Here is a 70,752-nt window from a genome sequence, read left to right on the forward strand (position 1 = left end):
GCAATTAAGGAAATGGTCATAAACCCTGAAAACAGAAGAACTGAAGGAATGCTCCAGAGCTTTTCTGATAAGCTCCAAAATTCCATGGTAGTATTAATGTCTTAACTTTCCAAACCTGAAGAAATTATATAGGTAAAAATTGCACACAGAATGAATACACAGAGACAAAAATGTCATATCTCAGCCAAGAGGGGACATTCTTCTGTAAGGTTCTTTTTAACAAGATACTACCAGATTCTTTGCCATTTCCAACAAAAACTAAACCTAATATTGAGAAATCTGATGCTTCCCATAATATTCACTGCAATAACTCCTGATGAAAGAGAGAAGCACCTAAAGCTTCATTTTGCTTTCCCTTTTCCCCCTTTGCTTTTGTGCCAGCCTACTGAAGCCATCTTTTAAAAGCTGTCAGATCAGTGTTTCAGAGCTGAACCTGACTGTCCTTGCCCTAAGTAGGCCTGGAGTCAGTCATCCTCGTTAGTAATGATCTCATCGATTCTACTTCTCTTTTTTTTTTAAGCTTACCTTTTCTGTTTTGCAAGTCTCTGACCATCTCTACTCATGCATCTTCCTATCTGGCTCTACAGCTCTTAACAGTTTTAGCACTGCATTCCTTGGAGCTGAAGTTAGATTTTGTGTCTGATTTTACTTGTTGTTTGTCTCATGTGCCATGGATATTTTCTTTCTCCTGACCTTCCTTGGTTTCAGTAGAACTGGTTAATCTTTATTTTTGTTTTCCTTCTGATAGAAAACATGTTTTGCTGAGTGATTTTATTTTTAAACACAGCAAGTTGCATATGAGTCAGACCCAAGAGCTGTTATTTACATTGAGTTTCTTCCAAGTTTGGTAACCTTGTCCTCTTTCTTCTCTCAAACCCCATCACACAACTGACCAGAGTAGTGCTGTGATGCTTGTGGCATCAATAACTGTTACAGAACTTAATACAGGAATCCTCCTGTATTAAATAAGCTTGCATATCACCTCCTTCAACCGTCAGAGTTCTTGATTTACAAAGTGGGAAGCTATGGCTTCTTCCTTTCCTTCAGTTCCTTCCATTATTTCAGCATCAGAAACTGAAGTTTCTTTCTGTTGGGAATGCTTGGTAATACCAGTAAAGCCAGTAAGTCTTCTTTCAGAAGAAAGGGTGTGGGTGAGCTACCAAGGCACCTTTACCTCCAGCATCAAACCATCTTTCTCTGTCTTCCGATACATATATAAGGGGGTTGTAACTACAAAAAAGCATATAAGAGCTTCCTCAGAGAAGAGGATCCACTCCAAAAGACTTGTAATGGGAATTTTTTTACTTTTTAGCAAATACATTTCTCTAAACTACTGCAGTGAGATAAATGGAAGGAAAAATCTAAATCAACCATCTACTGATTATGCCTGCATCTAAATATGTACCAGGCCCTGTACTAGAGAAGAAGACACCTCCACAGAGGATCTTTCTTTAATTCCTCCTAATTTTCTGGGTGTCTGTTGGTTGGTTGATTTTGGGTTTGTTTGTGTTTTTTTTAAATCACTGCACGATGTAGGAAACCTACAGGCATTTGTCCAAGATTTTTAATCTGATATCTTTCTAAGGGTCAGCTCTTTTTTTCATATTTTCTGAATATTTTGTGTGAGTCATAAAAAGCAGCTATTTGCGTAGGTGTAACTCTGTGGGTCCCTGCACAGAATCTGCACAGAAAACCTACACACACACACACACCCCCCCCCAAACTTATGCCATGAAAAACCTGTGACGTACTTCCTGAGGAACTGGTCAAGTATGGCTTCAGTGTAATCCTCTAAACTTTTTGCTGCAGGCCTTAACCTTCTAAGCAGGGATTTCTCTGATTCTCAGTAATGTGCTTTGGTGTGCCATCCAACAGTCAGTGATAGTGCTCCTTTTTCTTTCTCCCACCAGGAGGCAGGTCAGAGGTTTTACTGTCTTGTGGCTTTGATGGGAGGGAAACGGTTGCTGGAAGCACCTGGGGATGGTGGACGATGGGGCAGGGATGGGGACAGGGGGCAGAAAAGCTGCTGTTGTATTTACTTTGGGATGAATGGATGGAAAGAGACTGGTCAGTGCTTTGTTTTTAATCTGAGAGCTAACGGGTATCTGGTTTTGTTACAATTCCTTGGAAGCTTTGTCTCGTACCACCACACAATTTTCCCTATTGAACAACAGTTTTGTTGGTACTCTGGAGCTTAACTACCTTGGAAAGGTCCAGCTGGAGCATAGGGCAACCACAGGGCCAGGGACTGCAAATTCGACATCCACCTCCAGCTGTTCAGTGGTGAGATCTGCTCGGAGCAGTTTGGAGGGGATGACACTCTGTGGTCCATGCCTGGCTGCTGCGCTGTGCTCCACTGGGAGGTCTCCAACACCAGTTAAGGAGAACTGTGCTCACCATCCCTGGTGCTGGGAAAGCAGAGCTCGTTCTGATCAGACCCTGTGTGTTTCCTAGACCAGCCCCAGATGAGTGGGGACACTCCATAGCAGCCATGGGAAGTCAAAGGAGGTGCTGTGGGTGCTTGTTAGTTGAGCAGTCTGAGAGGAGAAGCCTTTAAAGGAAGGACTCTCCTGCATAGGAGGAAAATTGTCCATGTTCTTCCCACTGTTGCCTTCCAGTGGGGAGGTGACCATGGCTCGGTGCTCTCGGGGCATGCCACACCACACCGTACCACAGCCAGGAGACGTGACATCGCATGCAGCCCATAGGGGTGGGCTCCAGCCTGGTGGGAGCAGGCTGCGGGGTTCTGAATTTCCTGACGTGCAGGGCCAGGGGGGAGTCCTAAGAGGGGGTGAGTATGGTGGGATGGTGGCCTGGGAAGGACGAGGAAGTCTCAGTCTCGCCTTTACTTTCTGCTTCAGCAGAAACACCTTTATCTCCTCCGGTGAAATCCTCCTCTCCTTCCTCCACCCTTCCAGTGAGGTCACTGTAGCTGAGGAATGTGTACATGAGTTTTGGGAGGGAGAAGAACACCCCCCTCCCACACTCAAATATAGCCCTTAGAGCCTACACTGTCCTAAGAGCATGTCATCTGCTGGCATCATGATAATTTAATGAAAGATTAAACAGTATCTTCTGTTCATAGTACTCCTCCCCAGTCTAGTCTGTGTCTGCTGCCTGCTCCTGGGAGGCTGCCAGAAGTTCAGCTTTGTTGTCTTGAAGGGCTGCAGAGTCCACGGACATTCCCCTTGTACAGGGTCTTGATATTTTCACCCCCAGCGTGAGCCCTGAGCAGGCACCAGGGAGCAAGCTGGCAGCTGGGCTTTTGCTTTCAGACACCGTTCTGCAAGTGCGTGCCAGCATCCTACAGCTGATCATGTATCTGCTCCCAGCCTGCGCCTGGAATTACAAATTCCAGGGCGGATTGGTTGGTGGGTGAGGGGAGGAGAGAGGTTAAGGAGATGTAGCTTTTGGTCATCATACAGTGGAGAGCATTTGCCTCTTTCCTCACTGCGCTCAGACTCTGGAAGGGCTGTAGCAGCGGCTCTGGGCTCTGGAGGACGGAGGAACACACACAACTATACGTACAGCTTTCTGGAATAAACACACATAATCTTTAATACTGTATTAGTCCTGCTGATAAACAGGTTCAAGGTCTTGAGTTGCTCTGCACCGCATAATGCTACACAAGGATAATCTCAGGTTAGATAAGCAATTTAGTAGTTATCCCATTTTTATATAGGAGGAAACAAAAAGTTGAAATTGCCCTCTCAAACCATGTGTCTGCATTCCAGGCATATCCCAGCCTCCCCCAGGCTCCCTGATAGCTGTGGGTGAGAAAGGAGATGGAAACTGGTGAGCACTGAGTCTGTGTCACACTCAGGATGGATGTTTGTAGCTTTGAGTGCCCTGTTCTGTCTGGCAAACTCTACGATCTCTGCTTTAAAATCTGGAAGAATGCACTACAGGCCATGAGAAAGTGAAATGATGCCAGTAATTCCATTTATCTCACCTGCTTTTACAATGTAAGAAAAAAAGAAAATTTGTCTGTCTAGAAATTATGAGAATTCTTTTCTTTGGAATCATTATGAAAAGCTGAATTTTTTTTAGTTTATCATAGTAAAGTATTTCTGATAGATTTTACTTCCAAAAGGTCAAAACAACCTGATTAAAATGATCTTTTTCACTTGATCAAGGCATTTCATGACTTTATCATAGCAGCAATGTTAAAACCGAGATTTTTAATTCTATTGGACTGAAAGCAACATTAAAATTGAAACAAAGTATTTCTGTAGAAAACAGACACAAAATTAATGCTGCCAAAGACCCATTACACAACTCTACCAAGTTACTGCTTTTTTGGGGAGAATTGTTCTGTGGGTAAATTTCCAGCCAGTTCTAACAGCAATTGCAAGAATGAGACTGGTGGGCTTTTTCCATCATTCCGAAGCCTCTAAGGCAAGTAATTTTTATAGGAACATAAAATTAGAGGCATCTTTTAACAAGAAGTGCCACAGCTTTTCACAGCGATGTGTAAATACAAACAGAAAATTATGAAGCAAGCAGAACATTTAGTTCGGAGGATCTAGTTTGGCCACTGCCGATTATTTTTAGAGTAGTTTCTGAATTCACCCTTGACACTATCCGTGGGCACGGTGTTCCCGGGAGCTGTCTGTGCCCCTGTGGGAAGGGCAGATGATGGGTTTCTCTGCAGCAGTTGTCATCTGCAATTGCCTTGGACCAGGTCATGTGCCTGTAGGGCCAGAGCGACTGTTTCGGTATTCCCCGTGGGAACACTCGGACTGTCTTTTCCTGCAGGTGATGAAATCCTGATCCTGCAGTGCCAGTTCTGTTTGCAGCTTCCTAGTGTGTGCTTTTGGTTGCTGTTCCCTGGCCTGTAGGTCATCTCCACTGAATCACATCAGGTTATTGCTACACTGGGGAATTCCAGCTCTCAAGAGAGCAAATAGTTCTGAACTGACAGCTATTTCTAGTCTTTTTCCCCATTTGTTTCCTGGAATCCCTCACCTGGCTCACTCCCCAGCTTTGGCATTCAGTCTTGGTTATCTGTGACCTTTAGAAGTATTTCCTTGCCAAAAGTCAAGCCACATTCTCTTTACCAGTTCAGTTAACTATTTCTTTGGTCAATGTAGCCCTTTACATGGTCAGTAGTGATTATAAGTTTTGTTTTAGGCTGCTTTCTGCTCATGACTGTGTACATGGCTCATGGCTTCCTACAATATTCTAGATCAAATATGATTCTCTACCAAATTTCCAGCCTAATCAACATATTATATGGAAGGACACTCACTTTACCTAAAACAGACTAAAACTTAGCCCCGAGCTCTGGGTTGCAGTTCAGAGCTCTGATGCTGAATTTGTCTGGTAGCTCCACTGCTGAACTTGACCTTGTTTCCTAGATAAACTGGGAAAAAAAAATTTCCTAGATTTTTCAGATAAACTGCCTTCCCAATAACATTTCAGCCCTTCAGAGAATTAATAAGGGAGCTTATAGTCTTTCCTCTCTGTGCAGTCCCAAGAACAGCCTTTTAATCCAAAGCTTTGCTTTATAGTCCTGACAGCCATCCTAATGAATCTGGACATATATTGGAGTGCTTTCAAGGCAAAAAGGGAGCATTATACCTAAGCAATCATAAAGACTCTACTCAGTAAACTTTGGAACACTGATGGATTTCTTTTTTTACTCATTATTTAACTCAGAAAACTGTACAGATAGACTTTCAGAAGATGTTCAATGTAAGGAAATACTGCTGTATTAGTAATGAGTACACAATGTGTTCACAACATACTCACAAATCATCACGCTGTCTTTATGTGAAGAGCAAGTACTCAGTGGCAAAGTACACTTTGGTCTGAGAGCTGAAATACAGGTAGTCCTCACTGTTACCAGCAACTGAAAGGTCTATACGCACGTAAGACCCAGGTGGAAGAGTGGACATTGCATCACAAGAAAGAAGGGGTTTTCATTAGGTTTTGCACAATATATAAGAGTTTTCACAGATTGTTAATCATTGCTTGAACAAATTGTTCATTGTGTAAGGTCATGCTCAGTCTCATTGCCTAGTTTAGCTCTCTGTACCTTCAGCAAAAATGAAATACATTTTTTTAATTTTACTAAATCTTAAGAATTTTCATCTTACTACTAATAAGAAGCAGTACCTTTGCATTAGAATGAGATATTGACACTGAAGCTACTAGGAGCTTTTACCCATTAAGCTGATTGTGCTGCTGGATTCCCGGTCCATGGTGAGTGTTGTACGTGGCTAATGGGGCTGACCTCCAGGTACCTCATGATGTGGTCAGGGTCTTCTACCTGAGAGGTTTGTTTCTGATGATGTTGCTGTCAGAGATTGTCCCAGTCAGAAAGCCTATACCTTGAGAATCCTATGGCATAAAATTTGGGAGGGTTATAATTAACAATGAACTTAATGACTAACTAAGCTTGACAGCAATGAAAACTTCCTGATTAAGAGCGCTGTAGCAGCTTATACAAGACATTTCTCTTTGTTTACACATTCTACTCTCAACGGTGTGTCTGTGATCTCATGATTTTGATGGTGCTTCAAACGTTCTTTGTATTGCCTTGATCTCACCGTTGAAGTTCGTGTAACACTTTCCCTCCTATATGTACATACAATACAAACAAAAATCGTCAGAAGCAGAAACGGAACTAAAAGAGCAAACAATTAAACTCCTATAACTGATGTTGTTACATTTAGTAAGACGAGATTGAGATGCATACCAGTCTTGACCTAAATGCCACAGTGATGGTGATGAAAGGCAGTGCCAGAACGGGTGCCACTCCCACATGAGCTGACACTGAACACTGCCAGGTGGTCCCACAGCCTCTGTGCTTGTGGTGAACCTGCTTCTGCTGTCCGTGTTTCTTTAGCAGCACAAACGGAAAGATATCTTCCTTCCTTACAAGAATGCTTTTTCATCAACTGCACTGTCACTGCTGAGGTGTCAGAGAATGCAGCATTTGATGTTTGATTGATAGAATTGATATTGATTTTTTTATTTGATTTGATTTGATATTGATTGATAGAATTGATAGCAATTGACAGAAAATACATCAGCATTTTCTAAAAAATAGGCAATAAGCACCCCAACACATGTATGTCCTTTCAAAGTCCTTATATCCTTAGATGATAATTGGGCTGCAGTTCTTGCAAAAACAAGCTTTCATCTGAGAAGTTCAGGATAATTGTTTTGTTTGGGTTTTTTTGAGTGGAAAGTGTCTTTTATTGGCTGGTTTAAGAACCCGGCAGGAGCTGGGAGTAAAACACTTTAGCAGTTGCACAGTACCTTCCTTTTTTGAAGTGCTTTACAACACTAGGTCCTTCCCCTGGATTTTATTCCCCCTCTCCTAGCTGACCCACCACTCTGACTGAATGTCTGCTCTGCTGCAAATCAGTTTTCCTGGCTGGGTCTGTTTCATGGTGTCTGCCTTTAAACAGCATGCCCAGCAAGCTCTCGGGGACCAGCATCGTCCCTCAGCACATCTGGCACATGGTCTGAGTCTCTTTGACCACCAAATTTCATGATTTTCAAAACATACCAATCAAATAGCAATAAAATAAAATTATGAAATCCTACCCTACTTCTTTATAGCTGGAGTTATCTGAAGTTAAACCTTCTAATAACCTGCATGAATTAGTGGCAAATACAGGGACAGGGAATAGCATACGTGGAGAATGGGATGGGGAGGCTTTCTGAGGGAAAGATGTCACAGGAAGGGACCTACTGCAGGGAGGGTCCTGCCTGTACTTTTCCTTGAGTATTACAAGTTTGTTGCACATAAAAGTGTAATAAGTGAGCCTTGTGTTGCTCTGGCAAGGGAACTGTGGCTTGGCTCTCTCATCTCAGTGTGTATATCTGCTATCTGACATTGTTCTGATTTGGATTCTTTGGTAGATGGTGATTCATACTTCAGAGGTTCTTGCACCTTGGTTACGCGTGACCTCGCGGTCCCTTTTCCTTCCAGGGATCCTAGCAGTGGCTGTGTGCTCTGACTGGTGTGAACAGCATTTCGCCACATGCTCACAGGCTGCGGTTGTCACCACGATACGGCTGGGTTTTCAGGTCAGTGCTGTTGGCACTGCAGAAACACATGCATGGAAAGTTTTTATCTATGCAAATAAAGGGATCCGCAGGGAAAGGGATGACTACTCCATGGCCAAGATAACGGAGCGTTTTGTGCCAGATATTATTTCCTCCACCAGGTGCCAACTTCTCAGCACTCTCAGGCAGCACCTGCTGTCCAGTCCGGCTCCTGAGCCCTCACTGCCAAGGTGGCCAAGTCCAGGCAGGCTGTAAATGAGAGATTGTAGCTTCAGTGGTGTCTGTATTCCAAAGTACATGACTTCCAAGTTCTTTTGTGTTTGGTACGATATTCATCATATTATTTTTCAATACGCAGCCTTTCTCCTGCAGCAGCAGTTAAGCTAATATTATAGGCCAATTATGTACAAAAAGAAACAGATTTCAATTGTGGTAAAACCTAGGACCAAATCAGGACATAACAAGGGCAGTAAGAGAAGGAGAGACCAAAACAAAAGTGAAAAATGGTTGAAGTGGCACTGCTGGCACTTACAGAAGAACATTGCAGGTCTTTAAACGCAGTGCTGGGTGGGAAGAGGAGGCTGCTGGAAGGAGTGTAGGCTGTTTGACATAATTCCTTGTGTTAATCAACAGAGCATCTTCCTCTTATCTGAAAAGAAGGAAACAGCAAAAAAGACAGACCCAAGCCGCAGGTGAAGTCCCACCCTGCTTAAGTCAACAGAGTATCCTACTTTCTGTGAGCGTAGTCTCCCTAAACGCACGGGACTTTCTAGGCTGGTGGAAAGTTAGTGAGCTTGATAATTCTGTATCTTGAATCTTCATAAAATACTAGTCAGATCCCATTTGAAAACAACAGAAATCTCTATTTCCCACAGATCTTTCAGCATGTTCCTGCTGACTCTGGAGGCATTTCCCTTCAGGCAGTTGAGAGTTATTACAAGAATATATTGCCATTTGGAGTTTGAAAGAGGGAGCTATAGAAAGATAATCAAGTTGTTAAAGATGCTCACAATGTTGTCAAAACTTTATTTATATTGTGGGGTTGTCTTCCTAGATTGTCCTGAGTAGAATCCAAACTAATTTTACTAATTTACTACTGATTTTAAGTCTTGCTTTCAGACTTGGACTGCTGGGATGGGCTTCCAATTTTACAAAGTTGAATCTAATTCTCAGCACTGTAATCTCTGTTTGACTCAAATTTGAACATCATCTTTTTACCCATTTTTTAAAGGAAAAGTGAATACAACTAAGCTAGAAAGAAATAGAAGCGAGTTTGTATTGAAGTGCTGAATGCACACAGAATGAGCTGTGAGAAACACACACTTCCACACTTGTTACTACAGCTATAGCCTAGCCCTCGTGAGGTTGTGTCTCTGAACGGGACGAAATACCGGACTTCTGCAGGAATTGTTATTATGACACTGTTTTCTTCACCTGCAGAGTACCTTTATTGCGGAAAGATGCCCCGTTAAAACAGGTGACTGCATTTGAACAGGGGTCTGTAATGATTTCATGATTTTCAAAACAACATTAATAAAAAATAATTGAAACTGAGAACCAAAAAATTCTGTTGGACATTAGAAAATACAATTATATGGAAAGTTAGCTAAGAAAAAAACCCAAGTCAGATAAAGCAAGACATCGACTTTAACTACACTAGCTCAATACTTTTGGAGTGGTGGAAGTATTAATGACTATGACAGATGAAGCTATAACTTAAGACGTGCTACAAATTAGAAGCAGATGTTCGCACCAGCTTGCCACAGGATGTTACCAGATAAAAATAGAGTTCATGTCTAATAAAGGCAAGCTTGGTTTTATAGCTTTTTTTTTAACTTCATCATCATTAAATTAACATCAGAAGTGACCAATAAACAATAACAGTTAATATGGGCTTGCTCAGACAGCATCCAAGATAGTCAAGGACGTTTTCTGGTGGAAAATGACAACTCAAAATTCAGTGGAGAATTTAATTTTTCTGTTTTCCACACAAGAGACCCAAAAACAATTTTCACTGCTAGTTGAACTAGTATTGCCATTACTTTTGATTTCTTTTGTCTGCTAGCTTGAATAAGGTTATTTAGCTTTAAAAAAATATTAGTTTTAATTCAAAGCCAAAGTTTTCGGTGTTTTTTTAAACAAATGTCTAATATTTTTGCCTTAGGAAAAGAGATGTAAAAATTCTTTACCTGTCCAAGATTACCAACAGGACAGAACGGTGCAAACCGGTACAGCCCTCCTCCCAGCCTTTGTCACCCAGAGCTGAGGGGTCAGAACTGAGCACCCAGAACTGAAGGGCCAAGAGCTGCCTCTTGTGCCAAGAGTGGGGACTGAGCCAACTGTCCTGTTGTGCTTTTACTGCCAGGGACTGGAGATGCATAATAAAAACTTGCAGTTAGCAATGCAGCACATTCCTCCTTACCGAGCTTGAGTATTTCTTCTTGTTGCAGTGTCAGACTTGGTCTTGTTTTCAGCTTTTGCTTTGAAGGCTGGCCCAGCCCTGCGCTGTGTGTGAGTGTTTCACAAGGCTTTGCTGACCTGATGCCCAGACCTTTGCAGTCTGACGATGTTACCTGCCTTTCTAAAGTTTTCACTGGTTAGCCTTTACTCTGGGACTGCTGCAGGTGGAACTATGCTCTAATCCATTTATGCTGCCTTCCTACTCGTAAGTCTATGGGAGGAGAGGGTTCGGTAAATGTTTTGACTAAACTCCTTTTGGGTAAAGCAGAGAAGGGAAGGTTATCTTGGGTTATATTTGTACCTGAACTGCAGTCACTTCTATGTAAATAAATTACCTTCCGCAATGCCCAGCCAAGTAACTTTAAGGAAAGTTTTTAAAAAAGCCCTCACACCTTTGAAACAAACCAGCCAGAAAACAAAAACAGAGCCAAACAATTGATAGTATCTGGGAGTTGCCTCTTTACACAGCTCCGTGACGGGTATTAAAGCTTCCTACATTGCAACCTGCCAAGGCTTTGCAGCATGATATGTGGTTCTGGGAATCTGTGAGTAGCAAAAAGCAAAGCGGGGACACAGCAGGAGGTGTGCTGTGTGCATTTAACGCCTTCGTATGGGGGTCTCTCTTGTTACATGAGCTGGTGAGCATGAACAAATACAGCTCATGGCACAGTGGAACTGATATTCCTAACTAGGCATCCCTGTGCCTCCATCCCTTCCTTTTCTGAGTATTTTAACTCATGAGAACTGCAATGTGTGTGGCAGTGATGGCTGTAGCTGGAGGGCAGACAGGAGCTCAGGAGGCTGTAGTGAGTTTCAGGGGAGAGGCATGGCCAAGCGAGGACAGGGAGTGCATTTGGGATGCTGGTTGCCACCATTGTCCTGCCATCTCCTCCCACCTGACAGCACAAAGCTGGGAGCAGTGCTAAAGCCTGATGTGCCCAAATAAAACCACAGCTTTGGAGGACTACAATCATTGATACCGCCTCTCAAGGTATCCTTCTGGATAAACTGTCCGGCACACCACTCGACAGGTCCATAATATGCTGGGTAGGCAGTGGGCTCACGGGTCAGGCTCAAAGGGTTATAGTAAATGGGGTCACATCAGGTTGGTGGCCAGTCACCAGTGGGGTTCCCCAGGGCTCAGTTTTAGGGCCAGTGCTCTTTAATGTTTTTATAAATGATCTGGATGCAGGAATCAAATGTAATTTTGCCAACGATACTAAACTAGGAGGAGCTGCGGACTCCCTGGAGGATAGAGAGGCCTTACAGAGAGACCTGGGTAGACCAGAGCTGGACAATCACCAACTGTGTGAAATCTAACAAGAGCAAGAGGCGGATTCTCCACCTGGGACAGGGTAATCCTGGTTATACACACAAACTGGGGGGCGAGAGGCTGGAGAGCAGCCCTGTGGGAAGAGATCTGGGGTCTGGGTTGGTGGCAAGTTGAATATGAGTCGCCAGCATCCCTTGGCAGCAGCTGTGTGCTGGGGTGCATCGAGCGCGGCACAGCCAGGCGAGGGAGGGGATTGCTCCTCTCTGCTCCGCGCTGGTGCAGCCCCACCTGGAGCACTGCGTGCGGTTCGGGGCACCTCACCACGAGAAGGACATCGGACTGTTAGAGTGTGTCCAGAGGAGGGTGGTGAAGATGGGGAGACGCCTTGAGGGCATGACTTAGGAGGATCGGCTGAGGTCACTTGGTTTGTTCAACTGGGAAAAGAGAAGGCTGAGGGGTGACCTCATCGCAGCCTGCAACTTCCTCAAGGGGGGCAGCGGGGGGAGATGTGCTGGTCTCTCCTCTCTGGTGATCAGCGACGGGACATGAGAAAATGGAATGAAGCTGCATCAGGGGAAGGTCAGACTGGACATTAGGAAAAGGTTCTTTACTGACAGGGTGGTCAGTCACGGGAACAGGAATTACAGGAGAGGGGGCTTTTAAGTTTTACTCTGTTCAGGACTTGCTGACAGTCAGGAATACAATTATTTGGAAAAACAAGGAAAAGACGTTAGCCTCTGGATTTGCAACCTAAAAGATTTGGCTTAGCTTGGCAGGCAGTTACTGCAATCTTTAAAGCAATTTGCAAAGCTTCATAGGGTCCATTTAGTACGTTCTGTGAATATATATATAATTAAATGTAACCTAAACTAGTCTCTGGCAACCTTCATGAAGACCTACTGTGTCCCATTTGGGAAATAAAAGGGATTTTATGTAGCCTTTTGGAATCCAATTCTCCAGCTGGCCTACTGCCCTCTACTCATACAGGAAATCTTTGATCTGAATGTAGCTGCAAAGAAGAGAATGGCTGTTACATCTGTTAGACATCATACCTGACAGATGACAGTGTAGTTTAACAAAGAATTAAAACAAGTCTGACATTTCCTTCCTGGTCTAAATGCTTTAATACACAGAAAGCATACTAGGCACAGAATTATAAAATTATTTCAGGTTTTTAAAAACTGAAAGTAAGGAACAGGATTTAACAGGAGAAAATAAAATACTAAGAGAAGGAGATTGATGGTATTTTCTCATTTTGAACAAATACAAGAATTAAATCATCACATTCTCTTACAAAAGCTATATATACCCATTGACTACTAGCCTAGGCCAACTATCACTCCTTTGCTATCCAACTTCTACCTTCCCTCTAAAAAGAAAGAGGGAAAAGTTTATTTTTTAAAAAGTGGGTTTTTTACTGAATGAGTCTCTGCCTCTGTATCCAAGTGTTTTGTCATAAAAAGAGCTAAATGGAGACAGGAAGAATAAAATATGTAGAAAAAGGTGTTTAGCTGTGGATTGCTCCACACGATTTTTAGGCTGTACTAGCATTTTATCCAGGTGCTGACTTTTGTTTGTAGACACAGCCAAACTGAGTACGAGGGACTTCATTCCAATACCGGAATGACGCTATTGAAAAAACAGTTTTATTCTCAGCTGCCTCTGAAAAAGCCCCTCACTAGAGCAAAGAGGGGCTCTAGTTCCCAACACTGAGAAGCGTTGCCCATGTGCAGTTTCCTCCTTGGCAGAAGGCACACTTAGCAAGCTCCCTTGCAAGGTGTTTCAAGTCAGATGCCCAAGAAAGAAAGTCACAGATCATGACTGAAGTTTGAAAACTTGGCCAAGGAGGATATGGACTGGTCCCGTCATCAGGGAAACCAGCCAGATGTGTTTCAGTATTGTGAACACAGTTTGTTTTTTTCAGCAACTGTAAACACAAATCATCCTTCTATAAAAAACAGTTGTCGTGGAGCTTCTGGAAGAGGGAGAAGTAGGTATTTACAGAAATGGCTCGGAGGTCATCTGAGTGTCTTTGACCAATGTGACTGACATAGGCTCCAAGGCTCATGCTCATCTCAGCTTTGCATGTACACAGGCTAAGCTTGGCATCTCACTGGGGGGTTGGGGAATGGAGATAGTGTTAGTCAAACAAACAAGTTACACTTGTTATTCTTCTTCCACAATTAAGCTTGAACTTTGTCTCTTTCTCACCATTCTGCTGTGAAATTGGAATTTCTGTTGTGATTGCATGTGGCTTAGGTTTTGTGTACGTTGGTTAAATGGTGTCTGGGTTACATATCAGTTGGTCCAAACTGGAAGAAACAGGAACAGATGCATAAGGAATTGGTTGAAAAGAGAAGAGGAAATAGCCAACACACACAGAGGAGCACACCTTATCTACTGCATCTGCACATTCTTCTTCGTTCATGCCACAGAATAAGTGCGGTCAAAAACCTTAGAGACTGGCAGATTTCAATAAAGGTGAGAAATCAGATATTGTGATCTCACAAAAGAGATTTTGAAATATATTTAAATCCAATGAGGATAAATGCAGCAGGCTGACTCAGAGAGAGAGAGTTGCAGAGGGGCAGCTGCAGGGTTTGGATGACATCACAGAGGTTTTTTTTATTTCATTATTGTAAAGTTTCATGGAGTCATTACAACATTTGTGTATGTGATGGTCCCACCATATTGTATAGGCAGGGGATAGGCAGAGTGACTCTGGAGCTAATAGCGGCTATGAGTTTTTGTTTTAATGGCTCCTGTCAAGTCTTCAGTTTCCTGTGTCATCTCAAATGCCACCTCAGCAGAGGAGCTGAGAGGTGAAAATGCTTGGGTTCTTTATTGGGTTTGGGAATTTTCTTAGAAGAAAAGTATCTTCTATTTTCTTGGCAAGGAAAATGAGTCTGGCACAAATTCATGTTTCACAGGCAGGAGCAGATGACCTGTGTGCTGCTTTCTACCTGCTGAGCCTGTGAAGGGCCATGCTATATCCAAACTGCATCTCCAGGCTTCAGAAACATTCATATCTTTTATCTGCCTTTTCCTGTTTAATTGCCTCACTATGCCTGTCAAAGCCTTGATTTAAGACTTTTCCATAGCTTTAAATGATTTTAGGGTATTAGAAGCTCTTAGTTGTTCTATTAATATTGGTTCTTTCTCTCATCTCCAGCAGGCTTTTGCTTTGGTGTTGATTTTTTAAGCACTGAAAATGTTCCTGAATTTCTCATTTTCAGGAGTCTCACTTATACTATTACTACTGGTGCTCATTAAAGTAGATTTCAGGACTTCAGGCAGAAACATTTGTTGTAACAATATTGAAAGAGGCCACCTCTGACTGCCTTTGTTCAGTCTGACATGAGGATGAACCATTTCTCTCGTCTAGCTTCTAAAGGAAAAAGCACCTTCAGCAAAAGGGCCAGCAAGACCTGAGTCCTTGCTTCAGCCTAGATCTCCATCCTCTTCAGTGGCATAACAATATTCCAGCTGCAGAGGTTTGCTTCATTTCATATGAAAAAGCAAAAGCCTCATTCACTGCATAGGCAGGAGGCTGGTCTAGAGGTACCTTCCAGCCTAAGTTGTTCCGTGATTCTAAACAGTGTATTTCTGTGGCAGAACTAATGCAAATGCTCAAGTTAAGTTGAAAGAAAAGGGATGGCAATTACAACAACATTTTTAAAATGTTTTGAAAAGTTAAAAAATTATATTACATTTTCCTTTTTTTTTTTTTTTTTTTTTCCCCCTTTTAATGCTTGAGCTTTTTGCTGAATTTGAGACTGTTTAGTCCTTTGGAAAATCAGTTCTAATGAATTTGCTTTTTAACAAAGACACTTGTCCCACCTCCAGTGAATTCCTCCAGACACTTTTCTCATTATAAAACAGACTGGTATGATGTAACTTCTGCAAATATAGTTTAGCTTGTTTTGTCTCCAGTGGGAAACTACCTTCAAACATTAACCAAAGAAACACCTTAATAAATAAATGTATTAAAGTGATAAAAACTTTAAAGTTACTGGCTCTGCATTATCACCCTGCTAGGATCAACAGCTTTTTAAATGGCTGGAGAATGTGCCTCGTCTGTTTGGACTTTCATGTAAACATGATGCTTAGATTGTCTTCAAAGGTTGCATCCTTGTCCTCCCTGCTCTTTGTCCCTGACTGTGGTTACGCGTGTTCAAAGAAGCTTAATCCAGACTGGAAGAGGTGCAGAGGAGGGATGTCTGAATGACCAGAGGAACCGAGATGTGACTAGAGGAATTTGGTTTATTTACCTTAGAAGTACCAAAGACTGAGAGGAGATATGACAGGTCTCAATAGACAAGGGCAAAAGGAAAGATGGGAGTAAAGAAGGGGAAGGGGGAGATAGCAGCAAAGGAGGAAAAGAAAGCTAATTAAGCACAAGTACAGATGTTTAAAAACAGTACGTTTGATCTTCAGAGGTGTCAGATTGTGGAACAATGCTCTATCTGGAGTAGCAGGGGGAAAGTCGTAGCTGGTTAACTTTTGAGAGGGGAAAGGAATAACACTACTGCCTGTAGCATACTGGGCTGCATGACCTACATCTGCCCTTCCCAAAAATCCTGCTTTGTGTCTTCTGACACCACGGTGACCCTTCCTACTAAAAAAGGTGACTAGGATAAACCCTTCCAGATCATTCTTTCTAACAAAACTTTATAGAAACGTTTACTTTTTTTTTTTTTTCCCCTGACACTGTAATAAGAATGTTCAATACCTTCTTTTGGCAAAGAAGAAGATCCGAGTGCCAAGTTGGTAAATACCCATACTATTTTGGAGCAAAGCTAGCAAGTTAGCCATTTGCAGTCTTTTTCATCATTTGTGACCTTAGTGTGCCTGTGAAACCCCTGACCTTGTTCAGAGTGCCACGTGGTGATTGTATTCTTGAGTTTGCAGTCTTTATCTTCCTCAGTGAAAGGCCTAAAACAGGTGTCTGTGTCATTGAATATTGTGCCTGAAATATTCAAACTATTGGAGGTGTTATCTGGCCTTGATTTAAGCAGATAAGGAAGGACCGGACCTCGATCTTTATATAAACAACCAGCAGCATAGCAGTAAATCTATACGCCAGCGTGGCAGATGGAATTCTTCTCTAGGGTTCAGTTTCCTCTCCACTATCCACGCCCACTCTATCAGGCAATGCATGCCCATGGAGAAAGCGTACTCATTGTCAGCTGAGCCAGTGAATGCTGAAAAGCCTTAGGAAACAGGCAAGATACATGTACCAGAATTTCTGACTGAGTCCGTATCACCAATAGTCGTTTAGTCTTTGCTGAGGAAATGTTTCTTTCACAACACTACCAACCTCCTTGTAATCTTGTTGAGGTTAAAAAATGAGAACATCTGTTTGTCTAGTGCCTTAGTCAGTTACCTCACACACCCCCAGAATAAGCCCCAAGTGCATGTCATTTTTATGCAAATCAACAAACAGGATTGTCTTCTCATCAGTTAAGCAAGTGGGTAAATGCAGCCCTCTTTGCTTGGCTTTATTTTCTACCACAATGCTTCCTCCCCTCCGCTTCAGCATTCACTTAGCTAGGAAGCATACTAGTTACAGAAGTTCGGACACAAAACTGTAATTTAGCCTGTAAAGCAACACTACATATGGGCAAAAGCCAAGAAATGGGAAGCACTGAAACATCTGAAAGAGAAAGCCAGCCAATATTAACCCCTTGTTGGAAGGACTCAGTGCCACGTTTAGTATGAGCATCATCTTATGCTGATGATATACGTATGCTGCACACACACCTGGAGCCCTTCCTCACCGTCCCAGTAAAGAAGGCAGCTGTGACTAGGAAGATTTGAGTACCGTCTTGTTCCATTTCCATGCACACATATCAGAATAGAGGTGACCAAGTTACATGTTGAACAATTCCTTCTTTCTGGAACTACATTCCAACATCAAAACTCATTTTCCGGGGAACAAATAAAAAATAACAACAGCAAAGGAAAACCTCACTCCGAAGCAGAAAGCCAATTTTCATGTAAGTAACAAATCTCTGCCATATGGGAGTATCTCCTACCCACAGAATCTTGCATAAGCAAGACTGGCACCTCTTCCCAAAGCTGGATGTTTGCTGGCACCATGACAAGCACCGCTGGAACCAGTGCTTGTGAGGTTACAGTTTGATTGGTGTCTACCACTAGAATCGCTTAAATGTAATGCTACCTTGAAACATCTGTAGCACAAATCAACATGGGGTTAGTTAATGAAATTCTGCAAAGCAATGATCATTAAACATAGAATCTTACAGTCTGGACATGAATTATTGATTTTTAAATGAAAATTAACACTCAAACTTTATTGTCTCAAATGAATCTGATTTTCAATTCTGCACCAGCTCTGGAGTGTTCGTACCAAATTTTGGTGTATCAGCTCAAATGTGCTTGGAATTGGAATAACAGAGGGAAGTTTCCCAGGATGTTTCCCAGGCTTCCTGGCACCGCAATGTGCAGTTGAGAAAATGATCATATTACGTGATTGTCAGTAGGACAGGACCTGCTTTGATTAAAACATCTAATCACATTACTTGATCAGATTCTGTAATCAAGGCAGGTCCTCTCCATTCAATAGCCTGAAAATATACGTTTTAACTGCATACCTCAGGCTGCTATAATATGACAAATATGCCTACTTACGCTGGTGCGGGAGGTATGGCTGCAAAGCATGTACTTGAATATGCAAACAAATACAATCTCGGTGCCCGTTTCTTGGTTCTGAAGGAGCTGTTCCATAAACTCTGGGTCTTGTTATTATTTTTAACTTCTTACGGGCTACCAGGACTCAGTAATAAATCTGTGCAGCCTCTTTACATGGTCCTAAAAGCAATTTCATATGCTTGGGCTGCATGGAACAGTCCTGGAGACTTTCCCATCAGGACAGAAAATCTGGTTCTCTCCTTCAGCTTTTACAACCGATTGCAGAAAAACCCAGAGAGAAGATGAGCCTTTGGCACTAAGGAACTGAATGTAATACAGCCATCGCAACCAGATTTTCACTATACATGGGAAATTTGCTCTATATGTTAACTTTCCAGGGGCTGCTCAATCCCCTTTTTTCGGTAGTGGCTGCTGCTGTGACATGTCCCGGTGTTACTTGCCATGTTCATAAGCGCAGATTGTTGTGTCTTGCTTCATTGCATGGAAAGGATGTCAGCGCAGTTTCTTTACATTCCTGTACTCCCGTGCAAACTTCATTCCTTTGCTTGCCAGTCAAGGAGAGGTTTGTAATGAGGAGTGCGGGAGATTACAGGATTGCCAGACCAAGATTATGTGAAGAAACTCACAACTGAAGAAACGTTTGCAAAGCTTCACAATCCCTAAGCATCTGGATGAGTGCCATCAGATGTTGGTAAGTGCCCCAGACCGAAGGAAAAAGAGTGCCTTCATAACACTTTTTTCACTTGAACATTAAAACCAGCTACAGAAAATGCAGGGGTTTTAAGAATAAAAAAAATCAGTGTAAGACTCAACATGTTATGAACAAAATTAAGCCTTTTCAGCTTTGAGGAAAGTGGAACGTATTTTTTTTATCCTCTGGAGTAGAACATTTGTAGAAGTTGGCATACTTCAAACTGCAGAGCAGCTGTAACCTGGTGGAAGCATGTTGTTAACATTGGGTATACTCATAGTTTTAGCAACTGAGCAGAGCAGAAAGTGACAGTGTTCTGGTAAACTTTTCCCAAAATTTAGGAATGGGAAACATACATTTTTCCTGCTAGTTATAGCAGAACTGTATATTTCAGTCTCTTCTTATAGCTGAAGTAAAAAAAGACAAAAAAGCTTTCTCTGTTTGGTGTGCAGTGATGCTTGCCATGGAGGAGAAGAGATAAAACTCTGCTCCATCTGGAGCCCTGATCCCACATAAATCATGGACACTAAAATGCTGAAATGAGATATAAATGAGTTGACCTGCCAGAAAAGATGCGTTGACCTGCTTAACTAATAGCAAAGTCTCTTCTGAGAAATTCCTTTCAGCTGTGCATCTGCACGGAGACCTCACATCAGCACTCTACTCAGCCCCTTACTTCTCTCTACTAAGACTCCTTGGAGTTTGATAAGAGACTTTGGCCCTTCCTCAAAATAAATTACCAGCCCAAAGTGGCAATTAGGTGGAACTGTAATCCAAAACTACAATCCTAGAAGCCGCATGCTGGGATGCTGCCTAACCCTAACATGTTTAAACACTGCGGGCCCCCAAGTTTAGGCAGGGGAAGTCAGGCAGCCTGGAAGGCCCTGAGGTTCCTCAGCCGTGGCAGCTCTGAGTGGCTTGATTCAAAGCAGTGTTTCATCAGAAAATGGCATTCCTTTGGCTGTTGGAGCAGATGCTCTGGGAGTGTGCTGAGGGGATGCACCTCCACACAGGTGTTGGCACTGCCACCTTGCTAATGGCTATGGCCACGTGAAGGGGGGAGTTGCCTTCACACCCCTTCCACCCAGCTGAGGCTCTGGCCCTTTCATGGGGCTTTTGGGGTCAGGTATGGCTGTTCCTGATACTGCTGGAGAAGAGGAGGTGCTGGACTGTGAGAATGGGCTGCTCAGAAGAGCCTGAGCCCGAGGGAGGGATCCTTGGGGCCTGGAAAGGAAAGCCAGGGGAGCGGCCAGGTTTGTGGCAAACAGGGTGTGTGCTGTAGGTATTAAAATAACTTATAGTTACAGCTTGTTCCATTCAATTATGGATTATCTGAGGGTCATCAGCTTTCTTCCCTGCTTGAGGGTAACAGAAATTCACTCCTTTGCTTTAGAGGGGAGGAGGTCCCACGGTGAGGATAAAGGAGATTATGGTTTCTGGGTTTCATGGGGTCTCATGCTTGTGCCCACTGCAGTTCACAGGTTTTCCACTAAAAAGGTGCAAACCTACCTCTGTTCTCCTTTTTGTAAAAGAGTGTAAAAAGACAGAATGGTTAGGGTGGGAAGGGACCCCTGGAGACCATCTAGTCCAACCCCTGGCCAAAGCAGGGTCACCTGGGGCAGGTTGCACAGAGTCATGTCCAGGCGGGTGTGAATGTCCCCAGAGAAGGAGCCTGCACAGCCTCTCTGGGCAGCCTGTCCCAGGGATCTGCCACCCTCGTGGTAAAGAAGTTCTTCCTCATCTTCAGAAGGAACTTCTTGTGCTGCAGTTTGTGCCTGTTGCCCCTTGTCCTGTCGCTGGGCTCCACTGAAAACACCGATTTCTGTTACGAAGAATTTCTAAGTGTAGTGATGGAAAAAGCTGTAGAAGAACTAGATAGTAGTAGAAATAATAATAATATTGCTATCATTCATATTATCTTGAATGACTTTTGTTTGTTTGTTTGGGGTTTTTTTGGGGTTTGTTTTTTTTTTAATTCTGAGGATGTTGAACTAAGTAATTGTTGTTCTAGTGTCCCTGTAACATTGTTTGTTTTGGGGCATGGAGAACTACTGTATTGCAGTGGGTTTTAATGTAGGAATCCTGCTTTTTCATGTTAGACTTAGAACTGTGTTATCATAACAGGTGATTTTATGGTGTTAATGCTTGATATGGGGTTGCTTTTGCTCACCTGAGAAGTCCCAATGACTTGGACAAGCTATTGCTGAGAGTAATTGTTAACCTGCAGGAACAGTTATCACAGAAAGGGAAGCGTTGGTGGAGGTATTTCCCTCCCTAAGATGTCGGGCACGGCTAACAGCCTGGCTTTCAGCCTGTTGTGAATACATAACAGGACTGCAAGTTAATATATAAAATTACTTCAAGGAAAGGTAAACTGAAACATCTTTTTGCTGTGTGGTAGCCTATGCATTTCAAAGCCTTGCTGTTAGTCAGGAGCTTCTCAAGAATATGCGTTTATGTTATCTTCTGTAAAAAGCTGCTTGTGTTTATGTGTAGTAGTTAGAATTTATAGAAGTAAAAATTTATAGAAGTAAAAAAAGAAGTAAACAAACTACCTTTCAGCATCTCCCGGCTTTGCTGAACTCCACAAATATTGGCACTTGATACAGGGGAAGTATTTAAAAATAAAACAGCTAATGAGATTGTTGAACTCAGTTCAGCATATTTGAAAATTAGTATTGTATTGTATTCATTCCTAGGCTTTATTTTGCTCAATTAAAAATGACTCCTTAGTTTCTACTGGCCACGCCTCTGAAATATTTCCCAATAGGCAAGTCATTATATTCTGACACCTATGCACTCCCCAGTCATTAAGTTTTGGTAATAATATGCTCCCAGGTTTTAGTTCTCCTGTACTTTATCTCTTCCCTTTTATTAGTTGTATCTGTTGTTACTTCCTCCAAGATACGATACCTGAGGTTTTGTGTTTACACAGTGTTTCAGTCGCTCAAAGACAAGTTGAACATGTCCGGAACATGCCTCTTAGGATGGTCAGGGAGGAGGGAGGGGGCAGGTGGAGTGAGACCTGCCGGGTGCATCTTGGACAGGCTTGGATGTCTGTTTGGCACCAGGCTGTTTTGTCCAGGGAAAGCTGGGATGCTCTGGACCACATGCAGAAGTAGAACTGGGGGAATTAGGAGCCCTTGGCTGCAAATCCAGTAGTTTGCTGCACTTTGGTAACTCCAATGCAAGTCAGTATTTCAGAAGAGACTTTCAGAGGTTTGTGCAGTTGATATAGACTCCCAGCCTCTATTTAATCCTGCTTTGAACACCTTAGTCCTTTTTTGCTTGCTTTGCTCATTATTCTAGATGGAGCTCCATGTTTGAGAAGTATCATATATTCCCATATGGCAACTGTAGTAATATCTGACAAATCAACAAGTTCTCAGGGTCCGAAGACAGCCAGTGCTACAAGGAAGGCAGTGTTATCCTGGAAAGAGCTTCAGTCCGAGACAGAAAAGGATTTGAGGAGCACATTCCATCTGACAGTTCCTGAAGACATCTGGTCTCTTCTCAAGTTCCCTTCAGTTAAAACTCAAAAATAATAAAATTATCTATGGTATGTTGACATCCACATTAGTTACAAAACTGGCTATCTTGCAAATAGTCTTGAAAACACCTAGATTAATTTTGTGTATGGAGACTTGTGGCTCCCTTTTGAGCAGCTGGGAGAGTAAAATCTTCTTCCAGACTCACTGCAGTAGAGGAGTAGTACTGTAGAGCCTTCCAGTTTTACTGGTATATTTGAGCAAGTTTATTTCTGCCTTACAGATTTTTCCCACATGCATATGTAAAACTTCCCCCGTCACTAACTTGATTAGTCTGCATTACATTAACTGCAGGTTGCAGCCTGCTAAAAATGCCCAAAGGCAAATTTGCTTTCCATATAGTTTCAAGTCTCCGCCCTCAAATATAAAAAAGGGATTTTCCTCGGAGCATGACTTAGAAGGCTTATGCTTTTTGCATTTACAGCACTTTTGCAACTGTTCTGTTGTGAGGAGATGGAAGAGTGGGCTTTCAGCTGCCTCGGTTGGATTATGAAGGCGTATGGTCCATAGAGGTGAGTAGCTCAGCCCAAGTGACCTTGCTGCATTTCTCACCTCTGACATGGCCACGTAGATGAATCCAAGAGTGCTGAAAATGGGGAAAGATTTGATCAAGCATCAATTGTTGACATGAGACCAATACAGCTCTTCAATATGATTACATCATGCGTAATAGAATGTATTATTTAGCATCACATTAGTGAACCAAACTCTTCATACATTACTGAAAACTTCCAATGCCCCTTTTCTACTTTTCTGAATCAAAATTGTTTAAATTTCCATTCCATTAAACCTTTAATGAAAATAAATTCATGGCTTGAGGTTCAAATGGAGTAGATACGTGCTTCTGATGGCCTGTTAAACAGCAGCAATGAAGATCCCAGCTATGCAAAAAGGGCACAAAACTGATAGAGAAGGAAAATAGATCCCAGAAGACGGATTTGTAAAAAAATTCCTTTTCCCAGGAGTAAAATCTCACCCCTCACCCTGAAGGGATCAGCAGGGTTGGAAGCAGAATCTACTCCATGTCTCAGTTGTCTGAGTTGCACAAACTGTTAGACAGGGGCCATTAGAACCAGGCAAGCCTGTATTGGCAGGAGGCCTCTTAAGTAATTATTTCCCACTCTCTTTGTGTTTTGCTATAAACCCCGACAGTCTGTTTCCATAAGTACCTCTTTGAAGCCGCAGATGGCTACTTCAGAAACAATTGCCTTTGTCTCTGTAATTTGCATTGCCTGTGCCCTTAATACCATCATCACCTCTCCACCCTGTCTCCTGAGCAGGAGCACCACTTCTTGTGATGTCTTGCTTCTCAATACGCTTCCACCTTGCTTACAGCTGGCACACAGTGAAATAATACATTTCTCAAGAGATGAAAAATGCTGCCTTGCTTTCATGGGTTACTTGACCAATGATTTGTTTTGTTTTATTTTTTAATTTTAAGTTAGTGGCAAAGGTTTGATCTAGATCACCTGCAGTTCGGTTCACCATCAAGGGAACTGGCTCATTCATTATCACTTGGTCTTTAAATCAAGGCTGATGCTTTCTTAAGCAGAAATCATTAACATATGAACTGTAGGGCTTGATTCTGTTCACCTGTAGAAGAGAGTATAACTACCGCTGTTGCAGGAACCAACAGCCTAAGTTTTTTGCCTTGCTTCATCTGTCAGTTTATAGCAGTCTTCTGGCTTTCACATACTCTCTTCTAAAGACTGTGAAGTGTCTGTGGAGCTCTGGATGAGAGTAATCACATGTTGAGGGATGGATAGTTTAGGTCATCTTCCTCCTATCCTGACAGCCAACATGATGTGGTAGTTTTGATTGGTTTGGGGTTTTTTGTTTGTTTAGGGTTTTTTCTAGGGTGGGTTTTTTTCCCCCTTTCCTTTTTGGTTGCTTGGTTTAGTGTCATTTGGTTACTTGATGTTCATCAGTAGCTGTAGGGAAGCTGCTGTGCTGGAATAAAATGTGAGGCTGTTTCTGCCAGCCAGAAAATACAGCTATGTAGTCCCTCGCTGCCATCTTTGGTTTTGTGGGAAGGTACCAACATCCTTGTTATGACCATCTAATGCACACTGGCACATGCCTTGCTCTTCCGAGGTGTGGAGCAGGTTCATAACACTGCACCAATTACCATGGGGTGAGCGTCACGTAGCTGCACTCCCAAGCATACCAGAATGGCAGATGTGTGTAGTTTGATTCCTGTGGCAGGGATCTAGACAGATAAAATGTGTTAGTCTGTAGGCAGCCAGGCCCAGCTCCATCAGCTTTTTATGTGCATCATTGTGTGCTGTCGGTGGGTTTGACTGCTAGCCTTGCAGAACATTGATAATTATTCCTGCTCTTGGGCTTTTTCTTATTTTGGGCTCTAATCTAGGGCAGATGTTATTTTGAACTACATGATTCATGTCTGGTAGGTGGACACTTCCACGTGCAGCTGCAGTGCTGCTTGATCTTCCCTGGATGGGAGAAAACTTAATTTGTTTTGAGATTCATGACTGTTTTTCCAGGAGTTGGGCACATTAGAAATGCCAAGGCTGCAGGCATCTCTTGAGGTCATTCTTGTCCCTCTTCTGGATCACTTTATCCTAGAGAGGACTGCATGCCTTGGAGCCACATCAGTGGTTTCCTTTTACCACTTCAATGCCAGGATTAGGGCTATTTAAAAGCCATTGCAGAGTGGGTTTTCTGGTTGTTAGCTCCTGCCAGTTGGGAATGGGAGAGGTAGCCGAGCCCTGGCTTTGTCTGCTGAACCAGTTTTGAATGTGTACCAGGTGTCGATATTAGTAAATTGCAGAAGATACAGATTAAACCCCAGAATTTGCTCATCAGATTCTTAAATAAGCACACCAAACACATCTACTTCATTGCCATAGCTGTGTTTGTGTTAGCTAAGGGCAAAGGCAATAACCAACAGCTGATAGTATCACTGGTGCAACTGAATGGAAACAATGGGTATCTCGCTGCTCCTAGGAAGTGTCTGTACGGTTTGCTGTGTTGTCAGCATGTTAAGGTTATCATTAATGGTCTTTTTTCCTCCCCTTTTTTTGCCCCATTGGATTATCAGAGTGTTCAGTTAGTGGAACTCATAGTAATCCAGGGGTGCTTTCCAAAGAAAAAAGGTTACTTAGATACCTCGGTTATGCTGCTGGTGTGGAGATGGGATCTCTCATCTACGGCAGAGCCAGGCTGGCTTTGGTTTGCTGGTTGTTATCTCTGCATTTCTTGCTAAGACATTCCAGCGGTAAGTGGCTCTCAGGGTGCTGGGCCGACGGGTGGCTGTGCTGGCTGTGAGGAGCCAGCCTTCGGGGGTCACCCTGATGGGCTCAGCCTGCAGTGAAAGCCCGTCAAAGTGCCGCGCTATTCAGCTGCAGAGCTAACACGGAGGCAAGGCCAAGCCCTGCTCCAGGTGCAGTTCTCTCCGCTGATACCCATCTCTCTGCTTCTCATCCCTGGAATTTTGACTGCGCTGTGATTTTTTTTTTTTCTTTAAACACAGAAAACTCGTTAGAGATGAAACTTTCACACGATCAGAAACAGAACGCATCCCAGGAGTGGTACCTCCAGTATAGTTTTACTTTTAGTCATCTTCAGTTACACAGGGAGAATGCCACAGTCAGTGACTCTGCAACGTTACAACATGCACTTAATCCTAATAAGGAGGGAGAGGCTGTGGCTAACAGGTTGTTTTTCATCTCGTTTCATTTCTAAACAAGCTGATAACCAGCTCTGAATCATGAGTTCGGAAGAGAACTCGGAGCTTTTGTCAGGCCCAGCATTGTTTACAGGAAGATTTTTGTTTGCCTCTGGGGAGATGGTGACCCACAGATACTGAAGTTGCTCAGAATCCAAACCAAAACCGTGCTATCTCATTTTATTTCAGATTTGTAACTCAGATCAGGAGTGTCGGAAAGGTTCATTTAGTTTAGGTACAGTCGAGATAGGCCTTGGAAGAATACGGACTGATTTCTCAGCAGGTCCTGGGTGCAGAGAGGGGTTTGTATTGTTTCCTACAGGACTAGCCTGAAGGTTTGCCTTTGGGATTGTGGCTTGGCCGTTTGAATCCAGAACTTGTGGGCAGCCTTTGAAAGGAGTGTTTCTTTGAATTTTTATTCATTTATTCTCCTCAAAGCCTGTGTCCTGCCAGGACACTACACTCTTACTTGCTTTTTGTTCCAAAGATAGAGCATTCTGGCATCCCTCCAGTTTCTAAAACAGAAGTCTCCTAGAGAACCTGCTGCACAGGGTGATAGAAAACGATCTGATTTTACCTTCCTACCTTTCAGCTGCTGTCCCACACTCCTCACTCCTGGTGTACCTCTTAGTCGTGGCTAGATCCAGCCATGCTGGCTAGCACTCGACTCAACAAAAAGTCCCACTAATTGAGGACAGAAGGTACGTTTGTCATGGTGTGGATATGAAAGAGCCGTGGAAAAGAGCAGTTAGAAATGGAGGAGAGCAATTAAGCAGCCAGTCAACAAGTGTCCCCTTGTGCCTGTACGTGGAGGATGCTTTGGCCAGTGTCCTCCTCGTGTCCTTCAGGGATGCCTGGGGAAGGTCACTCTGGTGGGTGAAGCAGGGGAGAGCTTCAGGAAGGTCCTTAAGTATTTGTTGCTGTTAAATTCCTCCTCTGGCGATGGCTTTGCTTTTATGACCTGCCCTTTCTGTGCCTGTCATGTGTAAGTGGAAGGTGTGTTGAGAAGCTGAAATTTCCACACGGCTTAACCCCCTTGTGCCCTTTGCTTTGGTGCGACTCCTAAACGTAAACTCCAGCATGGGGCAGGTTAAGAAGGAAGGAGAGGCAGGTGCGGGTGGGGAGGGAGCTGTGAGCGGGGTCTCTGGGTGAGGGAACGGGGCAGCGGCTCTGCGGGGAGGAGGAGGGGGGTAGCAGGGTCAGCTGCTCAGGAGAGGGTCCGCGAGTGATGGGGAGTTGGTGGCCCCGTAGGTAGAAGGCAAGGGTGTGCGTGTAGGTGCTGGCAGAGGGGGAAGAAGGGCCAGGAGTGGGGGGCACGTTAGAAGGGGCAAAGAGGTGGGCAGGCAGGGGCGCAAGCAGGGCTGGAGAGCCCGGGCTGAGGGAGCGTGGGTGCGGGGCAGGGAAGTGGGTCGGGGTAAGGCGGGGGCCTGCGGAGGGCAGGGGGTGTTTAGCAGGGGAAGTGGGCAGGAGGCCGGCAGCGGCGGCCGGGCGCTCCCGAGGAAGTGGGCGCGGGGCTGGAGGAGGGTCCGCGGGCGCGGGGCCGGGCGGGCGCCGGGGCCAGGGGTGCCCCGGGGCGGAGGGTGCGCACGGCCGCAGCCCCGCCCGGGCCGCGGGGCAGCCCAGGGGCCGCGGTTCCCGGCAGGGCGGCGGGGGGCGGGCGGCAGCCGGGTCCGATAAAGGGCCGGGCGGCGGGCGGCGCGGGCAGAGCGGGGCGGCTCCGCGGCGGCGATGGGGATGCTCAGCCTGCCGGGCTTCCTCTCCTGCGGGAAGAAGAAGGTGAGGTGCCGGGGGGGGCGGCTGGCCGGGGGCGCCCGGAGAGGTAGGGGGCACCTGGGCAGGTGGGGTGCTGGGGGTACCTGGGCAGGTATGAAAGCACTTGTGCAGGTGGGATATCGGGGGTACCTGGGTATGTGGGGTAAGGGGGGTACCTGGGCAGGTGGGATGCTGAGGGTACCTGGGCAGGTATGAAAGCACTTGTGCAGGTGGGATATTGGGGGTACCTGGGTATGTGGGGTAAGGGGGGTACCTGGGCAGGTGGGATACTGGGGGTACCTGGGCAGGTATGAAAGCACTTGTGCAGGTGGGATACTGGGGCCACCTGGGCACGTGGGGTAAGGGGCCACCTGGGCAGGTGGGATACTGGGGGTACCTGGGCAGGTGTGGGAGAACACAGGCAGATGTGGGTACATCTGAGCAGGTAGAGTATAGAGGCGCTCAGGTAGGCACAGGGGCACTCGGGCCAGTAGGATGCAGGACCTGGGTAGCTGTGGGAGCACTGGCAGGTGAGGTCCAGACAGGTATGGGAACATTGGGGTGCTGAGGTAGGTAAACAGGGATGTGTTGGGATGGGCACCTGGGCAGGTATGAAGGGCACCTGGATAGGTGTTTTAAAGGTGAGCATACAGGTATGGGTGGGCATGAGCACCTGAACAGCTGTGGAGGCATCTGGGCATGTGTGGGGGCAGAGCAGGGAGTCCCCTGGAGATGCTGCTCCTAGGAGCTGGCAGCACAGGGGACTAAGGAAGGAGCAGGGCAAAACTGGCCGTGAAGGTTGTGTGGGCTTTCTGGTGGGACCCTTTCTCATAGGTCCATCTGTCTCATCAAGGATCAGGTGGACTGGCAGCCCACCTGACTCTGCCCACCCTGCCTAGCTGCCCTGCCCAGCGATGCCAAGGTGCTGCTCTGGACAGAGGAACGAGGATATGCCCGCCCCACTTGCCTATGGGGTGGTCCTGAATCCTTCCTCCTCTTTTCTTCCAAGGATTTCAGTTTGTCAAATGAAAAAGATGCCCATGCCAGTGATAGCGATGAGAACTCAGAGCGTGGTAACTGGTCAAACAAAGGCGACTACTTGCTCTCCATGGTGGGCTACGCTGTGGGCCTCGGCAACGTCTGGCGGTTTCCCTACCTCACCTACCAGAATGGCGGAGGTACCTGTATTGAATGGCAGTGTCGGGTGGGCACACCTTCCTGTCCCTGAGAAAGGAGGGCCAGCTCCAAGGGCCAGCCCTGAGGCCGGACACATTTTGTCAAAGCTGGATGTGAGCATAACCCTGGGAACTGGGTTAGTGCCCGCTGGTGGGAATGGGAAGAGGAGTAAGAGGTATCTCCGTGTTTTTTTGGTACCAGCCAGGAAGGGAAATAGTTTAAATAGCAAACATTCATCTGAATTAGAGAACTCTTCTGATTTAGTCATGACCAACGCGCATCTTTTTCTCAATGTGCCAATATCCTCTACCTACCTAAATAGCTGTTCTCCCTCCCCAGATTTGCCTCTGTTTATACACAGCGACTGAATACCCTCTGCACTTCTGTTTTGCCAGGCAAACCAGCTAAGCTGGAATAATTATTCAAGCTCAATAATTATCCCCATCAGATGCTTGGGAAGTGCGGAGCAGAGAGAGCCTCTACCTGCTTACACAATGAACTAGTGGCAAAGCCAAATGGAGGCACTGGCTTCCCTGGCTGCTATTCTAGAGCTTTGTCTACTTGCCAGGCAACCACTGGTAATTAAGGAGAGCGTAAACGCCGAGTAACTGCAGAGGACTTACTTGTATGTACTTATTTGCTCTGCCTAACAGTCATTGGAAGTAAAACTCTGGACTGTAAATGCAGCACAGCCCATACGGCTGCGTGTGGAACACGAGGAGACGTTCTTGCTACAGAACTTTTATTGGAGTGAGCTTGGCCGGGTTGCGTCACAGTTTTGTTGAAGAAAATTGTGACAACAAAATGAGTCGTGACATTGGCCCTTCTGCTAGACTTTTTTTCTTATCTGCTGCTGCAAAAGCTTTGCATTTAAAGCATATTTGTGCTGCTGCTTGTATCCTGCTCTGTGCCCCTTGCCCATGATTGATAAAGACAACTGTTACATCCTTGTTTCGAAACACAGGAGTAACCCAGTTAATTCTGTGAGACAATTTACTTGCTTAAATTACAGCAGGTATTTGCAGTTCCTTGCAGAACTGGGTCCTCAATTGCTTTGAGTTCACCGAGAGTGAAGAGGACAGATTTCTGTGGGGATATCAGGTCGTGTTTAGGAAATCTGTGCTCTCGCTTCCCTTATCTTCTGCATGCATACAAAGACGTGCCAGTCCCTTTCACAGAACAGGGCTCACATTGATACCTGGTTAATGTACACTTTAAAATGGACTTGAACAAGAGCCACACGGAGATGCTGGTTGACACAGGAGTCAGTCAACCATAGAAAATAATTTTCATGCTTTGATGTCCAGTAGCTACTCTAACAGGGCGGTTTGGAAATCACAGCTAAGTACATGAAGGAATGGTTCTGTTCCTTTTTAAATTAAAAGCTGGAAGATGAAATAGAAAGCAGACAAGGCCGATAGTGCTCACAGCTGAGCAGTGTTCCTGCCTGTATGAGAACACTATGCCTTTGATAGTTTTTGTAAAATCCTTTTAATTCTACAAGAAGCCATCCCACGTAAATCACCGTTTTCTCCCAGCAATCTGCATCTCTTCGTTGCAGGTACTGGTTAGTTTTATTAGAAAACAGGATTTACAAACAAATCTCTATTCTGCAAAAGCAAAAAAAATGCACAGTGAGATATTTGAGGCAGGGGAAGAAAGGGAGTATAAAATGTAATAGAACTACGGTGAATACTGGAAGTTTCATTGTTTTCTCTGTGTGTGTTTGTGTGTTTGTGGACTTTTTCCGTCTCTCCCCTCAGGTGCTTTTCTAATCCCGTACACCCTGATGTTGGCCCTAGCTGGCTTGCCCTTATTTTTCATGGAATGTTCCCTTGGGCAGTTTGCCAGTCTAGGGCCAATTTCCATCTGGAGAATATTACCATTATTTCAAGGTTGGTATTGTTATGTTTCTTTAGATCTTTTTTTATTCTAGTAATAAACAGATGTGAATTAATGATTTATTCACAAAGTTACTAATTCTGAGAAGCCAGTTTCCCTGTAGAGAATATTCCCGAGGTCACAAGGTCAATATTATTTTCCCAGGTAGATCTTCCTTATTATGCAATTATAATAACAGATGTGGATTAAAGATTTCCACAAAAATGTTGTCAATTATGAGAGGTTTTATCAATGATTTTCCTGGCAGAAGGAAATCACCCTGTTTGCTGTGTGAGGGGAAAATCTCAGTTAAACACCTGGCACTGTGTGCGACAGATGGAATACAATTTTTTAAAGTTAACTTTATTGGTGTTTCTTTACACTTCACATCCTATGTAGCTTGCAAGGCAGTTCCATGTTGGAGGGACTAATTCTGTATTTGGCTGTCAGCACCGGCACAGGCACGTGGGTCTGACTGCTTTATGCATACATTCATCCAACTCACTGCCTTGGGAGTCATCTGCTAGACTCTGGCTTCAAGAGGTGAGGTGCCTCTTGTGATAAGAGAAAGAGCTGCACACTGCAGTGGGAGTTCGCCTCTCTCCGTGAGGGTTTGAATTTCACAGGGAGACTTAGGTGTTTGCAAACAACTAACCATGTGCTTTACTTACCCCGTCCCTCCAGGTCCTGTACCGATGGGTGTAAAGGACTATGCAATTGGTCTTGTTTGCCCTTTTTATCTACCAGAGGAATTAATGTAGGAACAAGGAAGTTTCTGGTGAAATAAGAATTTTACTTGCCACCTAGTACAGAAACGAAAGAGATTACAGTCTGGCTGGCTGCCTGAACGTTCAACTTTTTTTGCCAGTCTCCGTTCTTCAGCACAAGCAACCTTTCACAAGAGCCGTGTATTTATCTTTAAAGCAAAAGTCTATAGGCACAGCAAATCTTTCATCATGTGTCTGCGAAGATACAAACTTCAGTGTAGTCTCCAAGATGATTGGGACAGTTTGGCAGACGTTCTCTCAGAAAGCCACAGAATAAAGTTAATTTTAACAAAAGAGGAGAACAGTACTATTGACACAGATTTATCCTTCTGTGTCAATTCTCATTTATTGGCAAAACTATTCATTACAGTGGGATCTTTAAAATGGCTTGGTCAGTCCTAATATACTTTCTTCAATTTTACTAAGCAATCAGAACTTCCCACTGAACTGGGAGACAACAAAGTACTCAATTTCTCCTTTAGACTTGGACTTAGCAACTAGTCCAATTTTTCTCTGGGCCTGATTCAAACTCTACGTCAAAACTACATTTGAGATGGTCAGTTTGGATCACGTCCCTCATTTCATGGCTTTACCCTTTCCCTGTTTGGTTGCTGTTAAAAATTATTGGGGAAAAAAAACCCCCACAAAAGAAATCCAGAAAACAACCTCAACAACTTCCTAAGTAGCCTTTTAAAAAATCAAGTGAAGTCTGTGTTGTGGTTTTTTTCTGTTTGTTTTGGGTTTTTTTTCCAACTCAAGTTTGCGGTAGTTAAGACATGTCTTTCTCTTTCCTAGGAGTGGGCATCACGATGGTCATCATCTCAACTTTTGTGGCGATCTACTACAACGTTATCATTGCTTATGCACTTTACTACTTATTTGCCTCATTTCAAAAAGTGCTGCCGTGGTCAGAATGCTTTTCCTGGGCAGATGAGTTCTGCAGCAAAACGCGATTAGGTACCTTCATTAACAGCTAGAGCTTAATATTACTGTTATGAATACTTGTACTTTGTACTGTTTTCTGGGAGAAATTACAGGAGCAAGACAGCTACCCATGGCTTGAGAAGTCCTTCCTGGAGTGATGCTTCTCTGCTTCCCTGCTACCAGCTCCAAGTGCCTGGGAATTCTAAAGAGAGACAGGCTGAAACCTTGCTGCGTCAGGGGTTCTTTCATTACCCCTTGCTCCCCCTGTGGCTGTGGGGGTGCACAGTACCTGAGTACCAGTACGGTGCTGGTTTTACACTTTATTAACTCCTCAGAACGTATCTCCATGCTATTGTTCTTGATGTTTGACAGCACATGTATGGCCAAACACTTGTTATCTCACTAGTTTCCATATCAGACCAGTGTAAGGCGAAGGTGAAGCTGGTGAGGTAATTAGTAGTTAGTAGCTGAAATGTGTTGCCAAGTGTTAGTGTAATTGTAACTCTCTTAACCAGGTATCTGGAAACCTCTTCTACGATTCGTAGGTTTCATAAAATGAAGTTGAGATGTTTTATTTAACAAAAAGTTGACACCTGCTTGTGTGCTAAACAAAAATATTTTAGCTCAACATTTGTAAGTGCTGCAGGAATACAAAACTGAACTGAAGAAGCTGTCCTGAAATATACTTCAACAAGACTTTTCTAGTAAATGCTATATAGAGTGTTCTTTACTGTATGTTCTGGCAAAAAAAATCCAAACAGTGCCTATTCCCCCCACCCCAAAAATGTTTAAAGAGCTCTAGTAAGCCCTCTGCCATAATAAGGTGAAGTTACTAGAAGATTATCTGTGTCTAACATTGTTTTGGAACAAAGATTTTTCATAGAGTAACCAAAGCTACAATCTGAACTATCCTCGGCTCTGCTTTTTGCAAGTATTTTTTGCAAGACAATAAGTGAAAGGTGGAGCTGAGCACACCAGATTCCTGGTGTTTTGATTTACAGTCAAAGTAGCAAAGTCACAGCTGCAAGTGATGGTTCAAGTCTGTTTCTAAATATTGTTAGTAGGCAAATGAAGCTGTAACTGTTTAAAAAACATATTTACTATAATAGTCTGATTTTTGTAATAGTCATCACTGTGTTAACGATCCCTTTTGCTTGCTTGCTTTCAGTAAGTGACTGCAACGCAACCTTAGATGGAGAAATCATTCATGCAAACTACTCGTTCATCACAAGCAACAATCTCACATGTCTGAATGGCACCATGAACTACAAACCAGTGCAATTTCCCAGTGAACAATACTGGAAGTAAGCAAATATTTTAAAGGAATGCTAAAAATGCATTTATTATGCATTGTGGTTTTGAATGTATCTTCTATTTTTGTCTCATCTGGCTGTCCAAAACCAATCTAGTCAACAGGGGTGGGCATGCGTATCTGTGCAGAGGGGACATAAAATTCAATTAATGAGTCTGGACCCTTAAAAAAAAATATAAAAAAATAAAAGAAGTAAAAGAGCCAACCTGTAGCAAACTGAAAAATACTCCAGCTTCAAGAAATTCTCTTCTCTGGAGTCCTGGTAGGGACTACACTAGCATCTTTATGTATAGCATACACTTCCTTTCAGGAGTTGCTGTGTAAAATATATTCACCTTATTCTGAATCTGGGCCTGCTGTGAAACTGCGGTTTCTTTAGCCCCATGGTTTCAATTTGCCTCATGTTCCTCGGGTTCCTGGGAACTGATGCTTCCTATGGGCTCTTCTTTTGCCATCAGAATTTCATGCTTAACACAAAAGAGCTGAGGTAAGCCTGATGGGCAATGTGTGGAGAGCTGGGGACTGTTAGACTTTAAAAAGAGGGGGACACTGCAGTTAAATGTTCAGTTTTTCAATGCCAATTGTGCAGTCCTAACAGCACCCTCACGGAAGCAGCTGCAGGGTCTTGTAATATCTGCAGAAACCAGCTTGCTTTCCTTCAAGAAATTGCTGCAGAGGAGCGTGTGCTGCTGTCGCCCTCATTGCAGCGTTTTGTGCTTTCAGTAAAGTGGCTCTCCAGCGCTCGAGTGGGTTGGACGAGACTGGTGGCATTGTGTGGTACCTGGCGCTCTGCCTCCTCCTGTCCTGGATGATTGTTGGAGCTGTGCTGTTTAAAGGAATAAAATCTTCTGGAAAGGTAAGTTAGAAAGAGCAGGTAGCAGACTTTTGGCCTGATCCCGCCCTTCCGATGTCAGTTGGACTCGGGGAAGGTTAGCACTAGGCAGGATGCAGTCTTAACCCACTATCATCTGCTGGACATGGCATTAGACTTTCTTCTGCTCCTTGGCTTCAGAACTGTTACATAAAATGTGAGTAAGGTGCTGATTACACAGCAGCTACTTAACACATGGGTTTTTTAGTTGCACCAGGGCTGCCATGCATCTGGGGATCTTGCTGTCACGCAGGTGATTCCAGCTGAGTTTTGGCAGTCACCCAGCCTGTTGTGATGGGTGTGTGCATGTGACTGCACACACCCTGGGAACACCCGGTCATTATTTGCACCTCCAGACTAGCTGTTTGGACAATACAGGTCAAGTCCTGTGAGCAGATGTGCGTGTGCAGCTTCCTGCCGGATTGTGAAATGTTGTTTGTACTCAGGATTCCAAGAGGCTTTTAGGGACCAGGTTCATAGGTGCTTGTTTTCCGACTCTGGCTCTACTGAGCTCCCATTTCTATGTGCCGGAGCACAGCTGCCTGGAGCTTTCCTTGGGCTAGCTCAGCTTCTCTCCAGACTTCAGACAGGCTGAATTTCATGATTCTCTGTGTGAGGTCCTTTTCCTGATTTAGTTCCTTTCTCCCCGTACTCCTTTCGTGTTGCATCTTTACTTCTTCCATCTTTGTTGCCTTCATTCATTCTCTCACCCTTTTTGTGCTGACTTTTTTTTATTTATTTATTTTGTCCTTTTGATTCCCTCTGTCATTGTGCCTTTCTAAGGTTCCTGTATGCTTGTCTTCCTTTGCTCTGATGCCTCCTCCAATTCTGCTTTCAATCTGGAGCTTTCTGCCCCCTCAGAACTTCAGGGTGGAGTATCTGTGCTTTCCCAGCCACAGCTGTCCTGCTGCACGGCTCCTCTTAAACTCACATTCTTTGGGTTCCTGGCAATTGGCTGTTCCTGTTGTCACTTCTCTTCTGTCATGAAGGTAAGCCTCCTTGAGGAGTAAGGTAAGGCTCAGAAGAATCTAGCTGGGCAGGAACAGGGCAAAGGTGAAGAGCAGAGAGAATTGCTTATTCCAAGCAAGTGTGAAGGAGGTCTTCAGAAGGCAGACTCACCACATGATGGTGCAATGCTATGGCTTGGTGTAACCAGCAGTACCGGGTCAATTATCTGCGTTGCACTGAAACTAAGGCTCAAGAAACAAGAGTATTGTTGGATGTAGCCCACGTGATAACAGCGCTGCTCAGCCCTGCTTCTGGCCTGGATCCCGTCGAGCTGGAAATTGTGTAGACAAACAACAAAAAAGATCTGTGTCTGAGAGAACCTAAAAGTCCTTGTTGTCAGTGAAGAAAGCTCCCAGCATGGCTCCCCCCCAGCCCCAGTCAGTCTCAGCAGGTGATAATTCCATCCTGGTCACCTATTTTTGACTGGCTTTCAGTTTGCATTTGTTAGGAGCATTGTCTAGCCGGAGTCTTCTTGGGTAGTTGAGCCCCGGCCTTGCTACAGCAGTAAATCAAGTCAGAAAACACATTTCTGAGACTAGTCAAGTGCTGTCTGAAAAGTGGGTATGTGGCTTGGGCCTGCTGCTTCTGCTGGAATGCAGCTCCAGAACCGGCTAAGCCAGATGGTTTAATGGTTGGCGTGTGTGCGTTCTCTTCCCTGGTCGCCTGTTTTTCATTTGACCTAGCAGACCTTACCCTAAAACCTGGCCGTTCCTCCTGCACAGAGGTACGTGCATCCCCTCGCTTCTCACGTGTCCCTGCCCTGTTTTCTGCAGGTTGTCTACTTCACCGCGCTCTTCCCCTATGTCATCCTGCTCATCTTGCTGGTGCGAGGTGCTACCCTGGAAGGTGCTCTGGATGGCATCGAATATTACATTGGGAGGCAGTCCAACATCACCAAGCTGATGGAGGCAGAGGTGAGAGACAGCGTCGGCCCCAAGAGCACAACATGTTTCTGTGGGCTTGTCACTTACAGAATGCCTGCTTTTTGATCCACGCGGGTGGTTCTTCATTTTGTATCTGCAGCTAGGTTCTCCTTCGAAAGCAACCCCCAACTCTATCAGAAGTCCAAGCTCCTATTCTAGCTACTCTCAATCTAAAAACCAGCCACACTCTGCCCTCTCCCTGCCACACCACTGACACCAGCACTGGTGGTGGCTTTGGGCAGCTCTGGGGGTTGTGCTGCAGTTTCGCCTTAGCAAAGCCTGCTGAGAACATTCTTGCTGTGGGATCAAGCACTGTTCTTGCATGTACCTTACTTGCTTTGGTTTCTGATAATTTCAAAGGACTTTATCAGAAGGTTGAAGGGATGCCAGAGTTTGAAATTCAGGCTGTGCCTTGCCCAGGAAATTAAACCTGGGAAATTAGGTGGACCGGGAAGGGCGCCTTGTGCAAAGGGGGCTTGGATATTTTTTGTTCTGGCTTATGGTAACATTAATTCAGTTTTACCAAAAGCAGGCATGAAGTGTGATATTTATTTGTGGTACTTCATGTGAGCATTTGGCACTAACTGAGGGAGTACAGCAGAGGCACAAGTGGTTTGTCTGGGTCACAGTGTGAGGGGCACAAGTGGGAGAGCACATGGAAGTTCTCGCTCCTGCAGCCTGGTCCTGGTTTCCCTTTTTTGTTGGCACTGTGAAAGGTTCCTATCTCGCTCGACAACCCACATATGTGAATGAGCTGAATCTCTTCTCCAGGGTTAGCTCAGTAAGATTGAAGTATTTAGAAATATACTTGGGATGTGACCTTTGGAGATCATAGAAGATAATATTTGTGCTTAAGACTGCAAGGTCACCAGCGTGCTATATCCTACCTACTCTAAAGCCCATGTGAAATGGAATTAGATATTCAGGCTAAACGCAGGGAGGAGGGGGGAAACAAAAGAAAAAAACCCACCTGGAACTTCCACAGAGGGCAGACTTAAATGTTTGTAAATAATACAGTAATTCCTATGTTCTTATTTCTGGTAGGTTTGGAAGGATGCAGCCACCCAGATATTCTACTCCCTGTCCGTGGCATGGGGCGGGCTTGTTGCTTTGTCTTCGTACAATAAGTTCCACAACAACTGCTACTCGGACGCTATTTTAGTTTGCGTAACTAACTGCCTCACCAGCGTATTTGCTGGGTTTGCGATATTCTCTATCTTGGGACACATGGCATTTGTGTCTGAGAGACCCGTCTCAGAGGTTGTGGACTCAGGTAGGCTGATAGTTGTGCTGTCTGTATTTGGATGTGCTTTGACCAAGGCATGACACTGACCTCCATCCTTCTGCTGCTTTCCAGGGTTTGATCTGGCATTTGTAGCCTACCCAGAGGCACTCTCCAAGTTACCAGTTTCTCCTCTGTGGTCCTTCTTGTTTTTCTTCATGCTCCTGCTCTTGGGCCTTGACTCCCAGTTTGCCACCATAGGTGAGTGGGGTTTTAAGTGACCCACGGCTTTTCAAATGACCATTACCTTTAGTAATTGTGCTACTCAAAACCCCACACTTCTTCCTTCGCAGAAACACTTACAACCACCATACAAGATATATATCCCAAAGCGATGAAAAAGTTAAGAATCCCTATAACCCTGGGTGTGTGCATATTGCTCTTCCTTCTCGGTCTTACTTGTGTTACTCAGGTAAGACATTAAATTCTGTTTTGGCGGTGAGTTTAGTTACGCTGCAAGTGATGAACTCAAGTTAAATACCCTTTCTGACTGTTCCTGTTTGCATGGATTGGTCTGAGAAACACTTGAATTCTGCCAGTGTGCCTGGACATGCAAATAAAAATTCACAGAGGGAAGCTTGAAGAACCTAAGGTTTTCTGTGATTATTGAACTGAGATGTGCTTTTAAGAAGAAGGCCTGTACCAAGGCTATGAACCATCAACCTGTTTTATTGCTCCTCAGTTCAGATTGTGTAATCTCAAGCATAAACATACGGTGTGTCTGCAGCACTGTGGGTACCGCTAATAGATGATGACGGGATCTTTTTGTTCAGCACTGGCTACCAAACAGGGCAGGATTTGAGAGATGGCCTATTCATGTCATAAAAACTTATTAGCTCACGAGCATCTGTAGATCGTATGGTTACTTCTTGTATGTGTGTATTTATATATACATACATACGTATACACACATATATACTTAAAATTCCGTATAGGTAACCTGGGGAAAATTTCCTGAGGCAATTGTCTTTAAGGATATAAAGGTTCATTGCAATTAACCTATCTAGAAATGCAGATTTATGCATGTAATTAGACTGAGAATGTGAAGTAGATAATTGTGGTGAATAGATGGTTGTATAGCCAAGCAAGGCACGTAAGTTATGAAACATGGTGGCAGGGAAGCTTGCAAAGGACTTAGTATGCAAGAGTGTGAAATGACTTAAGGCTTGTTTCCTGCTCTGTGATCCTGCTGTTGCGTGCTGGTGTTTACAGCTGTGTTTAACCCACGTGGAAAACACGTGTGTGTAGGAGTATACAAGCCTACCAGAAGTGATAACTGGTATTGCTGTTGCTGTAGCTCAATATTAAAACTCCAGAATCAGCTTTAATAAGGTAGTTCCACATTTAAATGTTGCTTTCAACTGTTTATATACACTCTGCATATACATATATTTTGTTATTAGTATGCAAATTGACAGAATTTTGTCAGATGTGCTTTTCAACTTTGCATAAGAGATATTTAAACAAAACAATGCTCACAAATGTGTACCTTATTTCAAGAACTGGGAATTTAAAAAACTCAGGCTGGTTATTAGTTAAACTGGCCTGAACAATGCAACTTATTTGCATAAAGATGTTACTGGGATTGAGTAAGTTTTTTAACCTCTCTATTGTTTGTTCTACAGGCAGGAATTTACTGGGTTAACCTAATAGATCACTTTTGTGCTGGATGGGGAATCCTTATTGCAGCTGTCCTGGAGATAATAGGCATCATCTACATTTACGGTAAATTATTTGCACTGAAGTTATATGATTTGACTCTGCGGTCCCTGGCAGAGTGTATATTAAACTTTAATTACTGCTATAAGGCATTTAAAACGTAACTGTCTGAAAAGCTTTAATGTTTACCATAGAACTGGAGAAACTGTCCTTGACCATTGCCTTTCTTCTATGACTTCTGATTAACAACACCTGCAAGGGAGCCGCCTGCTTTACAATGCACCCTACGATTGTCTCTCAACAGGAGGAAACAGGTTCATTGAAGACATCGAAATGATGATTGGAAAGAAGAGCCGTTCATTCTGGCTGTGGTGGAGAATGTGCTGGTTTTTCATTACTCCTGTGCTGTTAATGGTGAGTGTAGGTCACTGGATTGCATTAGCGTGACAGAGCTTAGTAATTTGGTAGTGAAGAGGTTTCCACGTGAGGGTTCAGGGCTGGGTGCCCAGGCCCTGTATAAAGTTGGGGTACGGCTGTGCCAATGAAACAAAGTACGCGCTACCCATGCTTTCTGATAACTTATCGCTCTTCCCTGGGTACTCTGCCGGTGGGGCTGGCCATTCAGATCAGTTGCTGGTGAGCTGGGGCTGTACTCCTGAGGAGTAACATACAGCAAACAGATTGTCCACTTTAGCAGCTGGATTAGCTTCATTTCAGACTGAGAAAATGTTTTGAAAACCTAGCTCGTTTTTTCCCCTTTGAGGGACACATCGTTTTGGGGACAGATCCCTGGCTTGGGCTTGCTCTTTGGATGTTCCCCTGTCTGAGATTTATTTTTTTTTTTAAGTTTTGTTGTGCATGTGTCAGTTTTTCATTACTCCTGTACTTCTAATTGTGAGTGTAGATGGTTGGATTATCTCGCTATGAGAGATTTTATTAGCATCACAAATCCGGGAGCAGTAGCAAATCACTCTGGCCAGCACATTACCTTTAATCTGTCCAGGCTACAGTTTAAAAATTGCTGCTTAAAAAGTCTTATTTTCGCAGCAATATTCACCAGTGTTTAATCTTAGATTCTTTCCCATATTCCTGTAAATAATGGAACATGGGAACATATAAAATGTACAGAGAAAGGTACAGGGCTCCTCCAGCAATGTATGTATTCTCCAACGTAAGATTTCAGCGGGACCCAGAGATCAAGTTCTGTTTAAACACAGAAGTACTTCAAGTGTTAGGGTGCCTATCAGTGTCATCCTTCAGTCTTACTGTTTGGCCATGACTGAACACCAAATCCTGCACAACCATTATCACACTCAGAAAGCAAGAGGGAACTGTGTGCAATTTGTAGATAGCGCTTTTTTTTTTTTTTTTTTTTTTTTTTAACCCACTTGGAAATACAGTGCGAGTTCAAGTTAGCTGTAAATCTGCTTTTCTCTCCTAATCTTTTTGCCATTTTTTATAGGCCATTTTGGTCTGGTCTTTGGTCACGTTTTCACCTCCCACTTATGGCTCAGTGTTATATCCCACGTGGGGAACTGCTGTTGGCTGGTGCATGATTATCTTCTGCGTTATCTGGATTCCCATCGTCGCTATTGTAAAAATAATTAGAGCAGAAGGAAACCTTTGTCAGGTAAGGGCACAAAAATCTGTCATGGCTTCAAATCTTGCTCTCCTTGGCATTTTCAGGAATACCTGTGCTTTATTCTCAAAAATTTGAGGTTCACTACCTTGAGGTATTCGTTAATTGGGCTTTTAGACAAAAAAAATCTCTGGTAGTTGCATCAGAGGCAAATTTACCCTACTGTGTTCTGAGACGATAAAGTCTAATTCTTTGGGAGTCACCCATACATTCAAGAGTGATTTTCATGCTTTCTGTTGTTCCAGCTGCTTTAAAAATTTCTATCCCCATGTTGTTTTCTGGAATGTTGCCTCCCATTCCTTGCAGAAAAAAGCAAGTACAAGATCTGAGTTATGCTTTTCTTGCCAAGCTTTGCCAGAGACTCCTGTTGGTCATAGCTTTCCCTGCTTGACTTCAATGTCCAGAATCTACTGAACCCAAAGGCATTTGGAATGATTTGTATAAAACTTCGGTTTTGTTTGTTGGGGTGTTTTTTTGCTGAGTTGCAGGGCATACCTACAGTTACAGCTTTACCAAACTTTAAAAACAGCCAGAACTAAGGTAAGACATTAAGTGCCTCTTGTTTTTGCTTTCCAGCGCATTGTAAGCTGCTGCAGGCCCACTGCAAACTGGGGTCCCTACCTGGAATGTCACCGAGGAGAAAGATACAGCCATGTCGTAGATCCCAAAAAGGAAAAGGAACATGAGATTCCTACTGTGTCTGGCTTCGTATACACTCAACAATGAGCTGGCCATTTGGATGACAAATTTTTCATATAAGTGTGGTTTTTTTTCTTTAACTATTAGAAAGTGACAATGCAAAACAACAAAAAAAAGCAAACCAACCTTCTGCCCTTCAAAACCCAGCCCCCGAATGGAAATGAGCCGTATTATTTATTTTTAGTGCTGTGTGTTTGGGGAGGAACAGGTAGATTAGATGCTGAGATCTCCCCAGGTGTTTGGGTTGTGAGGGCAGGAAAATACATTGCAGGCTCCCCAGGCTGATGGACTAGGCATGCTTAACCCCATCCAACCAGTATCCAGCTGGACTGCAGATACAGGTGTGGAAGGGGACAAAGACACATTCTGGTGCTTCCCAGGTACAGGAGATTGGAGCCAAATGGTGCTGTGCTTGCATGCCCTGATGTGCTACGGGCAGTTACTACCTTCTGCTGTGCTTTGCTATCCACAGTGGTGTGCAATTGGCAGAGAGGTAAATGCATGTGCTGCTGCCTGACACCGTAGCTCAGGGCACAGGAATAATTCTTTAAGCCTTGCTCAGTGCTGTGAGGCTGCTCAGGATTTGTTGTTGACTACAGTGTGTGTGCGTGTGTGTGTGTCGTTTGTACATCTAAATATTGGGTGGCAAAAATTTGCCATCACAGGAAATAAGGTCTTAACATGGCAAAAAAGCAGGCTTCTCTCTCATTATTCCCCTTGGGATCCCCAAAGATCCATCTTTTGTGTCATGCCCCATGCTCAGTATTCATCTGTCTATAATTCAAAAATCCTGTGTTTCCGTATTCTGTCATTAGGCACTGCAGAATGAAATAGTAACCACTGAGTTCTGGTGCGTCTGCTCTCCTACACTCACCAAAGCGTTACCTGCCAGTTTGTCATCTACATCTTTCACTCAGGCTTGGGTTTTCCCTACCAAAGCAGACCCAATGTGCTTTTTAAAGACTTGAAGCAGTGTTATCAGTGTTGTGGTAGAGCCAAAAGAAGCAGAACTTTACCCCAAGTGAAGGTTACAACTGCCTTTTAGTGCTGTCACTCCAAAATTTGCTGATATCATGAGATTATTGAAAAGTTAGGAAGTTTGTGGTGCATTTGGGAACACAGATTTATGCTCCTGCCTAGGCAGGAAGGGGTTAGGTTAAGAGAACCTGACTTCACTTGTAATACAAGTGAATTCCTGATAACGGAAAAAAGACCTATGGACTGAATGAATAAATTTCGTGTGCAGAAGAACATCTCTCTTGCTGTGATAATGGTTCCTCGGGAACAATGTAGCAGGGTTTCTAGCTGTCACTTCCTCTCAGGGCTTTGTTACTGTTTCTGGACGTGAAGGAGTGTGGAGAGTGGCTTGTTGCCCAAACTGCATGCCTCAATGTATGTTTTATACTGGTATTTTTGTGACAAATCAACACTTTATGGCAAATAAATGTGATTTTCTGTTTTTAATGGTTTTGGAGCTGGAAAATGAGATTTTAGTGTCATGTATGGGGCGGGGCAGTTGTTGGGAAAGGGAGTACTGCCAACTTTTCTATGATCCTAAGACTTTGGGAGATTAAACTGGAAAGATTCAACCTCCTTGTCTTAAAAGAGTTTAGGCTCTAGTCCAATAGCCCTGTTTTGGACCAGGCTCTGAAAATACAGAAAGTAATTGAGTGGGAATTTATAAAAAGGGCTGTGGGATTAAAGCCTATAACAGAAGCTGGTGAAGAGGACCCCTTTCCTGCACTCCAGTGCTCTAGGGTCATGGTCTGGCCACAAACCAGCAGAAAACAGTGCTGCCGCTGGTCCTGATGTGTGGAGAGGCTGGGAGCAGGAGGGAGGATGAGCTGCAAAGCTGTCGTGCTCATCCCCCAGTGCACCATCTGTCGGAGCTGCCACAGTGGGCAGCAGCTCATCCCTGGGAAGGGACAGGCTCTGCAAAGGAGGGAGAAGTTAGTCAGTAACAAGTGAGAGTGCTCCAAGAGGTGGTGAGGAAGCAGGCTGGCCAAACCAGCTTCAGAAAGAATCCAGGAAAGTTTTGGCAAAAGAGATGCTGAAGACTAATACCAGCCATCTACTGCCCTGCAGGAAGCCCCTTTGAGGCTTCTTCTGCTCTGGACTTGTCTCATGGGCTTCTAGAAGCTGTTTTCATGATGTTGCACTATCAAAACCTCCCAGAGGAGTGACAGAAGACAATTTCTCAAGGGCTGGGGATCCAGTTTAGGTGCTTTCTCTTTTCTTCAAGGTAAGAAAATTCCCCAGTTCTGAAGGCAAGGTTTGCTCTCCTGGCCCCTGGCAGAGCTGGGATCCCACTCTGCGTGTGCATGCCTGACATCTCCCCAGTACCTCCAGCTTCTGTTACTCTCTTTGGGTTGATTTATTCCTGAGGTTGCTGACTGCTGGCATCTGCTGAGGAGTCTTGAAGAGTATTTAGGAGTTGCCGTTCACACTCTGGCCCAGCAGCTAGGGTTATTTAATAGCCCCTGAGGGTAACGTGAAGAATTAAGTGTCCATCGACACTGCTCTGCAGGCAGGCTGGGCTCAGCCCAGCAGCCCTGGCACATTCCTCACCCGCACAGGCTGTTGCCCAGCATCCCGGTGTCTGCAGGGTCGAAAAATCAGCAGTGCCAACCAGCGCAGCATTCCTGGTGAAGGAGGATGCTCTGTGTGAGCAGGTGGTCAAAATGCCTGGAATTTGGAGTTTTTTACTCTGAGGAAAAAAGGAAAATAATTCTGCTTTGGATCCAGATAAACAGGAGTGAAAGGAAAACTCTTGAAAAGAAATAAGTAGAAGTGCAAAAGAAGTAGGTTTGCTTTGAATTTTGAGCCAATCCGAGTATGGTTTCAGTCAGGAAAGAGAACACAGACATGTGCAGTTCCAAAAAGCGCTATCTGTAACATGGAAACACTTAAAATGGCATTTCAACTGGCATTTGTATATGTATGTAAAGAAATTTTTTAGGGGCCAAGATTATGAAAATAAATTTTAAACCCCCAAGTTATTTCTATTGCAGAGACCGCTCATAAGTAGGAAGTAAAAAAAAAAAAAAAAAAAAGAGAGAGAGAAACAACTGAAAAAAGAGTATTTAATTTCACTTCTACCACATCATTTATTTGCAATAGGACATTTTCCAGCCCGGGCTGCGTGGCAGTGTGCTAACCAGCAGAGAGCACCCTGTGCTCGCGTCTCCTGCTCAGCTCGGGGGAGTGGGGGCCTGCAAGGGGCGGTGGGACCCCCATCCCATCCCGAGAACGGCCGGGATGCTGGCTTGCTCCTTGATCCGTGGCCCTGGAGACTGCAGTGTAAAGCTGTCATTTGGCACTCGCTACTGCCTGCCTGGTGGCTCCTGAATAGTGTCTGAGCTTTGAATCGGACTGGCCGTATCGAATGGTCTTTTTTATCCAGTTCCAGGTGTGTCAAAAATATAGCTGGTGCTCCCTGGCTTTGAGCTCAGCATCACATCAGCAATACAGCTGCCCTGTTAAAGCCACTCTGGCCCCTGCAGGCTGGAGTTGATCACGGGTTATCTCAGCAGACAGGTTGTCCCAGTAAGTGGACCTTTCCAGCCCCACATCGCAATTTTGTGATGTTTCACACCCCCACTCCCAAGTCCCCAGAGCTCAGCTGAGCCTCACCTTGTTCTCATTCTCCATGCCTATGGATGATGTGGCCTCGAGCAAGTGTCCCCTTCCTGGCTATTTTTAAAGGGTTTTTTTGTAAGAAGCAGTAGCATAGACCCAGAAGCAGCATGCATGTTTTTAATTGAAGTCTTTATTTTCTTGTTTCAGCTTTAAATCTAATTTTCCATCATTTTGTGGGTCTGTGGCAGGGCTTTGTGTTGTCATTTGGCTTCAGATCCACGGCCATGGCTGTGGCTGATGTGGGCATCGTGGCACCGCAGTCAGGCTCCAAGCCATAGGGCATCTGCCCCAACTAGTTTGGTGTAATGATTTGTTTAAAAAATGAAAAGTAAACAGTGCTGGTAGCTTTTTTCATGGGATCGTTTGGTAGATCCCCTAAAGTCTAGAGCCACAGAAGTCAAACAAATGAGAGAGAGCAGCCTCTGAGCAGGCAGGGGAGGAGGTGATGAGGGACTGGGAAGCTCCGGTGAAAGGGAAGATAGAGCAGCAGGTTAAACTGGATCTTCCACTGAAGGAAGTGCAGTGGGAAATGGCAGCCTTACCTGGGGTGACTGCTCAGTCGAAGCCAGGCTGACTGACAGCACAGCCACAGCTACCAAAAGAAGGTTTTCTTCCTCAACAAAACAATCTCAAGAAGGCTTGAGATAAATCAGTTCAAGAAAGTTATCAGTGCGTGATAACACAGCCTGTTATGAAAGTAAAACTGCACCTCAGTGAAGCATGGAGTCAGCACAGAGGTGAGGTGTATGTGTGCATCTTTAATGTGATGTGCAGCTCCCTCAGCTCAAAAGGCAAAGCAGGATGAAGAGGTACAGAGAAAGCACCAAAAGACAGCGTGTTGGAATACGCTCTGCTCAGCAAGCAAGTAAAAGGAACAAGGATTTTGCTTTGCAAAAATCAGGGTTGGAGAGCAGAGCAAATAGCCATCTGTGGAGTGATGAAGGGGACTAAGGAATGGCTATTCACTATTTCTAGTGATTTTAGAACCACAGAAAAGACAGGAACTTATCAGGTGGCAGCTTAAAAGTGAAAGGAGGAATGTTTTGCCCAATGTTCAGTCCAGCTGTAGAGCTCCTTGCCAAAAGGTGTTGGTACTAAATGCCTGCATGGCTTCAAAATCATTCAGAAAAACTATTGAAGAAAAAAAACCCAAAACCTCAACAAGACACTACTTCTGGTTCAGGAAACTTTAAGAATACTAGGAAAGCAGGTCTGTAATACTTCTACTGCTCTCACGCTCCTCCCTGGGTGTCTATGCTAGGCTGGTGTCAGAGACAAGATGCTGGCCTGGCCTGGACCTTTGGTTTGACCTTGTACAGCCGTCCCAGAGAGCAAACATTGAGCTCTGCGATTCATATTTGCAGCCTTTAACTCATTTACAAGAAAATGCAGATTGTTGCCAAGAGAAACCTATTGAATTTTCTCTCCTGTGCATGCTCTGCCAGACACAGATTCATGTTCAACAGAGCCTGAACACAGTTTCATCTGGACATCTCCCTGTAGTGCACAGTCTCCTGAGTTCCAGACTTTTCATTATTTCTCTTCAAGCAATCAGGAACGCAGAACTTCCTCTGGTGCAGACTTTCTTACTATAACAAAAAAGCAGGGGAAGCATGACGAGCTTTGCTATGGGCAGCCTGAGCTCTGCAATGTGAAACAAGCAGCAAGCGCTAATGACCCCAGCTCCCCTCCCCAGGAGGAGTAATTGTTTTCCACCAGTGTTAATAAAAATAAGGTAAAGAAAGATAATACATGTTAAAAGATGAATCATGGAGTTTGCAAGAAAGCAGAGAGCTAATGTTCACCACCACCACCTAAAGCAGATGCAGAGAAGAAAAAAGAATAAAAGAAGAAAAGAACAAAAGGCATGCAGGGCTCTCTCTGTTGCTGCCTTTGCAGAGTGGAGCGCACTCAGTTGCTGAGCCAAGCCTTGGCCAAGAGCCACTGCCACCAGGGCCGTCAGGCATGGGAGGCTCTCCAGCAAGGGGCAGGACACATATGCAACCCCATTTTGTAACTCTCTGAAATGCTGTGACCTCCCACGCAGTTCTTCAATCCTCTGAGAACTCCCACAGTCATAAGACAAACACCATTTCATCGTGGTGATGAGAGATGCAGTGATCCTCTTTGAAAAGGAGGTTTCAGCACAGAGGAGGCTCTGGCCTCGCTACGAGCATCCAGTTGGTGGGGACAGTCACTGGGAGGCGGTGAGTTCTCCTGCTCCAGCACTGAGTCGTCTCAGCAGTGACAGTAGGGGCTGGGTGCAATTGCATCGATGGTGCCATGGTACAGTAGATCTGCTTGTTTCAGTGCTCAGAAAAGGTAGATCCCTCTTGCACCCACAAAAAAAAAAAAAAAAAAAATCCTGCATGGCAGCTTGTAGCCACATGGATATGTTAATAAAATGCCAACAGCATGAAGACAGGTAGAATTTCCCCAGGGTCCAGAATGATTAAACTCAAGCAAACAACCACCAGGAATATTGGTCCTTAGTTTTACTTTACTGAATACTGTTCAAATACTTTGAAAGCAGAGGAGGGAACAAATAACCAAGCGCCAAGTAAGAGCCAAAAAAACAAATGCAGGTCATATGTACAGGACTGACTGGGAAGGCAGACAGCAATGTGTGAAGTAGTAATATACTGGTGTATTTGATGCAGCTGTTGATCAGAGAAAGGGGAATGCTTAGGGGGAAATCTAGAAATATGTAGAATACTGTGAAATAATACTGGTTGTTTCAAAAAGACTAAAATAATGAGAGGAATCTGCCATATTCCACCTGTTCAGATAGAGCTACTGGGCTGTGAAATGACAGATCAAATTAAGGTGCCAGGCAGAAAGGCTGTAATGAGAGACTGATTGCTGAGGCACCAGCCAGCCTCTGCAGTTGGTGACCTGGGAGAAGCCAGCAGGAGGGTGAGTCGTTAGAGGGATCCTGGGTTCAGCTGGGGGGTCTGAGGCTGGGCTGAGCCTTCTGCTGCTTCTGGGATCGTGGAAATGATCATTTGGGATTGATGTTCCCATGAAAATCAGTTTGGGAGGATTTTTAATTTTTTTTTCATCTAGGAAACTAGATAGCTATTAGATATAGAATTAATTTGAGGGTTTTTTTTCAATTGAAAATGTTACGATGAGCATTTCCATGTAGGTCAAAATGTTTCTGGCAAGCTTTGGACGGACAGCCTGCTCCCCTTGGACAGAGATGCAAGAGCCTGGATGTTACAGTGTGGAGTCTGTGGGGCAGGCAGCATCCAGCCTTGTTCCTGTCCCTTGGCTGCCAGGCTGGGCAAAGCTTGTGGCTGTGCAGCACCTGTGGACAGCTTCAGGCTTTGGCTGGGTGAGAGCTGACCAAGCTGCTCTGGGAGACCTGACCATGCAGCTGGAGTCCAGACCTTGGGGCTGATTGTAAATCCCTACCCTGAGTTTCCAGAAAGTCGGTTTGGTACTATCAAATGGGACCTGTCTGCTTGTGCTGGGGTGACACTTCAGGCATTAAGATGCTGGGCAACTGTACATTCAGTTTTGGAGATGCGGGCTTTGATTAAATCCAGGACAAAACCCAAACCCACCCCAAACCCACACAGAACTGACTAGTGTTATACTTAATCTACCAGATGTAATTTTCCAACTTCAAAGTTTATACTTTTATGGAATAATGAATGTATGTTCAACTTCTCCTTCATTTCGCTTTCCTGAGGGCCACTGATAGTGCTTGAGATCTGCCTCCATTCTGTGTGTGTGTGCTGGATTTTTACCCATGTGGATGAAAGAGGCAAACCAGCCCTGTTCTCTGTGGCTGGCTGTAGCAGGCTGGGCTGCAGGCTTCCAGATCCCCAGCTCGCTGCCTGGCGCACTAGTGTGCAAACTGCTGCAGCAGCAGCGGCTGCTCTGCTCTTGCTGAACCCCAGCGTTACCTTTCAGTACTCCTGCTCTCCTGGCATTAGGGATTAATTTTTTTTTCTTTGGTCAGTTTTAGTTTTGTAAAGAATGTATAAGCCATTTTCTTCCTTTGGACCAAGACAATACAGAGAATCAAGATATCTCTTCATTTAAACTCCATTGCAGCAACATGGTCATACTGACTCCAGTTACCAACCACAGCATTGCTTAATGGCCCCAGTGCAAATAGAAGTCCAGGCACAGACTTCTGAGTTGGTTGCAACAATAGAGTCACCTTTTCATTCTGAAAGTGATGGATGGTTTAGGCATGATAGGCAAGAAAATAAAACCTGTCACTGGAAGACAGATGAGGGCAGCATTTCCCTGTAAAGTCAGGACATGGGTACTCCTCTCTGAATAGGTTTTCATCTGATGTTGGCTGTTAGTGTCTAAGCTCCTTCCAAAGGAGCCTTGCCAAATGTTCCAGTTCTTCATATGAAATTTGGGGGCCATGCTGCTTGTGAAGGATGCAGAAAGTATAGAGAAAACAGAGGCAGTTTTTGCAACTCTGAGAACTCATTTGCCTTAAAGAGGTTTTCTCCCCTTTTCCAATGGCTTCTTTAGCATTGCTTGTTTTGTTTCTATTTTAGTAATTGTGTACAGTGCATGGTATATTTGCTGTTAACCTGTTTTTAAAAGGGACGCATGGCCACAACAGCAATCAACTCTGTTGATTAAACAAAGATGTCACAGAAGTGGGCAAAGGTCCTGCTACAGTGTTTTTCTGTGTTGATGCTGTTGCCTCTTTCACTGTTAATGTCTTCCTTGTGTCCTTACCAGGCTGAGGATGATATTTAACTGTCAGAACCATCTGGGAAGTCTCCAGATGATAATGCTGGTTCTGGAAGGTGTTCCCTAAAGAGCCAGCTCTGGCCCCTGCACCTTGTATCACCAGTGTATGCAGACCCCGATTATCCTTGGGTTGTTCAGAGTTCAATTCACTCCTCTGGGCCAGCCAGGAGCCACAGCATTCCCACAGCCAGGGTTACTCTGTAAAACAGCTTACTCTGTAAGCAGTGGTTAATCCCCCTCTTTCATCTCACTGCAGTGCTGCAATGGAGGAGTTCATATCTTACCTTTTGGACTTTTAACTGAGAATTGGATTCTCTGGTCCCACTTAGCATGCGGCAGCACCGAGCTGGCACTCCTCCTGCTCGTCCGGAGTGCTAAGATTCATTAGCCTGCATTTATCAGTTCTTGCCAGGGAAATGGTGAATAATGAGGCCTGGTTCAGGTAATGAAATGATCTCCCTCTCACATCTGATTACATCGCTGCTTATTATTTCTTCGGTGTGTAATTTTGCTTCCCTGGAAACTTATTTTGTAAACACTAATGACTATGCAGTTATGGTCCAGAGTTACACCAGCCCAGCAGTGCTGCAGGAGCCTAGCGAGCCATGTGGCCTGGCTGTTTGTGTTACCAGGTATGCTTCCTTAACCAGCGCGAGGATGGAGACAGCCCCTGCCCCTTTGCTGGAACTTACAAGGAACAGCACCAGGAACAGTGTAGCCCTTGGCATCCGTCACGAGCAGCTGATACCCCTTGTTCAGGTCCAGTGCTGTGATTTAGCCTGCCAAACTACCCTTCCTCTCTGGCACTGAGTTTCTCAGAGATAACCACCACAATCCCTCTCCGTTTCTAATTTGTTAGCCAAGAAAAAGGCATAATCCTCTCATTTCTTCCTTTATGCGTTTTCTTTTTTAGTAACTTTCTTGAGCAATCAGAGCAGTGTAGGCTATTCCAGACATCTTATATGAGAACACTAAAGCTGTATTCTCTCTACTGGAGTGACTTTGCTTGTGTCTCTTAGAATTTCACAGAACCACACAATGGTCGGGGTGGGAAGGGACCCCTGGAGACCATCTAGTCCAACCCCTGGCCAAAGCAGGGTCACCTGGGGCAGGTTACACAGAGTCATGTCCAGGTGGGTTTTGAATGTCCCCAGAGAAGGAGCCTGCACAGCCTCTCTGGGCAGCCTGTCCCAGGGATCTGCCACCCTCGTGGTAAAGAAGTTCTTCCTCATCTTCAGAAGGAACTTCTTGTGCTGCAGTTGCACTGGAACTTCTTGTTCAGTGCTGCAGAAGGAACTTCTTGTGCCTGTTGCCCCTTGTCCTGTCGCTGGGCTCCACTGACAAGAGCCTCGCCCCGTCCTCCTGGCATTGGCCCTTAAGATACCTGTAGACACTGATAAGGTCCCCTCTCAGCCTTCCAGGGGACTGGGCATCGTTTAGGAGATTCATTTCCCTGGTGGTCCCTTTGGTGACATAAAAGCTGCTGGGAGTAAATCTCATTCTACAGGCAGCCTGTGTCTCACCCAGGAGTGTCTGGAAGAGTTTTACAGTCTCTTTAGAGGGACTGTTAAGACACAGGTCGTGAATTTGAGGAGGCACCTGCCCCTGTTATGGACTACTGTGGTGTGCATTGCTGGGACAAGCTGTCCCCAGGACAGAGCCTCCCTGTGTTACTGGGATCCATTTGCTCCTGCACCAAGTGCCTACATATTCACCCAGTTGCTAAAAGGGGAAACGTGACCCCAGGGTGCAGGGGCTCCTAAGGATCTCGGCAGGTTTATTGGCCTGATTGATAGTACATGACTTCTCAGGAGGAGCTGAAAAAAATGTAAGTCATTCTAACATTAAGACAACTGTGGGGAAAAGACATTTCCACAAAGAATTGTTCAATCTTTTAAAATTAGGTTTCTTTTTTTCCCTAAACTAGTGACTAATGGACTGAAAAATGTCTGAATGCATCTGTTTTTGAAGACAATGCCATTTTTCTCTGGAAAGAAAATCTTTAAGTGACAAGTGAAAGAGTCTGTCCTTGTCAGTGCGTTTCTCAGGCTCAGCTGGGGAAACAGGTGTGGAAAAGGTTTAAATTAAATGGTTCTCCAGACTCAGAGTCAAAATGTAAATTGTAAGGATTCTGATGGTTTTGTTTTCCTTTCAGGGTTTTGCACTTTTTTGCTCCATGGTCCAACTGTGCTTTATTCCAGAAATCAGTGGCCTGGTGCAAAGCTCATCAGTGCATTAATTTCCTTGGTTGTAAAAGCTGCAATTTCATCACAACACCCTGAACACCTCGGAGGATTTCCCTGTGGGTCCTGAGATCTTTGCTGCTAGCATCTGGCTGCTCCTCCATGATAAAGCCGGACTTATCAGGCATCACATGTTTCAGCACATCAGTAGGCAGCCGCCGCATGTGCCAGGCCACCCTGTGCTGGAGGTGACATGCCATTTCATTGCCCCTCTACGGTCATCCCAAACCCTGGGAGAGATCATACCGAGGCTTTGTCAGAGCAATAACTAACTTTTGTTTTGTTGTTTTGCTGCCATGAGCTTTGTCCTTCTGACACCAGCTGTTATAAACCCTGCACTTTGTACCAGGGCATGGCAGACCCATACCGAGTTCCTTTTTAGTATTTGTTTGCAGAGGTCTGGCCACTCTAGGTGCAGCTCACCAGCTCCTCTGAATTTGGCTCCTACTAAGACAATTCATAACTGCATTCCTGTGCCCAATAAATATTCTATTGAACCTTCGCTAAAAACCTGGAGCTGACGGAAGGAAATTAAGTGAGTGTGGTTTATGGGTCCTCTTGGTTACAGCAGTGTCCCTTGTTTGTAGGCACTTCCATTACCATCAGGAGAGGTAGAACTGGGTTCTCTGTGTTGTTCCAGAGCTGAACATGCCTTAAGCAGCAAAACATCCAGACTGTCAATTGGGGGTTATCTCCCTTAAGAAAAAATGTGCTTAATGGCAGAGAAGATGAATCTTCCTAGATAAGGATCATTTGGTGATCCTTATCCTTGCAATGTCGGGCACTTCTGCTCAGACCTGACAGTCTGGGACAAGCTGTGCTCATCCCTGTGTTAGTGGCAGATGCAGAGAACAGCTCAGATCTTCTTCACTTGGGGAAGATGATGCTCCTGTTGTAGAAAATACCAAGTATGTCATATCAATTACCTTTCCCAGTTAAGAGAATGATGCCAGAAGGCTCATATGGTGTAAATTAGGCAAGATCTACCAGAGCCAGGGGAGTCTGGGTTTTGGGGTGGGTTTTTTTGTGTTTGGTTTTGGTTTTTTAGTAGGGTGGCTTAGTGTCTTATTTATGGTTGCTAAGCAAGATTCTTCAAATGGTAGTGATACAGCCTGATTTGAAGGAATAGGGACAATATCGGTAGAAAATGCAGGACCTTTCAGTAACTGGATAGAGGAATCCTGATTTCATTTTTTGTAAAGCAAAGCTGAAGTTTAACACAGCAAGAGGAGAGGTCAGGTTGTCGCTGTTCTCTTTTAGCAGATGCCCTCTTTTATTGGTAACACTCACGATTATCAAAAAATGAATCCAAGTGTTCTGAAGTGATTAAAGTGTCATGCTGGTGCTTGTTTTCAGAGCTCTTTACAAACCCTCTGAGTCTGGTTTTGCTGTAAGATTCTGTGACTGTTCCCTTGTTTTTACTTGGCCATGGTGAGAAATAGTTCAGAAGCTTTTAGTTTCTTGTGATTTGCATTTCAGTTTCCTTAGGGAAGGTGATTTCCTGATACAAGGAGGGTGTGAATCACTACCTGGAGAGAACTGAAGCCCTTGGGAGTGCTGCTCCCTGGGGACCCTGGAGGGGAGGGAAGGGCTTTTGGGCTGGGAGTCTGCAGGTAAGTGGGACATTTCAAAGCAATTCATTGCTTTTGCTGTGTTAAATTGTGCTGCTGGAGAATACACAGTTTCATGGAGGAATATTTCCTGACTCACTCAGAATTTCATGAGCCACAAGCCCATCCAGGATTGCTTGTTTATCTTGTCTAGGAACCAAGACAGAGCTCTGCTGCATAGTTAATTAGATGGGGGGAAGGCAAAGAATTCTAAGATAAGATTATCTTCTGCTCCTCATCACAGCCCTCATGTAAGAAGTTTGCATCACATGCCAAACAGAGCCTGATGGTAAGCCATTTGGTTTTGAAGACATTGTACATGAGAACAGCTTTACAAAGTAATACTTTTTTGGTTGAATACTCCTGTGGATTCTTTTGTATATATGAATAAACATTTTTTGTGTGCACAATCTTATGCAAATTAACCAGGAGGTGTAAATAGATGTGTGGGGATATGGGGCTTCTGGAGGAATCAACTCTTTCATTCCTGTGGCTGTTGAAAGCAGGAAAAGAACAGGTGAAGAGAACCCAAATCCAAGTTTCTCATTGCTGCAATAGGCTGACAGGTATTGAAATTAAGGTACTGGAAATGACTGTATAAATTCAGTCAGAAACCAAAAAGCAATAGATTTTTTCAAAGAGCAATGGATTTTATATTGTGGCCTTTCAGTTCCAGATCTACAAAGGTTTTTGTGCATGTTCAGGGAGGGGAGGGTGACTGGCTGCTAGTCCTTGCTGCAGATTCAGCTGCAAGAGCAGCATCTGAGGTGGCAGAAGGGGTGTGAAGTTGATGCAGAACTAGGATGGAGTCCTGTGAGGCTTTGTGTTTAGTTTTCCATCTTCAATGTTGGCATCAGTGTGCAGCAAGTGTTACAACTACATATCGCTCTCACACAGAAAACAGAAATGTCAGGAGTCTGCACCACAGCTGTGAACCATTCTCCGTGCTCTGAGCTAGCCTGCTCGTTTGTAACTCAAAAACCTTCAGATCTGTGCTCTCCCCTTGCAGCAAGGGTCAGAGGAAACCTGAGGGACACCTGTACAGCTAGTCAGTGTGTGAGTTGTTATCTGTACTGCCCAGGGCTTGCTGAGGATCTGGGGTCTTGCTCTCTTCCTGGCAGAAGGATGTGGGAGGAGAAGATGGTGTTTTAAGCCAAGATTTGCTAATTCTGCATCTCTGAACAAGTTGTTTCTGCTGTGCAATAAACTCCCTGTCTGTGAGCTTAATGGTTATGAAATCACAGTTGCATTCTGCTAATAAGTCACTGATGGTTATCAAGAGATGGCCTGGTGAGGGGAATGAATGGATGAGCCTCACGGGGATGTTTTGCAACCTGGGCAGGGTGGGATGTGCATGTACTGGGCTAGATGCAAAACTTCTCTAAAGAGGACGAAGGCTATCAGGCTGCACATAAGGCTACCTTGGTCCAAGAGCTCTCTGCATCTCTCTGTTGTTCAGGAATGGATTCAAGATGCTCTGGGCCAGAGAGAAATCCACAGTGTATAAGGGAAAGCTTGATTTCCTAACGCAGTGGTGTATATAGCTTTTTATTAGCTTTCATGCACTGCAGTAAAACTCACCCTGGCATTAAGCATTCACAGTGCCAGAGGAACAAGTAAAATTCACGAACAAGTAACTGCCTTTGTGCTTTCTTGAGGACCTCTGTGTCTTTGCACTTCTAAATGCTGGCATAATAAATCCTGAAGTGTTTTTTTGCTCACAGCAGACGTGATTAATACAGCTGTTAGCTGGTGTGTCTTCTAGAGGAAACAATTGGCAACCCCTAGGTGGATAAGCACCGGAGGCCTGAAAACCCTGTGATTTTCCCCACATTTGAGAAACTAAGAGGTAAAATAAAAATGCTCTTTTTTTCTCTTTAAATCCATAAACAGACATGACATAAAGACAGTCACTTCTGCAATGAGCAGGAGAGTGCCTGTTAAAGTGAAAATGCTCTAATGTTCTGCACAGCCAGAGCCTGTGGGGTCACATTTTCTGGGCCCCCCCCAGCCCCTCCTGCCTCCCCAACTTGGGGAGTGAGGGGTGTCCAGTGTACACCTCTTTTCCTCTTTTCCACTCAGCAGCTCTTCTGCAATGTGAGAAGGGGGCCTGCAGGGATGCTTAGGGGTGCTGAGCCCTGTAAACTTCCAGCTGTAAATGTACCTTTCCTCCTCCTCATGTCCGTCTTCCCAGGGAAATCCTGAGCAGGACACAAGTATTTGCAGTGGCTTTACCAGGTTTCCCTTCTGCTTCCTCCACCATAATCACATCCACTGATTTCTGCTGGTTTGCAGGTCTCATTTGCAGCTGAAAGCTCAAACCACCACTTATTTTCTGTACGCGTTCCTAATCTGGAAATGGATCTGATTTGCTTTACCAAATTACAAGCAAATTAAGCTAAACACATTGTGTTATGTCCAGATGCATTGTGGAGCTTTCACGAAAGAGGAAAAACTGTGTTTGTCATTGCTACGAGTGTCTCCTTTCCTCAGCATCAATAACTTCATGTTCTCAAAAAATATAAAACATGTCTGTAGAAGGTAGAGTTTTTTTCCTTGGGGGCAGGAGCCAGGTAGCTGGAGCTGCTTCTGTCTCATATCTTTCATCCTCTTGGCCCTTAAAGAATATCCTTGCCAGCATCCTGAGCTCTGTTCCGTTGCAGTTCCTCGCTTTGCTCTTAGATACACTTTGATTATCTGCAATATTGCATTTGATGGTCTTATTAAATAGTTTTTAAAATTTTCCTTTTGGCAGCTGCTTCTTCCCTTTTCCATGGAATTTTTTACCTTAGTTGTAAACCAGCTTTATTAGAGCTTTGTATGTCTAAGGAAAGTAAATACCCCACTGCTCCAAATGAGACAAGTATTTGCATTTCCATTTCCTGACCCATCAGGGACAATTTTGTGCAAAGCACAGGAGAAATGTCAAAGTGATAAAATGGCATTGGTTTTGGTTCATTCTCTGGTTAAAACAGCTGATATTATGGAAAACATCCAGCACTATCAAGACTTCATGGAGTTCAAATTCAGAGAGGGCGAATCCTTTATAGGTACTGCTACATTTCAGTGATAGTTTTACTGACTGACAAATGCTACATCACCGGAGGTTTTTGACATAATTTCTTAGTTTACTGTTTTAAACCTAAATTATGTTGGAAATGTATTTCTTTGCCAGGGAAGTTTGCAGTCTGGATGTGAGATGGACTCCCCGTGTGCATTTGTAGCCACAAACATCAGCTTTAGTTTCCCTCCACCAAACCACGTTTATTCTGAGATAAGGGAAACACCGCTCCTCTGCAAAAAGTCTAACACAACTGATTTGCAAGATTATTTTTTTAGCTAGGAGCAATTAAGAACTCTAACAGCTTAACTGGCTGTGATAATTAGCAGTCACAAGCTATCTTTGGGGAAGTACAGCACACTGTCCTATTTTAGTCCTGCCGTAGTAAGGACTGAGAAAATTATGTAAATACCCTTTACTCTCCTGAGCAACAACTTGGGCTGGGCATGCCGTGCCACAGCAGTGAACTCTGCCTGCCTGGCCGGGAAGGTGCAGCACTTTGGTAAACACAAGCGATAAATTTAACTAGTCATCGTGACGCAAGCAAAAAACTATTGGCAGCCAGGGTGGAAATGCGTGCTACTCCCTTCTTACAGGAAGCGGTAGTTTGGTGTTAGTAACTCCTAGAAGCAGCCTCCTGGGCTCCTGCTGGTCCCCCCCGTGCTGCCAGGCTGGTGAGGAGGTGGTGGCCGGGTACCAGCCGGGGCGGGATGCTGGGGCGGCTGCGGGGACCGGTGGCTCGGCTGGTCCTGTGCCCTGCCAGAGCTGCTGGTAACAAAGCGAAGGGCGCTCGGGACGTGGCTTTGCAGACAGCTAACCCAGGTGGGTAGAAAGGTTTTGGTGGCTGTTTCGTGCTGCGGCATGGAGGGAAGGGGTGCTTGCTGCAAAGGGTGAGAAAGTGACCCTCGTTCTCATCTGTGGCTGTTACGGCAGTGCTGCACCTCCTGGGCTTACAGACACCCCCAGACAGAGCACACGGAGAGCTCTGTCTAGCAGAGTGCACAGGGATAAAGACTTTTTTTGTGTTAAATAGTCCTCCTCCTGCAGCAGTAAATCCAAACTGATATTTCATATCAGGCAGCCTGTTAATTTAAAAAATAAAAAAAAAAAAAAAAGTTTCTCCTCCTACCCAGCTGCCAGGTTTCCAGAGGAGGACTGGTACATGGCCCCACATGCGGAGGGCTGGTACAAGCGGCAGACTTGGACCCTCTGCTCCCCCTGGCACCCCTTGCTGAATGAAGCCCTCAGCTGTGCCTGCTCATGGCAGGCAGTGAGTGCCCAGGCTCACCTGGCAGGCATGGGCCCGTGCTCCCGTGAGGTGGCTGTGGGTCTCCAGCATGGGGCTTTGCCCTTGTTCTCCTGGGATGGAGCCTGTCTTTATGGCGATCCGTCTTACTGCTTGTTGCAGATCTGATTCAGACACTTGCTGACATTTCAGATGTAGCTCTCCTGGTCTCACTGCCACTCTGTAAGAGAAACAGGAGAAGCAGGAGATTAAATTTACCTGGTGGTCTGGGTGCCAAGATTTACACTTGGGTTTTTGAGCCATCCACGAGTCCTGGCATGCACGAGCAGGCCTGGGGCCAAGGCATGTGATGTAACTTCACCATCTCAATGCAGGCAGGAAGGGATGCTCCCTGTGCCCTGTTCTGTAGAGGCAGCAGTTTCCTTTCAGCCAAGCACCAGCAATCCAGCAACAGCCAGGGAGTGTAGGGCACCAAGACTGGGGGCATCTTCATGTCCACCCGTTCCTGCATGCCCTGGGCACCCACTACACACCAGTCCCACATTTGCAAGCACAGGGCACCATGACCTAGCATCTTGGGTGCACCGACCTGGGTTGTGAGCAGTCGCAGCTACCTTGCAATGACCGCTCGTTTGCAGTGCAAACGCCAGGATTTGAGCTAGCCGTTGCTTACCCTCTTTTCAAGGGTCTCCCTTCTGCTGCCCGTTGTGGCCTGTCATTGGGCTTGTTTCTATCCAAAGGAGCCAGAGTCCTTTTCTCGTTGTGCTCGGGGTGACAGCGTGCTAATGGCATCACCGTGGTTGTCTGGTAGGGTGTAATGTATCATCATTAGAGTACAGTAATGTGGTACCCAGCTTGCATGAGAACGACTGCCAGCCTCCCACCAGGCTGTATTTTAACAGACCTCGTCTCTCTGTCAGTGCTTTTAGAAAGAGATGCTGTTGAGGAGTTATTAGTGCTGCTGGCAGTTTGCTTAACGCACTAGTTGGGCCATTTAAAAGCAAGATGCTAGCAGGGTGAGAGCATGCTGCGGACTTGGGTGGCTTCAGCCCCACATCCTTTCCCCCCATTAATAAGGATAACCTTCCTGATGAAGAGTTTTTTAGTTTAAAACCTACCTACACTAAAGAAAAAAATGATTAAACTAAATAAAATAAGCTGCAAATATAACAAAGCATCTCACACCAGCTGGTGAGTCCTTTTGACATTAGAAAGCACATTTGGCTCTCACAGAATATAAAAGTGCCATTTTGAACTTTCAGCCCTTTTCCCCATGTAATGACAGCTTTTTTCCCTCTTCCCTTCTTTAAGCTTAGCTCATTGTTTTCTTTTCTAAAACCTCTTACAGGTTACAAAGCTTTCAAAAATGACAGAAGCCCTACGAATTTTGATAAAAAGGTGTTAGTATGGGCAGGACGGTTTAAAAAGGAGGAGGACATTCCCAAGCACATCTCGTAAGTAGACCTGTCTGAATGATGCTTTCAGATGTGAAGATACAGGCAACAGCACCTTCACATAACCTCACTTGGTAAGGGTTAGTGCTCCTCCATGCTGATGGGGCCTGCTGTTACCGGTGTCCAAAAATCATCTGAATTTTTAGGAACATGAATTTTTTGTCACGCCCTGTGAAGTTAACTGGACTCATTTGTTTTAGAAATCGTGAGTTTCAGACTAAGCCTAAGTATCTTTTGTAAGACAAGTGGCTTTGTAATTCAGAAGTCACAGTAGTAACACGTAATCCACTTTGGATTTTTGCATGCTTTGCTAGTTTTTATTGATTAGCAATTAATAATGCTGCATAACTTTTAAAAAGAAATGTGGGCTATACACAGCTTTGGTGACAGACATCTGCAACAAGTTCCTCATGTCTGGGCTACGGTTTCACCTCCTTGTCGAGCTATTTTGTTAAAGGATTGTCACTGGGTTTTGGAGACCTAATGCTTCCTGGCTTGTGACGTCCTGGGGGCTCCTCCAGCTGGCCTTCTCCCTGCAGGTATAAACAAATCCATGGCTGGATACGATTTAATGAATGAGTCATTGCCACGCTGCAGTCTCTTGCAAGTGCGAATTGCTGGATAAATGCCAGGAGTGGAAGGTGTTGGAGATTTCCCAGTGCCGGCTGTGGCTGTTCAGCTGCTTGGGAAGACATCTCCGTGTGGGTGGTGTGGTCACCTGCTCCAGCCCAGCTCAGCCTCCTGGTGCAGGCAGGTGCTTGCGGCGCTGGTGCCAGCTGCCAGGCAGTGGGACGGGGCTGCAGAGCACCATGGGCAGCTGCGATGGGGATGTGGCCACAGGCACAGTCACCACTTGCCGTATCTCTTTGCTATGTGAAAACTCTCCATTGCTCTTAACCAAAATATTATGCATGTGCTTTTAGTCCACTGAGGGTGGCATTGCCTGGCGCTGGTGGCACGGCTCTAGTGTCTCCTGGTGCTGTGCAGCACCCCATACCCTACCCTAGAGCACCCAAAGGTGGGCCTCTTGCAATTCCATTATCGTGATGGAAAGACTTTCCTGTCCTTGTCATTTTTCAGGTGTTCACCCTCATATGCAATAAAAGAAGTCAGGAGAGCAGGATTTGTTATTCCTGTTGTTACTGACAACTGTTGGGAGTAGCAGTACCCCACCTGCGTGCGAGGGGGGCTAAATCTTTCCCCCATAGGCTGATTTCTTGAGTCCTCCTCTAAGTACTTGCAGAAAGAGAAGAAAACACATTGTACATTAATAGGCCACTCCTGAAAGACTTGAGGATTCATTACCCAGCTCCCCATGATCTCATTTCACACATGCTGCTGCAGGATGGAAATTGCTTTGTCCTCCGCAGGTCTGAGGTCCTCGACGCAGCAAGGAGCAGTGTGAGGATAAAGGTTTGCTACATCATGATTGCACTGACCTTGCTGGGCTGTTTGGCCATGGTAATCACAGGCAAAGAAGTGAGTATTTTTTCTGGGTAAACTGATCTACTTAACGTATGGTCTATATGTATGCTCTCCTTGTAAATAAACGCCCCGGTGACAGACAGGTTTGAGAATAGGTCCATATAATCAATATTTGCACAGAATCTGTATCACCCCGTCCTCTGGAGGAGAGATTGGCATGGGGAAGCACAACTTGCTGGTTAACGTGTTCCTTCTGACCCCCTTTGCCACAAACCCATACAGTGCAATGCTCTGCATCATGGTACCTGAGCAAAAGGCCAGTCCAAAGGCTGTGGACTAGCTCAGACAGTGTCAGCGGCACCTGGTCCTGCCCTGCCTCCATGGGCCATGAGGCTCCTGTGATCCTGCCTGCGTACCACCATGGGCACCAGGAGCTGTGACACTCGCTTCTTCGCATCCCACCGGTGGGGAAGGAGGGTGTCCAGCCTGACTTGCACGTCCCAGTGCACCTGTAAACAGCTCACAGTGTAATTTTCCTGCTAATCAGAGCTGCAAATATTGAAAATTGGATAAAACTTCTGTCACTGCAAAATATCACGAAGTGGGGTGTCAAGGCAAGTGGTGCAAACGTGGGGAAATTTAGTTGTGGGAAATGTGTGCATGCAATTATTTTTCACCATTTCTTCTCAAGGCTGCTAAAAGGGATCACACGCTGCTGAGGATGAACATAGAAAAGAAGGCCAAATGGAAGGCTGAAGTGGAGAAAGATCAGGAGGCAGCTCTTGGGAAGTCACAATGATTGGGAACAGATTTATTTTAACAGCAGGAGAAAAGCGGTTTGCACATGCGGCATATGTACCTGTCTTCATTTAAGTCTTCGGAGGTTTTTCACTGAAACTCTCTCAGGGCAAAGACTTCACTGCTTAAAAACTGCTCCACACCGACTGGGAAACTCCTATGGAAATTCCAACAGCTGCTTTCTGTGGCCTCCGGTCTTTGGCACTGGGTTCAGCTGAAATACAGAAATCTCTTCTAAACTGCAAAGCATGGGAAAGACGAATGCAGGACTTCCTAGCTCAGGATCAGCTTTTTGTGGTGCTGCTGATGCTCCGTGTGGCCGTGGGCTGTGTCCTCCACCCCAGGAAGGATGTGGCCCCACATCAGAGAGCATGCCATTCTGTGCGATGCTTCTAGGGCAAACAGCTTTGGCCAAAGTGACCTAGGGCAGGGGGAAAAGGAGTCTGAAGTATGTTTTGCAGCCACAAAGAGATCAATTACCTCTGAGCCTGCTGCCATTGCTGTGCCCTCTCCCTCCCCAGAGCCTTGCAGGATCCCATGGCCAGGGAGAGGGGGGACACATGCATGAAGAGGGGCTGGGAAGATGGAGGAGTGTGAGCAGACCCTGATGAGTGATTTGGGCCAAAAGGGCTTTGGGGCCAGAGGAGATGGCAATGATGTGGAGTGGTATAGTGGGCACATGGAGTGATTTGGTTGCTGGGGGGCAGCTCGGGGAACCCATGTCTGATGCAGGGAACCTGGTCTGGAGGCACCTCTTGTCCTGTTGCACCTCACAGGTTTTGCTTTTTCATCTTCTGCTTCTAATCATTGTCATGAAAGTTGTCTGGCACTTGCTTAGTTGTGATTTTAGTCAGGAGTAATTCTTAATTCATGGTTTGCTAAAACTGGTTTCTTTTTAATCATCATAGTTCATTAATTCATAATAAAACAGCTGTCCAATTACATCTAAAACAAACACATCTCTTCACAGCTTCATTTAAAGTGTCACCAAACTCTCCGGCTTGATGTTTAACAGATGGGAGAGATCCTAATGAAATATTGAAAGTTACATTTTCATGAAGTGATTAAACATCAAGACAGACCCCAGTTCACATGTGCGGGTGCTGACGGTCTGAGCCCCTGTTCGTTACCCCTCGGGACCTGTAAGACAGGCTGGTGGAGCTGGGTGCACTGCATGGGGTGCCAAAGGACATCGGAGTGACAAAACCCAGCCTTCTACCCCGGCTCCCACAGGAGATGGCAAATGCTGCAACCGTGCCCAGCCAAGGCTTGGCCTTTGCAAGGTTTATTACTCAGAGCGGTTGCATTTGTGCTCCGGGGGAGTCTGCAAGCTCTTGCTCAGGTCTCTGAGGTTTGTTGTACCAAAAATCACGTCCACTTGCTGCTGGTGTGTCCCTACACAAACAAGCTGCTTGCCAGCAGGGGCTGGGGCACTGGCAGGCAGCAGTTTTGGGCTCTGGGACTCCATCTCCTGCACCTGTGGTTGCTGCACAGCTTTTTCCTTCTGATGCTTCCTAGGAGTGCTTTTCTCCGCACTGCACTGCACGCCCATTTAGGATGAGGAATGTGTGTGCCAGGGATGCTACATCTGTCACAGCTTGGTGTTTGCGGTACTTGTTTCCAACTCACGGCTCCGTGCAATACAGTACTGCTCCCTGCAGTATTCCTCACAAAGTGAATCTCAGGGAAGTGAAAATGATGGTGTAGGACAAGCACAGAGTGAACACGTCTCCACTGAGAGGGCAGTTTTGCCTGCACAGGTAATACGGGCTCTTTCATTATACCTGACCTCCTTTTCTTGGTTAGTGCAATAAACATCAAGAATTACCTCAAAGTTAGTGTTCATTTGGGGATAAACTAAAACAGCTCTGGTCAGTTGCTTGCATTATATTTTGTTTTAATTCTCAACTGGCTTTCACATGACCTTTCTAAGAAGGCACGTGTAACACTTAAAAGAACCCCTTTTGATGCTCATAAACAAATCCACATCCATGTTCTTAGCTTCCATGACTTAAGCAGGAGATGACCATAACTGTATATAAAGAACAAGAAAATTAATTGCAGCTTATTCCACTCTACTCTGCACTTCCCTCTGCCTGGGGGGGGAAAAAAAAACAACCCTGCTTCAGGTGTGAGCTATTATCAAATCCTCTTAAACAGCCCAGGTCTCTGTTGACTAGTGTATAAAGCTGCTGCATTACCCTTCATCATTAAGAAAAAGGAAAAATCAATTCTTCCTCCCTGAGCTGCTGATGGGCCACTTCTGAGCAATCAGATGACCCAGGTGTTTCTGGGCTCTCACAAAGAGCTATGACTGCTATGTAGGGAATAAGCTTTTACTAGTCCCAGCTACATGATTATTCATTTGAATATCTTAATATTCCCCCCAAAATCAATCGGACTAATTGCTGGCTTGCACTCAGCGGGTGGCTGCTGGCACGGTGCAGCCTCGGCTGCAGCGGTCCCTGGTTGTAACTGGTGGTGCCAGCAGAGGATACTGCACTGCTGATGCCTCTCCAGTGCTGGGACTTATCCCTGCTTGTTAAAACCGGTTTCCATCTGTGTTTGCAAAGTCCTTTGACTCTTCTCTTGAAAAGCTTCTAATTAACACAGCTTCCTGAATGTAAAATTGGCTAATCCTCACCACCTTACAGTTGTGGGTGGGTTTTTTTTATTATTATTTCCCCTCCCACCTATATTGCCTGAGTGTCACACCTGATTTCCCCAGTCATTTAAAAAAGGAATGGGAGTTGTTATTAAGTAGGAGCTTTTCTTCCCTTTTTTAATAACGTGCCTTGTATTTCCCCAGCCTAGTCATGAGGACAATGTGGAGGGAGTGACCCCTTTCTGGGGCAGAGGATGGAGCTGAGTGTGCCACTTTGCTGTGATGCTCAGGGAGACCAAGGGTGAGTCCTTTCAACTCTCACCTCCTCTTTTACTGCTCTGTGCCAGGGGAAAGAATGGTTCCTCCCTTGCAGGATTTTTGCCATTTTAATGAACTCCTATATGAAAATGCTTAATATGCTGTTGGCTGGTGCCATAGAGATTTGCATTATAATAACAATTATTGTGGAAGATTTCTGCCTGGTACCTGGAGTTGATGTAATTCTGCTTCCATTAAAATCACTACTGCAGTTCCTTCTGGCTGTGGATTAAGGTTATCATCCACCATTTTTTGATGTTTCAGTGATTATCAGAGACTCGGCTTCCCCAGGCAGCCTGGCTGCTGTGGGGCGGAGCTGAGTGCACCGAGCCTTCTTCTGCCAGTGTGGTGGGACCAAACTCGTATGGGAGGCTCTGCATTGTGAGCACCCCAGTGCCTTGGAGAAAGGTGTGAGATGGGGAAGTCTGAGCTCAGAAGACCTCAGTCCTTTTCTTACTCGTTTTACCTCTCTTTATGACCTGTTTAGAGGGTTTCTGAAAGTGCCACTTGATGTATTTCCATCCATTTCAGACGTGCAGTTCTTCTCCTGGGACACAGCAAGGCTGACACGATCATGCACTTGTGAAGGACTTTCTCCCCAGATGTAGGTGAAATCTTGCCATTCAGCAAAGCCTCACTTCAAAGACTTCCCTGTTCTTTCAGTGTTTCATCTCCCCCCAAGCTGGGAAACTGCTGCTTATTTTAAGGCTGAATGCACCCAGTTCAGCTTCCAGTCATTGGGTGTTGTCTTCAATATTGAATACAAAACATCCTATCTCAGCTCTCCCCTGTGTTTAACTAGTCACCTCTCAACTATTGTTTGCAGTTGGATTCCTGCTACGTTCAAAACACCTGTAGTTTCTAACCATCGCTTGGTGGGCATCACTGCTTACTGGTCAGTTAAGCGATTGACACTATAGTGAATTTATTCCTGTATCAAGTGATTTACTACATTAATAGGCTCTTCACAATCCAAATAGGTATTTTTGTTTGCTTTAGCATAGAATCAATAATCCAGTACTTCTGCAGAAAGGAAGGATGTAAAAGCTTTCCAGACTTTGCTGACTACCCTGGAAAATTAAAAAGCACAGTGGTTATGCATCAGAAAATTATTCTCGTTTTGTGCCTAAGGCACCGGCACCTGTGGGAGCAGCATGGCCAGTCAGTCACTGCAAATCTGCTTTTGTTCCTGGGACTGCCAAGGGTCAGTTCAAAGGACCTTCAAGGTTGAAGTTCTTCTCTTATTAAGATACAACAATGGTTTGTATCTGTAAAGGGATCTGCTCCCTCTTACCACAAAAATCTTTCCAGCTTGGAGCAGCCTCATGCTTTCTCCTTTGCTCAGCATCATTGCAGCAAATAGGTGCTGGCTGCTGCTGCTGACCCACAGGTATCTGGGGTCCTCATGCCCATCACAATTTCAGAGGTAGCTTAAATGCTACTCTCCTGTTTGGATTTGGCAAGAAGTCATTCTAGCCCAGCAGGAAAGCAAGGCTGATGTTCAATAATTTGAATTAATTAATGGATCATTCCATGGTAGCATTAAAGCAATTTTCCATGGTTAAGTAGTTCTGTGATCATTAGTGCTGTATAATTTATCGCAAAACCTCTGTGACAGTCATATGATGAGTAGGTAGCTCCTGAAGGGCTCTGAAAGGACCCGATCATTTCGTTTCTTTGCTCTACGAAGCATCTGGACACAAACCTCAACACACCACATTAGTGTGTCTGTGCGTGACACAGCTTTCCACATGGAAATGTAAAGCTGGGATCTGACTCTCTCTGCAGCACCGTATTCCTCAGTGAATGGACATAAACCTTGAGCTGTTTGGGCAGGGACTGCTGTTTGCTGGGGGGGGTGAGGGCTTGCCACAGGGAGGAGGTCAGCCTGGAACAGGATTCCATAGGAAAGCGTTGGGCTCACTCATGGCTTACGTATGCTCTGCAGCAGAAGCAGAGTTATCAGAAACTGCCAGTGAGACTAGATCAGAAAATCGAGGCATTTGCATGCTCGTCTGTAATACACTTCTCCCAGATGACGTATGGTCCTGAGATTTTTTTTCTAAATGAAATGGAAACCAAAATAGCCAATGAATTAGTCATATGCTAATTACAATAGTTCCTAATGGTTCATGTTTCTGTTTCCGCAGAATGTATGAATGCAAACACAACTCATGTGGTGCACTGTGAATTGTACCAGTGTCATGCCAAACTCCTGGGTCCCCAGTAGCTATTTTATCATTGTCTAAGCATTGTCCTGCAACAAGTTTCTAACAGCAGGGCTATAATCTTTACCAAGGACATCCACTAGGTACGTAAAGATGTCATTAAAGCAATGCTGCTCTAGGGGGGATGAAACAATCTCCAGAACAGTTTCAGACTGTACTAAGGGGCTAGAGTAAACCTTGAAAGGCAGGCAGTTAAATATCCCAGCATTTCAATGCTCTAAGCCCCATGAGAGAGCAATTTTACTTGACAAACCTTAATGCAAAGCAAAAATACAACTATTGCATGTTGTTCTCTCCCACCCACTCATTTCATTTTTTCTTCTCCTGAGAGCTGTTGTGCAGGTGGCACAGGGAATGCTGTGAGCTGGGGACCGCTGGGCACCCACTGCTGTGGCACGAGCCCACACACAGGCAGGGGGATGCTGTGAGGCTGCCAGGAGCTGCACAGTGAAACTGCAGAAATGGGCAAGGACCTGCCTGTGCAGCTGTAGCATCTAACGTGCCAGCTCCCACAGCTTCTCTGTACCTGGTAACGTTTAGTGTCTGAGGACTTTTTAATCTACTTGCCTCTTGTTGCCTTTGCTGAATGCACCAGGGAGGGATTTTAAGCTCGTTTCAGGTGAAGTCTAGGTGTCTGCAGACTTCCATGGGTGACGGCTGGATGTGCAAGTGTCTTCTGCTGCTAGGAGCATACCGGTGTCCTGTCAAGGTGGGCTCTGGGAGAAACTGTCCAGCAAGGAGCAGCAACAGCCGCTGCTCAGGTGGCACTTTACATGCAGCTCCCCAAAGGCAGCTGATTCCATCCCGGTGTCCTTTGCTCCAGGCCAAACTCTGAGCTGGCACCTGGGTGCTCTGCAGCAGATGGTGCCATCCTCCCAAAAGCCAGGCTGTGAGAGCCCAGCTGCTTGGGGGGTCCCAGGGCAGCATCGGCTCAGCCAGCACAGGTGAGAGCTGCAGTTCTATGACCCAGGGCTTTCACCTGCCCATGGGGTGACAGAGCTGGGAACGGGGTGCCTGGCTGTGGGGGGAGCAGAGCAGTGCATCTGCCCTTCTGTCACATCCTTCATCTGCCTAGCTCGCCAGTACAGGCAGTTGCTGTGCTTCATCACCCTCTGGACCTCCCACAACACATGGACTCTGCAGTGTTCATCAGATGGGACACTGGCCTTATTTTTAAGAAGTCCTTAATATACAGTGACTGCCTTAAGATTGATCATCTTTGAGAAGAAATAGGACAGAGTGTTCAGCAGAGCAGCTTGAGCCCAAATATTTTATTTTGCTTTAATTAGCCAGAGAGAAATAATAATAATAAAATAAAAAACCCAACAAAAACTGGCAAAAGTGTGCTTGCACATGAGCCTGAGTCACCCATCTCCAGATCCACTTTCCATGCACAAAATTACGCACCAGCCTGGAAAATGATTCACAATATCCCTCAGGTTTTTTTCATTTACACATATATTTACATAAAGAAAAGTAAAATCTCTGCAGCCTACCTTTATCTTAAAAGTAGGTTTCCCCTGAGACAGAGTGAAATAGTGTGGCTGTCTCATCTGAAGGAGGAATGATGCAAATTTTGCTTTCAGCCCTGTGGAAAGAAGCTGAAAGTTTTGCACTGGGAAGAGGCAGCCAAGACTCTCTCACTGCTGCTGGGGAACTAACCCCTGCCTTCCTCAGCAGCTCCCAAAGCACACCGCAAAGGCAGTCAGTGCCATGTCATCTTTTTTAGATGCACCCCTGGGAGCAGGGCTACCCCGAGAGGGAGCAAGCCCAAGTGCAGGCTGGCATGTCCCTCACCTCACCCCTTGATGGGTTTGTTTAGCTTTTAGAGCTGAGGACTTAGGATGCATGAGCTTTAAGGGCTAGGGTTTGGGGTGCTGGGAAGGGTCTCCCATCACCCAGGGGCCTGGAGATGCTGCTGAGCTCTGCCTGAGACCACTGCAGTGGCCAGCCCCTGTGGGGCTCCCTTGGGACTGGACCAGAAAGGTAACTAACGAGAATCCCTAGCAAGTGTTGATATTCAGATTAGGAAGCAGCAGAGAGCTGAAATATCCACAAACCTGGAAAGGAGATGAGGGAAACAGCCCAAGTGTGACCCAAGAGAAAGCAGAGCTTTGCCCCTCTCTGACTCCCTTCTCCCTGGTAATGATGTTTTCATCAACAAAGAAAAGTGATTTGAGCAGCTTTTACATGTCATGTAAATTTTGAGTCATGGCCTGGAAATTAAGGCAGCGTCCCCTATGCACTTAGCCCCTCGCAGAGGCTTGGCTGGGGTCTGGATGCTCTCACACAGCAGTTGGTGCAAGCTCAGCGCTTCCCAGCTAACATACTCCCTTGCTGCTCTGTATGCAGGCATACTTCTATAAACAGCAATAAAACCATGTACTTAACCAATAAAACAGGCATAGGAGCTCTGACATCCTGGCATCAGAGCTGAGAAAATGGCTCTCTTGGAAACTAACCCTCTGTGTAGGCTGAACCATGATGATTTCTGACTCTACAGCTATTATCCTCCATTATCCCACCCACCGTCTCCCTGCCCTGGCCGGAGTGTGCACTGTGTCCTATGCTGTCTTTCAGCCCATGATCAGTGTCCCTGAGACCCCAGCAGTGATCCCCTTGGATGCTGTGTGGTTGGGGCAACTTGGGTGCTCGCCAGCCCGTGGCATTTGGCTGGGTGTCGCTGTTATTTGCTCAGGTTTTGCTGAGCATAAGGTGAGCTCTGCTTGCAGCCTGGCAAGCCCAGCTCCCACCGGGAAGGGCTCGGCACTGTGTGCTGCGCATCGCGCACATTGTGCATCCTGACTAACAGCATCCTTATGCATTTTACCAACTGACTCGCAGACTCATGTACCGGCTGAGAAAGCACGTTGTGGAAGGGGAAACCTGTCTGCCTGCTGTAAAATGCTGTGTAGAGATCAACTGCACGCTGTTTATCTGGCTCCACAAACCCAGGAGCAGTTTTACAGCACTGGCATTCCAGAAACGCAGGCTTTGCTCTGGAGAGGTGGAGGAGCAGCTCACGGCTCGTGGTCTGAGATGAGGGAGTCAGGAACGCGAGTTCACGTAAACTGCCCTGCTAAGTGCAAACCTTGGTGGTTTTGAACTGTAAGCCTCTTGGTGCTGAATTTTGGAAAAGTA

General features: G+C 45.1%; 2 protein-coding genes across 2 annotated transcripts; both read left to right on the forward strand.

Moving 5' to 3' along the window:
- The first annotated feature begins 28,072 nt into the window (after positions 1-28,072).
- SLC6A14 (solute carrier family 6 member 14) lies at positions 28,073-43,722 on the forward strand. The gene is made up of 14 exons (XM_037408469.1): positions 28,073-28,136; positions 29,122-29,290; positions 31,052-31,183; positions 32,732-32,893; positions 34,029-34,164; positions 34,896-35,028; positions 36,825-36,965; positions 38,019-38,247; positions 38,332-38,457; positions 38,550-38,668; positions 39,882-39,981; positions 40,220-40,329; positions 41,378-41,545; positions 42,131-43,722. The coding sequence occupies exons 1-14, from the start codon at positions 28,089-28,091 to the stop codon at positions 42,278-42,280; spliced, it is 1,923 nt and encodes a 640-aa protein (XP_037264366.1). The 5' UTR covers positions 28,073-28,088; the 3' UTR covers positions 42,281-43,722.
- A 14,383-nt stretch (positions 43,723-58,105) lies between these two features.
- Positions 58,106-65,598, forward strand: LOC119157386 (protein FAM162B-like). Its single transcript, XM_037408283.1, has 5 exons — positions 58,106-58,359; positions 60,132-60,237; positions 61,608-61,716; positions 62,354-64,220; positions 65,270-65,598. Exons 1-4 carry the CDS (start codon positions 58,248-58,250, stop codon positions 62,459-62,461), a joined length of 435 nt encoding a protein of 144 aa, XP_037264180.1. The 5' UTR covers positions 58,106-58,247; the 3' UTR covers positions 62,462-64,220; positions 65,270-65,598.
- The last annotated feature ends 5,154 nt before the right edge of the window (positions 65,599-70,752 follow it).

This window comes from Falco rusticolus, chromosome 14 (assembly GCF_015220075.1).
Source record: "Falco rusticolus isolate bFalRus1 chromosome 14, bFalRus1.pri, whole genome shotgun sequence".
In the NCBI taxonomy this organism is placed as follows: Eukaryota; Metazoa; Chordata; class Aves; order Falconiformes; family Falconidae; genus Falco; species Falco rusticolus.

Coding starts and splice junctions, on each gene's coding strand:
- SLC6A14 (XM_037408469.1), top strand. CDS start 28,089: ATGGGGATGCTCAGCCTGCCGGGCTTCCTCTCCTGCGGGAAGAAGAAG. Junction 31,184..32,731: donor AATATTACCATTATTTCAAG/GTTGGTATTGTT, acceptor TCTCTTTCCTAG/GAGTGGGCATCACGATGGTC. Junction 40,330..41,377: donor TTACTCCTGTGCTGTTAATG/GTGAGTGTAGGT, acceptor CATTTTTTATAG/GCCATTTTGGTCTGGTCTTT.
- LOC119157386 (XM_037408283.1), top strand. CDS start 58,248: ATGCTGGGGCGGCTGCGGGGACCGGTGGCTCGGCTGGTCCTGTGCCCT. Junction 58,360..60,131: donor TTTGCAGACAGCTAACCCAG/GTGGGTAGAAAG, acceptor AACCTCTTACAG/GTTACAAAGCTTTCAAAAAT. Junction 60,238..61,607: donor GACATTCCCAAGCACATCTC/GTAAGTAGACCT, acceptor TGTCCTCCGCAG/GTCTGAGGTCCTCGACGCAG.